The sequence below is a fragment of the Pseudoliparis swirei genome, chromosome 1 (genome assembly GCF_029220125.1).
Source record: "Pseudoliparis swirei isolate HS2019 ecotype Mariana Trench chromosome 1, NWPU_hadal_v1, whole genome shotgun sequence".
NCBI lineage: Eukaryota > Metazoa > Chordata > Actinopteri > Perciformes > Liparidae > Pseudoliparis > Pseudoliparis swirei.
This window is the reverse complement of record NC_079388.1, coordinates 19,623,800-19,695,888: the sequence shown is the minus strand read 5'-3', so window position 1 is coordinate 19,695,888 and position 72,089 is coordinate 19,623,800. Positions and strand designations below refer to the sequence as shown.

The 72,089-nt window shown below is 43.9% G+C and overlaps 2 protein-coding genes across 2 annotated transcripts; one reads left to right on the top strand and one right to left on the bottom strand.

Annotated features, from left to right (window-relative positions):
- The first annotated feature begins 36,542 nt into the window (after positions 1 to 36,542).
- LOC130202251 (voltage-dependent calcium channel gamma-4 subunit-like) lies at positions 36,543 to 50,675 on the top strand. Its single transcript, XM_056427663.1, has 6 exons — positions 36,543 to 36,623; positions 38,941 to 39,192; positions 43,433 to 43,516; positions 47,419 to 47,559; positions 48,694 to 49,132; positions 49,208 to 50,675. The coding sequence occupies exons 1-6, from the start codon at positions 36,593 to 36,595 to the stop codon at positions 49,680 to 49,682; spliced, it is 1,422 nt and encodes a 473-aa protein (XP_056283638.1). The 5' UTR covers positions 36,543 to 36,592; the 3' UTR covers positions 49,683 to 50,675.
- Positions 50,676 to 59,215: 8,540 nt separating this feature from the next.
- Positions 59,216 to 70,000, bottom strand: LOC130203619 (voltage-dependent calcium channel gamma-6 subunit-like). Its single transcript, XM_056429989.1, has 7 exons — positions 69,943 to 70,000; positions 64,648 to 65,230; positions 64,114 to 64,224; positions 63,286 to 63,394; positions 62,261 to 62,335; positions 60,982 to 61,119; positions 59,216 to 60,493 (listed from the first exon to the last, which is right to left on the bottom strand). Exons 2-7 carry the CDS (start codon positions 64,834 to 64,836, stop codon positions 60,276 to 60,278), a joined length of 840 nt encoding a protein of 279 aa, XP_056285964.1. The 5' UTR covers positions 64,837 to 65,230; positions 69,943 to 70,000; the 3' UTR covers positions 59,216 to 60,275.
- Between the last annotated feature and the right edge of the window lie 2,089 nt (positions 70,001 to 72,089).

Below are 72,089 nucleotides of genomic sequence, written 5' to 3'. Positions count from 1 at the left end.
CGCAGTACTCAATGCAGCTTTCTTAATTACCAACTTATATAACCAGGAACACTCGTAAATACATTTTTCTTTCGTCAACATGTAGATACAATTTAATTTACGGCTTCATCATGTTTAGATGAAGAGCTAAATACAACAAACTGCTTCTTCTTCTCTCACGTTTTAGTTCTGTTTTAACTTCTGTTGTATTTGAGTTGATGCCGACATCTCCAAGGGGGGAATCTAAAATTCCTAAACAAATAAAAAGAAAAGTACTTAATATTGTCTGTATGAGGACGTTTATCTCACAGCTAGTTAACAGAACAAATGAGCTACGTTTGCAACACCTGCCCAGGTTGTTAGAGTGGACATCCCAACCTGATTCCAATTACATCATCAGCGTAAGACGTGATTGGTCGGCAGGAACACTTTAAAAGGGACACAGTCAGTGCAAAAGTCACTGAAAAACCAGCTTCTTAGTCTTTTATGTTTCCTGTTAGCAGCGGTAAACATTGTGAGCTGCTTGGCTTCAGTTTGAGAACTCAACATGTATTTGGGATTTTGTGTCAGGTAAAGTTACTCTTCTTGTTTCATGTAAATTATTCAATCGTGTTTTGTTTCATTCACTCTGTCTTCTCTTTTCAGCGTGCTGTTCTCACTGTTGACTTTGGTGCAGCATGGAAATAGTAAGTAATGCTCCACCAGCTGCAGCTTCAACTTGTTTACAGAACTGATCTTTTGATTTCTTCTTCTAGCCATCGGTGACAGACGTGGAGGCTCCAGTGGTTACATAAGAAACGGCAAACTAGATTTTCCGTCTGCTTTTGAGAGCTCTGCACGGAATCGAGGGTTTCACGGTTATTCTAGATCCAGTCACAGTGCAGGTGGGCGAGTAGATCGATACAGTCCAGAGGGAATTGTTTCTAGTTACGGGTCTCGCTCGATGGACGTTCGTAAACCCTCTCAAAACTCCCAGCAGCCTCGTCAAACCAACCCTAATGCAAAAGGTGTCATCCAGAGCAAAACTGGCATGTGGGATTTTGTTTCGCCCAAGAATGAAAAAAGATTTGCGTCTGGTATTGCGTCAAGTAGGGAAATTGTTATAAAAGCTGGTCCTCAGCCCCCTTCCGAGCCCCAGCTTTCAGTCTACCAGCCGTCAGTCAACTCTATCAAGCCCCAGCAGGCCGGCTACCAGTCCCGGGCCGTCTACCTGCCCAAGCCCCAGCAGGCCGGTTACCAGTCCTCGTCTGGCTACCCGCCCAAGCCCCAGCAGGCCGGCTACCAGTCCAAGACCCAGCAGGCCGGCTACCAGTCCCGGGCCGTCTACCAGTCCAAGCCCCAGCAGGCCGGCTACCAGTCCCGGGCCGTCTACCAGTCCAAGCCCCAGCAGGCCGGCTACCAGTCCCAGGCCGTCTACCCGCCCAAGACCCAGCAGGTCGGTTACCAGTCCCAGGCCGTCTACCCGCCCAAGCTCCAGCAGGCCGTCTACCAGCCCAAATCCCTGCAGCCCTGGTCCACATCAAAGCACCAGCAAGTGGGGATTCAAAGTAAACCTGCCTCGTGGAGGTTATTATCTCCCATTGGAGGGGTTTCTAGTCTAGATGGGCAGTCTGGCAACTTAAAGGTACAAGTGACTCCTGCAAGACAAATTCCAGTGTCATCCCAACACCGTCGCAGGTGGCAGCGCTCCATGATTCCGGTGTTGACTGGCAATCATTGACCTAAAGGATACTTATCCATTGTAAGTATTCACCTTTTTAAATGTTCTCAAACAGATTACATGGTTAATTCTCTATAAGTGAGGGTAAATTAAGAGATGTCTTTAAAGTTGAGATGACTGCATTGCAAACTGTCTAAATGATATTTCTTTTCTTAGGTACCACACATTCTGAAAGCGGTCTGTCCTGGCATCAACCCTTTGGTGAAATTCAATAAAATACTCGAACTGCACTCCATGAGGTTCTCCTTCTTTTCCGGAGTCTTTGAGAAATGATGGGTTGGGTTACTGGTTTGATATTCTTCTGAATTAAACTGGATTTGTAGAGGTTAAATGGTAATGTAGCACTTAAGTTGCATATGTAAATTATATATATATATAGAAATACCTGGCCAGGTTGAGTGGTAAGCCCAACCAGATTCAAATTCATCAGTGTGAGAAGTGATTTGTCTATAGCATATATCTCTCATTCATCTTGTATTGCTTGTCCTGCAGCAAAGACCTGGCCACTTCAAGAAACCTAAATACTCACTGTGACATCAACAGACGGAAAGATCTAGAACAGTGGTCGCCAACCCGTCGATCGTGATTGAGGAGTCACAAATGGTGATCTCATATATATTATAATTATTTAAATCTGAGGATGTCTGTAGAGCTGATGTGAACGTATTCACCAACGGGCTGACTTCAGAACCAGTCCCAGATGAGAAAACTTTAATGAATACCACATTTGCCCCAAAAAACTCGTCAGTGAAGTTGAGAAAATCACCAAATCAAAGACCAGGAGCTGGTTTACTGACAGATGGCTCACAGACGGCCTCAGACTGTGTCTCTGTGCTTATGAACTAACTCTAAGCTCACAGACAGTGCACTGACTGGAGTCACATGACTTGATGGCATTGTGATGAGAGCTGAACTTACATGAGTTGCACTGACTGATCATGTTGTCAGTGTCGTGTTGTAATGTAAACAAATACAACATTTATATTGGTGTTCATCCAGCTGCTCATTGAAATGTGTTTTTTCTTGTGGGTGGTGAACAAATATCTTACTTTTTATATTGCACTTGAATTCTGTGTTCCTGGTCTCATCAATTTGAAAGCTGGACCAAAGTGTTTTGATTTCATTCAATTAGAATTAGGCCAAATAAAAAGCCTCAAGTCATAAGTCCAGCCTGGACAATCAATTTCTAGGTATAAGTAGATCTTGCCGCTCATGAAGGAGGTCAGGGATCTTGGGCTCAAAAAGGTTTGTGACCACTGATCTAGAACTATCTTGCTCTCGGCCTCAAACTCTTCAATGGAGACTTGTAACATTGATTCTTCTTTGCTCCATCAATACGCCGTAGCTTTTTTGTATGTGGTCATTGAAGTTGGTGTTGGCATGACATTAGCATGAAATTGTGAAACCACAAACATGACTAGTGGTTCAGAAAAGTCTTCAGTCGTTGTCTGCAGCTTTTCCTACATTAAAATATTGTAAAAGTAAATTATTTTATATATCTTATGGAGCTTGTAGTACCGCATTGCCCCATAAGAGGGCTGCGCTCGCTACTTGTGGTTTCTAGTCATTAAAAGTAGGATGGGAGCCAGAGCCTTCAGTTTTCAAGCTGACATCGATGACATCAATGGCGGCGTGTGAACAACGCGAGGCTTTGCGTGTCTCCAGATTTAGCAAAATATTAGTTCTCTGCCTATTTGTTTCAAGCCTGTTTACTCGGAACAGTCTTTACTACTGCTTCTCTTTTGCACTCTGGTCAGATGCTCAATGCTTTTCGTTGTCTCAGTATTTGTACTCTGCAATGACAATAAATTGAATCTGAATCTCTTATGGAACCAGCTTTCACCTCATGTAAGAGTAGACGTAAGACGTTCCTCTTTAATAGTGCTTATAGGGCTGAATCGGGTTCACCTGGTCCAGACCTAGACATGCTGCTATAGGCTGCTGGGTGACGTTTAGGATACACTGAGCACCTCTCTCCTCTCTCTACTTTTTTATATCTCTCCATCGCACATTACTAACTCTGCTTCTTCCCCGGAGTGACTTCACGTCTCATAGGGTCCATTGGACCTGGCTGTTTCTGATACCTCCTGCCCCCCTTCCTCCTCACTCCTTTGCTTCATGGAAGGTGGAAGTCTGGATTATGGTCCATGCCAACTATGAATTATTAATACAGTTTCTTATTCAATGTTTTGTAACTGTAATGATTTCTTCTGGTCACATGACATATATTGCACCTGTTCATCCTGGACAGGGATCCTCCTCTGTTGCTCTCCTGAAGGTTTCTACCCTTGAGGTTTTTTTTAAATTCTTGAAAGTTTTTCTTGATCCGATTTGAGGTCAAAGGTCAGGGATGTCATATGTGTACAGATTGTAACAGCCAATGTGTGATTGTAGGCTATACAAAATAAACTGGATTGAATTGGTCATAAAGTAAACAATTCTTTGTCAGCTGCTCTTGTCAGATAAAAATGAATTACATTCGTAAATCGCTACAAGTTTCCGAAAATGAATGGCTGTATTTATGAGTTTGAAAACATGCAATATTATTTTGAACGATTTACATTCTTTACCTTTTCGTCACCCATCAGCGTCAGCTAAAAAGCGAAAAAAAGTTACGCAGTACTATATGCAGTTCTGTCTAAATATCAATTTGAATACATAAGGTACAGCAACTCGCCTAAACACCATTCACTTTTCTCAACATGTACTTCAAGATCATTGCAATACAGCTGCATAATGTTTAGATGAATTGATACATAGCAGAGCTACACGCTTCTCTCTAGTTTCTATACTATATGGGAACAGTTGTCTCGCAGCTAGTTAATATTTATGATTTGTGAATTTACCTTTGAAAATATACAAACTGAACAAATGAGCTAAATGTTAAGCACCTGCCCAGGTCTTTAGAGTGGACAACCCAACCTGATTCCAATTACTTCATCAGCGTGAGACGTGATTGGTCGGCAGCAACACTTGAAAAGGGCCACTGTCTGTACAACTTGAAACTGAAACACTAGTTTCCTGTCCTGGTGGAGGTCCTGTAAGCAGCCACACATGTTGCAAGCTGTTTAGCTTCAGCTTGAGAACCCAACATGTATTTGGGATTGTGTGTGAGGTACAGTTATTCTTCTTGGTTTCATCAAATGTTTAATGCTTCTGTTGTGTTTTGTTGACTCTGTTTTCTTTTTGTAGAGTGCTTGTTTCCTCACTTTTGACATTTGGCCAGCATGACAATGGTAAGAATTAATAATACATTAACTGCAGTTTCACTTTTGCTACTTATTTACAGAACTCATCTTTTCTAATTCTTTTTCTAGCACTCGGTGACAGAAGTGGAGGCTTTGCTCATCCAAGAAGTCACAAATCAGCTGTTTCTTCCAATTTTGAGAGCTTTGCACAACTGGGAGGGTTTCTAGGTAGTTCTATATCCAATGACAGTGCAGGTGGGAAAGTAGATGGTCACAGTCCAGAGGGAAGTGTTTCTAGTCACAAATCTACCGCACTGAACATTTGGAACCACACCAACAATTCCCAGCAGCCTCGTCAAACCAAGCCCAATGCCAAAGGTGTCATCCAGACTATAGTTGGCAAGCGGGATTTTGTCTCGCCACAGAATAGAGAGAATTTTTCAGAAATTGTTTCAAGTAAGGGTATTATTATGCTAGCTGAACCAAAGCCCCTTTCTGAGCCCCAGCAGGGCGTGTTTCAAACCAAAGCTGGCATGTGGAATATGTTGTCTCCCTCTAGTGGTGTTTCTGGTCCTTATATTCAACCTGGATCCTTGCCCAAGAAACCCAGTTTCCTTCCTGAGCAAGGGGTCCTTCAAACCAAAGACAATGTGCAACCCGGGTCCCCACCCCAGCTCCCGCAGGTCATTTACAGGCCCCAGCAGCCCGGCTACCAGCCCAAGCCCCAGCAGGGGGTGTTTCAAAGCAAAGCTGCAATGTGGGATATATTTTCCCCCGATGGTGCAGATTCTGGTAAAAATGCCCAACCTGGTTCCCCATCCCCACTCAAGCCCCAGAAACCCAGTGACCCTCCCAAGCCCAAGCAGGGGGTGCCTAAAACCAAAGCTGGCATGTGGGACATTTTCTCTCCTGTTGGCCGTGTTTCAGGTCCTGATGTGCAACCCATGTCCCAACCCCCACCTCAGACCACACAGATCGTCTACAAGCCTCAGCCGTCCCACTACCAGCTTCAACCAAAGCCTAAGCAGCCCGGCTATCAGCCTTCCATCTACCAGCGTAAGCCCCTGTTAAGCTACTCATCCTTGTCTCGCTACCCGCCCAAGCACCAGCAGGGTGTGTTTCAAACCAAAGCTGGATTGTGGGACATATTTTCCCCCAATGGAGAGGTTTCTGGTCCTAATGCGCAACCTGGTTCACTGTCTCCATCCAAAGCCCCGAAACCGAGTGATCCTGCCAAACCCCAGGAGGGGGTGCTTCAAACTAAAGCTGGCATGTGGAACATATTTTCTCCCACTGGCAGTGTTTTTGGTTCTGATATTCAACCCGGATCCCTACCCAAGAAACCCAGCTTCCTGCCACAGCTCCAGCAGGGTGTTCTTCAAACCAAAGCTGGCAACTCAGACATTCTTTCTCCAATTGGAGTTTCAGATGTTTTTCTCAAGCTCGGGTCACCGTCTAAAACCCAGCAGTCCAGTCCCCCGCAACCTGGCTTCCCACCTAAGAACCAGGAACTCGGATTCCCGCCCAAGTCCCAGCAGGGCGTGCTTCAAACCAAAGCTGGCATGTGGGACATATTTACCCCCGATGGCGCAGTTTCTGGTCATAAGGCACATTCTGGCTCTCCATCCACACTCAAGCCCCAGAAACCCACCTACCCCAAAAAGCTTCAGCAGGGGGTGTTTCAGACCAAAGCTGGCATGTGGGACTTTCTTACCCCCGATGGGGCAGTTTCTGGTCATAAGGCACATTCTGGCTCTCCATCCCCACTCAAGCCCCAGAAACCCACCTACCCCAAAAAGCTTCAGCAGGGGGAGTTTCAGACCAAAGCTGGCATGTGGGACTTTCTTACCCCCGATGGGGCAGTTTCTGGTCCTATTGTGCAACCTGGCTCCCCATCCCCACTGAAGCCCCAGAAACCCACCTACCCCCACAAGCCCCAGCAGGGCGTGCTTCAAACCAAAGCTGGCATGTGGGACATTTTCTCTCCCATTGGTGGAGTTTCTGGTCCTGATGTGCAACCCATGTCCCTACCGCCACCTCAGACCACACAGATCGTCTACAAGCCCCTGCCGTCCCACTACGAGCGCCAGCCAAATCCCAAGCAGCCCGGCTATCAGCCTTCCGTCTACCAGCGCAAGCCGCTGCCAAGCTACCCGTCCTTGTCTCAATACCCACCCAAGCCCCAGCAGGGCTTGTTTCAGACCAAAGCTGACATGTGGGACATATTTACCCCCGATGGCGCAGTTTCTGGTCATAAGGCACATTCCGGCTCTCCATCCCCACTCAAGCCCCAGAAAGGCAGCTACCCCAACAAGCCCAAGCAGGGGGTGCTTCAAACCAAAGCTGGCATGTGGGACATATTTACCCCAGATGGCACAGTTTCAGGTCCTATTGCGCAACCTGGCTCCCCATCCCCACTCATGCCCCAGAAAGGCAGCTACCCCAACAAGCCCCAGAAGGGGGTGTTTCAAACCAAAGCTGGCATATGGGACATATTAACCCCAGATGGTGCAGTTTCTGGTCACAATGTGCAATCCGGCTCCCCATCCCCACCCAAGTACCAGAAGCCCACCTACCCCAAAAAGCCCCAGCAGGGAGTGTTTCAAATCAAAGCTGGCATGTGGGATATATTGTCTCCCTCTGGCGGTGTTTCGCATCCTTATATTCAACCTGAATCCCTGCCCAAGAAACCCAGCTTCCCGTTCCTTGCCCAACAAGGGGTGCTTCAAACCAAAGCTCGCATGTGGGACATTTTTTCCGATGATGATGATGGTGGCAGTTCTCGTCCTAATTTTCAACCCAGGTCCCCGTCCCCGCCCCAAAAAGGGTTGTTTCAAACCAAAACTGGTATGTCGGACATTTTCTCCCCCAATGGCGGTGGTTCTGGTCCTTCTATTCAATTTGGATCTCTGCCCAATAATCCCAGCTTCCTGCCCGAGCAAGGGGTGCGTCAAACCAAAGCTAATGGGCCACCCGGGTTCCCACCCCAGCTCCCGAAGGTCATCTACAGGCCCCAGCAGCCCGGCTACCAGCAGTACGTCTACCAGCTTAATCCAAAGCCCAAGCAGCCCGGCTACCAGCCATCCATTTACCAGCTAAAGCCCCTGCTTGGCTACCCATCCTCGTCTGGCTACCAACCCACCCAGCTGCCAAAGCCCCAGCAGGGTGTGCTTCAAACCAAAGCTGGTATGTGGGAAATTGTTTCACCCGATGGACAAGTTTCTGCTCAAAATGCACAACCCGGTTCCCCATCTACACTCAAGCCCCAGAAACCCAGCTACCCCCACAAGCACCAGCAGGGGCTGATTCAGTCCGAAGCTGGCATGTGGGACATTTTTTCCGATGATGATGATGATGATGATGGCGGTTCTGGTCCTTATGTGCAACCCAGGTCCTTTTCTCCACTCAAGCCACAGAAACGCAGTTACTTGCCCCAGCAAGAGGTACTTCAAACTAAAGCGACTGTGCAGTCCAGGTACCCGTCCCCGACCCAGCAGGTATTTTCTTCCGTTGGCATTTCTAGTCCGTATCTAAAGCCCCAGCAGCCCATATACCAGCCCAGCTACCAGCCCCAGTTAATTGGATTTCAAAGCAAAGATGGCATTTGGGAATTCTTTTCTCCTGATGGAAGGGTTTCTGGTCTTGATGTGGAGCCTGCCAACCAACATGCTCAAATGACTGTTCCTCCAAATTCCAAAGGAATTCCAATGTCATCGCCACACCGTCCCAGGTGGCAGGAGTCACTGGATCCTGTGTAAGATGACAACCATTGACCTAACCATCCTTGTTGTAAGTATTATATTTAAATTTTCTCAAACATATGCTACAAATGAATCGGGGTGAAGAACATTACAATCCATATGTGTTTAAATTGCAAATTGTCTAAATTTTGTTTCTGTTCTCAGGTTCCTGACTACATTCTGAAAGCAATCGGTCCTGACATCAACCTTTTCTGAAATTCAATAAAGTACTTGGAACTACACTCCCTGCCTTGAATGAGCTTTTATTTTCTCAGTCTTTGTGAAGTGACGGTCAGGTTACTGGTTTGAGATTCTTCTGTATTTAACTGTTCTGTTTTTAGAATCATGATTGTAGTGTTATGGAATAATAGGGTTTGAGCCCGTTGTATCCAAGTATCTTTATTAGCTTTACCATACATAACACCGTGACTGACTGGATTCGGGTAACTCCAAGAGCGGACTGACGACTGTACACGCCCCTCTAATAACACATCCCTTCGTATCACTCCGCATGTCTATAAAGTAGTACCATTACATTACATCACCCTTTCTTTGAGTTATTTAAAAGACATACATTCAATTTCAATATCTCTTCAGGATATAAACTTGTTGTGGCACTAACATTTAAGTTTCTTTTTTCATCAATGAACAGTTATTTAACAAACTTGAACTATAGGGATCTGGGTAGACTACCAGTCACCAACATAGCTGCAGTGGATTATTCTGCCACTTGATGCAGGCTACATCCTAACTACTGAACACACACTCCATATCGGTCTGGTGGTTTTACAACTCTGCCGCTGCGTGTTGACGTCTGTCACAATATCTTGAGGTGTAACTGCAGGTGTCTCTTCATCAGAACCAGATGAACTCAATTCTCCATCGTTCACCATACATCCGTCGCTTCCCTCCTGGACAGTCTCTGAAGGGCTGTGGAGAGGTCTCAGATGACGACGGTTTCTGCGTAGTACTCCTTTATCCGTCTGGACCAGGTATGACCTTGGTGTGTCACCTTGCTTCAGGATTGACGCAGACTTTGTCCAACCTCTCTCATCATCCAGCTTCACAGCAATGCTGGTTCCAGGCTGAAGGTCTGGTAGAGTTCTGACGTTATTCTTGTCGTTGTAGGCCCGTCTGTAGCTCTGTTTCATCCTCTCATCGCTCCGTCTCACTTTGTGGAGGTCTGGCCATCCAGGTTGTAGATTAGCCTCCAGTGTAGGAACTGTAGTACGGATTTGCCGTCCAAGCAAAAGCTGAGCTGGGCTCACACCTGTGGCTTGAAGCGGGGTCGCTCTGTAGACCAAGAGGGCTAAGAAAGGGTCAGTTTGTTTCAGGATCCGTTTGGCTGTCTGCACGGCTCTTTCTGCCTCACCGTTGGCTTGAGGGTAGTGAGGGCTGGAAGTGATATGTCTGAAATCATATTCTTTAGAGAACTGCATGAAAGCTCTGCCTGAAAATTGGGGACCATTGTCTGTGACAAGTTCATTTGGGCACCCCCATCTAGCAAAGATGTTCTTCAACTTTGCTCTTGTAGTTTCACCGGACATGTCGTTGAGGTAGGCTATTTCTATATATCGTGAAAAATAGTCTACGACTACCAAGTAGTTCTGTTTGTTCAGCTCACATATGTCGGCTGCTACTCTTTCCCATGGTCGATTGGGTAGCGGGGTAGTGATCAGAGGTTCTTTTCTCTGAGTTGGCTTGGACTCCTGACAGTCCTTACATGTGCTGACAGCATCCTGGATGTGCTTGCTTATTCCAGGCCACCACACACTACACCTAGCCCGCTCCCGGCACTTCACTATGCCTTGATGTCCATCATGTATGCGCTGTAATATCTCAGACCTCATCATTTGTGGCACCACTATTCTATCATTATACAACACCAGTCCTTCTGAAACTGTGAAGTGATGTCTGGAAGTGTAGTAGTCTTTTACCTTGGCAGGCACCTTGACAGCATACTTGGGCCATCCCGACACCACGTAGTGTTGAACCATCTGCAGTTCTGCGTCCTGTAAGGTCTGCCGTTTGACCACGTCGAGCTTGGTGGGTGAAATGGGCCATGACTCGTGGATTGCTTTCTCATAGGCTTCTATTTCACTGGTCAGCTCCGCGATTTCCTGTGTGACAGCAGCCTGGGGATGTCTAGACAGTGTATCTGCTACGACAAGTTCTTTCCCCGGCACATACACGGCTGTAGGGTTGTAACGCATCATACGTAGTAAAAGTCTCTGACACCTCATAGGAACTGTGTCCAAATCTTTACAGTTTATCAAGGGAATAAGTGGCTTGTGATCACTCTGTAGAGTAAAGGAATCTAATCCATAGAGGTACTTGGAAAACTTCTCACATACCCACACTGCAGCAAGGCACTCTTTTTCTATTTGCGCATAGCGCTGCTCAGCATCTGTGAGTGTTCTCGAACAAAACGCTATTGGTTTGAACTGTTCACCATGTTTCTGAAGCAGGACTCCACCTAAGCCATAACTACTAGCATCTGCACTGACTATGGTAGGTTTAGTCATATCGTAGAATGCTAGGACAGGTGACTCTGTGATGAGTTGTTTTACCTTCCTGAAGGCCTCCTCCTGCATTGCACTCCATGCCCATGTCACATCGTTTTTTAGAAGGTCGTTGAGGGGTTTTGTGACCTCAGACAGGTTTGGCAGGTACCTGCCTAGGTAGTGTATCATACCCAGGATCCTTCTCAGATCAGTGACGTTGTTGGGTGGCTCAAGCTCAGTGATAGCTTTAACCTTAGCCTCGTCTGGCCGAATGCCATGCTCATCGATGCAGTGTCCAAGGTACTTGAGTCGTCGCTGACGCAGAAGACATTTGTCGTGGTTTAGCTTCAAACCAGACTTCTCCAGTGTTTCCAAAGTCTTTTGGAGTCTCACTTCATGGACTTCTTCAGAGTCTGAATAGATAAGGATGTCATCCATGTAAACCGCCAGGCCTTCTTGATCTTTCAAGAGCTCGGTCATTTCACGTTGAAAGATTTCCGGTGCACTTGTGATTCCAAATGGCAGTCTATTAAAGAAATACCTTCCAAAGGGAGTTATGAAGGTAGTGAGTTTGGCACTCTCTCCATCTAGTGGTATCTGCCAGAAACCACTTGCTGCGTCCAAAAGGGAAAACACTTTTGCCCCTGCGAGTTTAGGTAGGTTGTCATCTATTGTGGGTAGAATAAACTTCTCCCTCTTCACGGCTTTATTCTGTCGTTTTAGATCAACACAAATCCTTAGCTGCTCTTTGTCCTTCTTGGGTACAGCAACCATCGGAGCACACCTCTCTGTGGGCTCCTTGCTGTAGTCACGCTGTAGGGTACACGTTCTCCTGCAGTCTGATTTTGATGGGCTTTATCTTCAGTCTGCCTATGTCTGCTGGGCTGGCTTCACTCAAGTATTCTGTGCTTTTAATCTCTTCTATTCTCTTGACTAAGCCCATAGCAACAGCTACATTACGGCTCAGCAAGTTGCTTCCATGCGGCCCCTTGATCACGTTTACTTTAAACCTAAATGTTTGCTTTTTCCACTCTGTGGTAGCTGTGAAGTAACCCTTGCAGTTCACTCTACCTCCTGGGCTGCCTAATTTGGTTAAATACGTTTTCAGTTGTGACTTATTTCTCAGCAGGTAAAAAGTCTTTTCTGATATTACACTTAAATCTGCCCGTGTCGACTTTAAATTCGATTTTAATATCCTGCACCGGCAGTTTTACCGTCCATGCCTTGTTTGAGTCGTCCACGTCTGTAATTTCCCCCAGGAATTGAACGTCTCTTCTGTCTCCTCCCTCGTAGGGTGCAGTGACCTCGTTGATCACGCGGGAACGACACACCGTTGCAAAATGTCCGAGCTTCTTACACTTGTAGCATTCTGCATCACGTGCGGCACATGCGTCTTCTTTAGCATGTACTCTGTTACATCTAGAACATTTGTGTCCCTTGTTGTTCACACTGTGTTTTGCTCTGGTCCCTGTTGTCTGCCAGTTTCTCCGTTTTTCATTTTGTGCACGCTGCTTGAAAGCTACTTCACTCACTTGAGTACAGTTAGCATTAGCTCCCTGCTGGCTAATATGCCCCTTCACCTGCTCAGACTGCCTCACTAGCTCTACGGCTTTATTGAGCGTCAAGTCTGGCATTAGCTGTAGCTTCGTTGATAGCTCTTTATCTAATATCCCTTTGACTAACCTGTCCCGGATATTTTCATCTTTCACATCTGCAAATGCACAGGTATCAGCTAGCTCATACAGGCTTCTGATGTACTCCTCCGAGGTTTCTCCGTGCTTTTGAGTGCGCTGATAGAAACGTGCTCTTTCGTGAATCGTATTCACCTTCGGTACGAAATAACTGTCCAGTTTTGCCAATACAGTCTCATAATCATCTTCATCCTCCTCTCCGACAAACGTCAACGTTTTGAAAACATGTTTGGCTTCTTTCCCCAGCGAGTAGAGAAGCGTACAGACCTGTACTTCTCCCGGTTCATGATTGAGTTTCGTTGCTATCCTGAAGCGATGAAACCTCTGGCGCCACTCCGGCCACTGTTCCGGACGAGAGAAGTCAAAGTTTTCTGGAGGTGGGAATTTCGCCATCTTCTCACACCATGTAGTGTTATGGAATAATAGGGTTTGAGCCCGTTGTATCCAAGTATCTTTATTAGCTTTACCATACATAACACCGTGACTGACTGGATTCGGGTAACTCCAAGAGCGGGCCGCCGACTGTACACGCCCCCCTCTGATAACACATCCCTTCGTATCACTCCGCATGTCTATAAAGTAGTACCATTACATTACAATGATTAGCTCACTGTTAACTAATGTATGATGCTACAGTCATGCCTCGTGTCTATTTTACTTTGGAAAATCAAATGTTCAAATTGCTCAAATTCCTGACATCTGGTCAGGAGAGTTATGCATCTGTTGATCCTCACACTTAATAATTATGTAGGTTAATACTATCCGCCCTAGCGGAGGGTGAAATGAGGTGGATACATTTGTAAAGGAACTGATGGCAAAAGGTTACATCTATCACTACAGTTACATATTTGACTTCATGTATAGGGTTTCCAATATCGTTGTCATTCATTTGTTACATCTTTACCTATTGTCATCATAGCCCTCAATCACCTTTTTGTCTGGCAGAAGTTTATTCAATTTCTGGAAGTGGATCTTGTATAGGCTTTCACTTTGGAAGCCAGTCTTTGCATATGTTATGCTCTTTAATAAAAGCACAGTACATATCAATTCATATTCGTCTCCATAAGCTTGACATGAGTGTTATTTGTGGACTAATGCCCCATCATTAAAATGAAGATTCCAAAAAGGTCTTTGTTTTCCAATGATTGCATGACATGATATTCTGTGGCAATGTATGGAAGACTGGTTGCATGAAATTGTGAAACTAATAACGGAAATTATGAGTGTTAAATCATTGTCCGCCGTTTTTCTTTTCTAAATGAGTGTCATCAAATCAATGACATGTCCTAAAGGAAATTTATCAAAATAGAAAATCAGAAGTTGTGAAATTGCTTTTTTCAAAAATTGTTTTTGAACTTATTGATCTGTTGTCAATGGAAAGCAATTTGTGCTCCCAGATTGAAAAGTGTAAAAAATATTAATATTTATATGTAACTATTTTCAACAAGCAAAAAAAAGAAAACCTATCTTTTAAACTGTTAGCATATGTATTTTTGTCCATGTCAGAGAATCTTAAATCCTAAACAAATAAAACCAAAAGTACTTAATACTGTCTATATGAGGATGTTATGTATCGCAGCGAGTTAACTGAACAAATTAGCTAATCTTGAAACACCTGCCCAGGTTGTAAGAGTGGACAACCCAACCTGCATCCAATTACTTCATCAGCGTGAGACGTGATTGGTCGTCACCAACACTTGAAAAGGGCCACTGTCTGTTCAACAGTCATGAAACTGAAACCCTAGTTTCTCATTCTGTTGTCCTCGCTGTTAGCAGCGACACGATTTACAAACTGTTTAGTTTCAGGTTGAGTACTAAACATGTGCTTGGTGTTTTCTCTAAGGTACAGTTTCTCTTCTTGTTTCTAGTAAATGTTTAATGATTCTATTGTGTTTTGTTCACTTTGTTTCTCTTTTCAGCGTGCTTGTGTTCTCACTGTTGTCTTTGGTCCACCATGCAAATGGTAAGAATTAATGCTACACTAGCTGCAATTTCAACTTGTTTACAAAACTGATCTTTTGAATTTTCTTTTTCTAGCCATTGGTGACAGACGTGGAGGCTCCAGTGGTCACACAAGAAACATCAAACTAGCTTTTCCGTCTGCTTTTGAGAGCTCTGCACAGAATGGAGGGTTTCACGGTAGTTCTAGATCCAGTCACAGTGCAGGTGGGCAAGTAGTTGGATACAGTCCAGAGGGAAGTGTTTCTAGTTACGGGTCTCGCTCACTGAATGTTCGAAAACCCACTCAAAACTCCCAGCAGCCTCGTCAAACCAACCCCAATACAAAAGGTGATATCCAGTCCAAAGCTGGCAAGTGGGATTTTGTCTCTCCCAAGAATGTAAAAAGAATTGCGTCACAGCATCCCGGCTCCCAGCCCAAATCCCAACTACCTGGCAACCAGCCCAAGCCCCAGCAGCATGGCTACCAGTCCCCATCTGTCTACCAGCCCAAGCAGCCCAAACCCCAACAACCTGGCTACCAGCCCAAGCCACAGCAGTATGGCTACCAGTCCCCATCTGTCTACCAGCAGCCCAAACCCCAAAAACCCATCTATCAGCCCAAGCCTCAGTGGCATATTCCTAAACCCAAGCAAAACTCTCAGCAGTCTGGTCAAACCAACGCTGATGCAGAAGGTGTCATCCAGACCAAAGCTGGCATGTGGGATTTTGTCTCGCCCAAGAATGTAAAAATAATTGACTCCCAGCAGGCCGGCTACCAACCCCAACCCGGCTACCAACCCAAGCCCCAGCAGCATGGCTACCAGTCCCCATCTGTCTACCAGCCCCAGCAGCTCAAACCCCAGCAGCCCGGCTACCCGTCCCTGTCCGTCTATCAGCCCAAGCGCCAGCAGCAAATTCCGAAACCCACGCAAAACTCTCAGCAGTCGGGTCAAACCAATACCGATGCAGAAGGTGTCATCCAGACCAAAGCTGGCATGTGGGATTTTGTCTCACCCAAGAATGTAAAAAGAATTGAGTCCCAGCAGGCTGGCTACCAGCCCAAACTCCAACTACCTGGCTACCAGCCCAAGCCCCAGCAGCCTGGCTACCCGTCCCTGTCCGGCTACCAGCCCAAGCCCCAGAGGCAAATTCCCAAACCCACGCAAAACTCTCAGCAGTCTGGTCAAACCAACGCCGATGCAGAAGGTGTCATCCAGACCAAAGCTGGCATGTGGGATTTTGTCTCGCCCAAGAATGTAAAAAGAATTGACTCCCAGCAGGCCGGCTACCAACCCAAACCCCAACAACCCAACTACCAACCCAAGCCCCAGCAGCCTGGCTACCCGTCCCTGTCCGTCTCCCAGCCTCAGCAGCCCGGCTACCAGGCCAAACCCCAAAGACCCGGCTACCAGCCCAAGCCCCAGCAGCATGGCTACCCATCCCCATCTGTCTACCAGCCCCAGCAGCCCAAACTCCAGCAGCCCGGCTACCCGTCCCTGTCCGTCTACCAGCCCAAGCGCCAGCAGCAAATTCCAAAACCCACGCAAAACTCTCAGCAGTCGGGTCAAACCAAAACCGATGCAGAAGGTGTCATCCAGGCCAAAGCTGGCATGTGGGATTTTGTCTCACCCAAGAATGTAAAAATAATTGAGTCCCAGCAGGCCGGCTACCAGCCCAAGCCCCAGCAGCCTGCCTACCCGTCCCTGTCCGGCTACCAGGCCAAACCCCAACAACCCGGCTACCAGCCCAAACCACAGCAGCAAATTCCGAAACCCACACAAAACTCTCAGCAGTCTGGTCAAACAAACCCTGATGCAGAAGGTGTCATCCAGACCAAAGCTGGCATGTGGGATTTTGTCTCACCCAAGAATGTAAAAAGAATTGACTGGTCCCAGCCCAAGCCTCAGCAGCCTGGCTACCAGGCCAAACCCCAAAGACCCGGCTACCAGCCCAAGCCCCAGCAGCATGGCTACCCATCCCCATCTGTCTACCAGCCCCAGCAGCCCAAACTCCAGCAGCCCGTCTACCAGCCCAAGCCCCAGCGGCAAATTCCCAAACCCACGCAAAACTCTCAGCAGTCTGGTCAAACCAACGCCGATGCAGAAGGTGTCATCCAGACCAAAGCTGGCATGTGGGATTTTGTCTCGCCCCAGAATGGAAAAATATTTGAGTCTCAGCAGGCTGGCTACCAGTCCCCATCTGTCTACCAGCCCCAGCAGCCCAAACTCCAGCAGCCCAGCTTCCAGCCCAAACCCCAACAACCCCAGCAGCCCGGCTACCCGTCCCTGTCTGTCTACCAGCCCAAGCCCCAGCAGCAAATTCCCAAACCCACGCAAAACTCTCAGCAGTCTGGTCAAACAAACCCCGATGCAGAAAGTGTCATCCAGACCGAAGCTGGCATGTGGGATTTTGTCTCTCCTAAGAATGGAACAAGATTGGCGTCTGTTATTTCTTTAAGCAGGGGTATTGTTTTTGAAGCTGATCCTAACACCCCTTCAGAGTCCCAGCCATCAGTCTACCAGCCCAAGCCCCACCAAGTGGAGATTCAAATGAATGCCATTTCAGAGTTCTTGTCTCCCTCTGGAGGCGTTTCTGGTCGTAATATTCAGCCTACCAACTTAAATGTACAAATGACTGATCCTCCAAGAACAAGAGGAATTCGATCCCAATACAGTCCCAGGTGGCAGCAGTCACTGGTTCCTGTGTCAAACTGACACTATTTGGACCTTCAGGCTCCTTGCTGTAAGTGACTTTAAATGTTGTCAAATGTTCAATGCTACATATTAGATTAGGGTGAAGAACATTCCAATCTAAATTTCTAAAGTTTACTTTTTTTTATTGCAAATTGTCTAAGTGATTTTTCTGTTCTCAGGTTCCTGACTACATTCTGAAAGCAGTCGGTCCTGACATCAACCTTTTGTGAAATTTAATAAAGTACTTGGAACTACACTCCCTGCCATGAATGAGCTTTTATTTTCTCAGTCTTTTTAAAGTGACGGTCAGGTTACTGGTTTGAGATTCTGTTTTTAGAATCATGATTAGCTCACTGTTAACTAATGTATGATGCTACATTCATGCCTCGTGTCTATTTTAGTTAGGAAAATTAAATGCTCAGATTGCTCAAATTCCTGACATCTGGTCAGGAGAGTTATGCATCTGTTGATCCTCACACTTAATGATTTTGTAGGTTAATACTATCCGCCCTAGCGGAGGGTGAAATGAGGTGGATACATTTGTAAAGGAACTGATGGCAAAAGGTTACATCTATCACTACAGTTACATATTTGACTTTATGTATAGGGTTTCCAATATCCTTGTCATTCATTTGTTACATCTTTACCTATTGTCATCATAGCCCTCAATCGCCTTTTTGTCTGGCAGAAGTTTATTCAATTTCTGGAAGTGGTTCTTGGATAGGCTTTCACTTTGGAAGCCAGTCTTTGCATATGTTATGCTCTTTAATAAAAGCACAGTACATAGCAATTTATATTCGTCTCGATGAGCTTGATCTGAGTTATATGTGGACTAATGCCCCATCATTAAAATGAAGATTCCAAAAAGGTGTTTGTTTTCCAATGATTGCATGACATGATATTCTGTGGCAATGTATGGAAGACTGGTTGCATGAAATTGTGAAACTAGTAATGGAAATTATGAGTGTTAAATCATTGTCCGCTGTTTTTCTTTTCCAAAAGTGTCATCAAATCAATGACATGTCCTAAAGGAGATTTATCAAAACAGAAAATCAAAAGTTGTGAAATTGCTTTTTTCAAAAATTGTTTTTTAACTTATTGATCTGTCAATGGAAAGTAATTTGTTCTCCCAGACTGAAAAGTGTAAAAAATATTAATTTTTATATGTAACTATTTTCAAGAAACAAACAAAAGAAAATGTATCTTTTAAACTGTTAGCATATTTATTTTTGTCCATGTCAGAGAATCTGAAATCCTAAACAAATAAAACCAAAAGTACTTAATACTGTCTATATGAGGATGTTATGTATTGCAGCGAGTTAACTGAACAAATGAGCTAATCTTGAAACACCTGCCCAGGTTGATAGAGTGGACATCCCAACCTGCATCCAATTACTTCATCAGCGTGAGACGTGATTGGTCGTCACCAACACTTGAAAAGGGCCACTGTCTGTTCAACAGTCATGAAACTGAAACCCTAGTTTCTCATTCTGGTGTCCTCCTTGTTAGCAGAGACACGATTTACAAACTGTTTAGTTTCAGCTTGAGAACTAAACATGTGTTTGGGGTTTTCTCTAAGGTACAGTTACTCTTCTTGTTTCTACAACATTTTTTACTTTTCTATTGTGTTTTGTTCACTTTGTTTTCTTTTTTCAGCGTGCTCGTGCTCTCACTGTTGACTTTGGTCAACCATGCAAATGGTAAGAATTAATGATACACTAGCTGTAATTTCAACTTGTTTACAGAACTGATCTTTTGAATTTTCTTTTTCTAGCCATTGGTGACAGACGTGGAGGCTCCAGTGGTCACACAAGAAACAGCATACTAGCTTTTCCGTCTGCTTTTGAGAGCTCTGCACAGAATGGAAGGTTTCACGGTAGTTCTAGATCCAGTCACAGTGCAGTTGGGCAAGTAGTTGGATACAGTCCAGGGGGAAGTGTTTCTAGCTCACTGAATGTTCGAAAACCCACTCGAAACTCCCAGCAGCCTCGTCAAACCAACCCCAATGCAAAAGGTGATATCCTGTCCAAAGCTGGCATGTGGGATTTTGTCTCTCCCAAGAATGTAAAAAGAATTGCGTCACAGCAACCCGGCTACCAGTCCAAACCCCAGCAGCATGGCTACCAGACCCCATCTGTCTACCAGCCCCAGCAGCTCAAACCCCAGCAGCATGGCTACCAGTCCCCATCTGTCTACCAGCAGCCCAAACCCCAACAACCTATCTACCAGCCCAAGCCTCAGCGGCAAATTCCCAAACCCATGCAAAACTCTCAGCAGTCTGGTCAAACCAACGCCAATGCAAAAGGTGATATCCAGTCCAAAGCTGGCATGTGGGATTTTGTTTCTCCCAAGAATGTAAAAAGAATTGTGTCACAGCAGCCCGGCTACCAGCTCAAACCCCCACAACCTGGCTACCAGCCAAAGCCCCAACAGCCTGGCTACCCGTCCCAGTCCGTCTACCAGCCTCAGCAGCCCGGCTACAAGCCCAAACCCCAACTACCTGGCTACCAGCCCAAGCCCCAGCAGCATGGCTACCAGTCCCCATCTGTCTACCAGCCTAAGCAGCCCAAACCCCAACAACCTGTCTACCAGCCCAATCCTCAGCGGGAAATTCCCAAACCCACGCAAAACTCTCAGCAGTCTGGTCAAACCAACGGCGATGCAGAAGGTGTCATCCAGACCAAAGCTGGCATGTGGGATTTTGTCTCGCCCAAGAATATAAAAAGATTTGAGTCCCAGCAGGCCGGCTACCAGAACAAACCCCAACTACCTGGCTACCAGCCCAAACCCCAGCAGCATGGCTACCAGTCCCCGTCTGTCTACCAGCCCAAACCCCAACTACCTGGCTACCAGCCCAAACCCCAGCAGTATAGCTACCAGTCCCCATCTTTCTACCAGCCCAAGCACCCCAAACCCCAACTACCTGGCTACCAGCCCAAACCCCAGCAGTATAGCTACCAGTCCCCATCTTTCTACCATCCCAAGCAACCCAAATCCCAACTACCTGGCTACCAGCCCAAGCCCCAGCAGCCCGGCTACCCGTCCCTGTCCGTCTACCAGCCCAAGCCTCAGCGGAAAATTCCCAAACCCACGCAAAACTCTCAGCAGTCTGGTCAAACCAACGGCGATGCAGAAGGTGTCATCCTGTCCAAAGCTGGCATGTGGGATTTTGTCTCTCCCAATAATGTAAAAAGAATTGCGTCACAGGCTACCAGACCCCCCATCTGCCTACCAGCCCCAGCAGCTCCCAACCCAGCAGCATGGCTACCCCCCCCTGTCTCTCAGCAGCACCCAAACAACAACAAATCATCTACCAGCCCAGCCTCAGGCAAATTCCCAAACCCATGCAAAAACTCTTCAGCAGTCTGGTCACCAACCAATGCAAAAGGTGATATCCAGTCCAAAGCTGGCATGTGGGATTTTGTTTCTCCCAAGAATATAAAAAGAATTGTGTCACAGCAGGCCAGCTACCAGCCCAAACCCCAACTACCTGGCTACCAGCCCAAGCCCCAGCAGCAAATTCCCAAACCCACACAAAACTCTCAGCAGTCTGGTCAAACAAACCCCGATGCAGAAGGTGTCATCCAGACCGAAGCTGGCATGTGGGATTTTGTCTCTCCTAAGAATAGAACAAGATTGGCGTCTGTTATTTCTTTAAGCAGGGGTATTGTTTTTGAAGCTGATCCTAACACCCCTTCAGAGTCCCAGCCATCAGTCTACCAGCCCAAGCCCCACCAAGTGGAGATTCAAATGAATGCCATTTCGGAGTTCTTGTCTCCCTCTGGAGGTGTTTCTGGTCATAATATCCAGCCTACCAACTTAAATGTACAAATGACTGATCCTCCAAGAACAATAGGAATTCGATCCCAATACAGTCCCAGGTGGCAGCAGTCACTGGTTCCTGTGTCAAACTGACACTATTTGGACCTTCAGGCTCCTTGCTGTAAGTGACTTTAAATTTTGTCAAATGTATTCAATGCTACATATTAGATTAGGGTGAAGAACATTCCAATCTAAATTTCTAAAGTTTACTTTTTTTTTATTGCAAATTGTCTAAGTGATTTTTCTGTTTTCAGGTTCCTGACTACATTCTGAAAGCAGTCAGTCCTGACATCAACCTTTTATGAAATTTAATAAAGTACTTGGAACTACACTCCCTGCCATGAATGAGCTTTTATTTTCTCAGTCTTTTTAAAGTGACGGTCAGGTTACTGGTTTGAGATTCTGTTTTTAGAATCATGATTAGCTCACTGTTAACTAATGTATGATGCTACATTCATGCCTCGTGTCTATTTTACTTAGGAACATTTTGTGCTCAAATTCCTGACATCTGGTCAGGAAAGTTATGCATCTGTTGATCCTCACACTTAATAATCATGTAGGTTAATACTATCCGCCCTAGCGGAGGGTGAAATGAGGTGGATACATTTGTAAAGGAACTGATGGCAAAAGGTTACATCTATCACTAGTTACATATTTGACTTTATGTATAGGGTTTCCAATATCATTGTCATTCATTTGTTACATCTTTACCTATTGTCATCATAGCCCTCAATCACCTTTCTGTACTTGGAACTACACTCCCTGCCATGCATGAGCTTTTTTTCCGGTTCTTTGTGAAATGGGTCTGGTTTTAGCATCTTCTGCCTTTATTTTTTCTTGGAAACTTTATGACTAACTGTCTGTTCTCCAGAATATTTTGCTCTGTCTATGCCTCATGTCAATGGTATTCCGGAGTTCTTGAGAGGGCTATAGAGTCTACTGCCACTCGGAGTCTGTAGCGCAATCGACAAGATCATCTTTCTGGCACCGACTAAAGCAGGGCTCTCAAGTTATGAAGACAGGCAAGAGTGACATTTCCAACATTGGTTGCTGGATTAAATCTTCCCCAGATACGGGGGGTTTTCTGATTTGGCTATTGTGTAGCCCATTTCTTTTTTCTGATTAGCTGATAAGTGGCTCCTCACAGCAGAACTCCAGGGGAGCGCTTGATTCCTCCACGGTGAGGGCAGCGCGGCCAGCTCATGTTGGCGCGCTGCGGCACATTAAAACATCAAATAGCCGAGTTTTTTTTCAGTGTGAGAAATACGATGTGTGGCGGGAGTGCGTGACTTAAGACCGAAATGCGTGAGTCTCACGCTCAATGCGTGAGTCTCACGCTCAATGCGTGACACTTGAGAGCCCTGGACTAAAGTTAGCACAGGAGTCCTCCGTCACATGGAGAAGTGTCATTGCATCAATTGCAGACGGAATCTCTTTAAATTTAGCTACAGCACTGTCTGGACATCTGGTGTAGAAACTTTTGACTAACGGTGTACACTTCAGTAGTATAAACTCAAGTTATCAAGGAGTGGTCTGACAGGGTTCTGTTGGAATGCCTCCAAAAGCTCAATGCAGGAACAAGGTGAAGGGTGTGGCCAAAGCAGTGGGTGGGTTTCTGCACTCGGACAGTAGCCAATGAGGGAAATGCAGCATTCAGGCAATCGCATCCATCTACACTTGAGTTTCAGAGAAAAATCCAGTCTTCCGATTGAAGCAATTCCTTAACTCATGACTGGCTTCTCATATCTTTACGAAATCCCAAATATAACTACGGGCACAGTCTCTTGCATTGGCAATATCTACCCTCCATGAACTTTTGTTAACCTATCAACATCGGGTGAAAATCACCCGAAGACGTGTCTGTTAATCTGAAAACCAGGGATTGGTTCAGGGAGACACGCCTACCTTCGATGTCACGGAGCAGATGTTTCATAAATTGACTCTTCAATAGAAGATGAATGTGAACTCTCAAGATCAGAGAAAAATACATGTTTTAACAATGTGCTTTCATGAATTCATAAAATATATTGCTCCGTATAGGTAGTCGTGTCTCCCTAAACCAATCCCTGGTCTTTGTTTTTTTTCAACAGACACGTCTTCGGGTGATTTTCACCTGACGTTAGTGATAAAAGTTAAAATATTTTCGGGTAGATATTACCGTTGCAGGGAGACTGTGCCTTCCCTGGACAAAGCTCACATGTCCCAGGAACGGATGGTCCGAAAAACAAGTTCATAGCTCCATTATTTATTTTAAAATCATGTTTTAATAAAGATTCCCAAATTATTTCCCAGATTTTTCCGGAAACCTGCTTTTTTTTGTTTTATTAGAAGTAAACACGCCTATTGCTGTCATAAAACACAGGCCATACAACTTATCAAATAAAAAATAAGACTAGAGGACGCTTTTTCCAATTACTAACAGCATTGTAGAAAAGCGAGACAACAAACGGCAAATATATGTTGATTAGAGACGTATTTGTAACGTCAAATACAAACGTTATCTGGAGAGAAATACGTTATTGTCAAACGTAATTACATGACATTTTAGGCGTGTGTTTGGTCTTGGTTTCAGAATGATAGATATGTGCCCGCTGTGGGACTGGAGTGTCAATGTCACTGGGAGTTCAGGCCTGGGCATTGATTTCCTCTCCGTCCTTCTTTATTACTCTGCCTCCCCTCCTGTGTATACCCCAACCGCACACACACACACACACACACACACACAAAGAGAGAGAGAGACGAAAGGCATGACAAAAGAAATATTCGGGATGTTTCATTTCATCTAAGTTTCTGCTGAGACTAATTAATCCAATCAAAAAAATTTCATTACTTTAAAGAATATCTAAAATACTCATGGCACAGATGCAATGGGGGACTTTAAGAGCGATGTTTGGAATAAATAAATGTTTGGCCGCTTTCCCCCCAAAACCTGCTCACCGCTTTCACGCATTCATAATTACATGACTCGAATGATGGATACCATTTGGCACCACCACCACTACTTTGATCTTTTTCATTCTGCCTCCAGCAGTTGGTTTCATTTGAACATGCTGTTGCTATAGCAACCTCTAATGGGAGAGTTCCGCAGCAGTTCAACTGACGACGTTCAGAAAATCACTGTGGTGACGTGTTTCTGTCAGATTCTCTTTATTATTCCAATAAATAGGGTAAACAAAAGTGCGTGTTAAGATATATATATATATATATATATATGCTAATGTTCACTAACGCCAGGGTCACATGACCTCACAACCTGGAGAGACCAGTCGAATAAAGAAAAGATAATAGTTTATTAATAACGGGTGGTGTGCGTTGGACTCTGGAATTTAAAAGGATTGATGTCATTGTTTATTTCTTTGAGTGAACATGCGATTAGCCGACGCATGAGAACTAGATTACAAGTTTCGGCATTCGGAAGTATTGTTCCAACTATCTTTAAGTCTTAAGAGACTTTAAGACGTAAAGACTTCAAAATTATATGTGGACTACATTTTTTGTCGTTATTGAAAAACCTAAAAAACTAATTATCAAAGAAAGTCCACATGGTACGTTTCAAAGAGGAGACGGACGTTCGAGTCCAATGTGACAGAAACGGTTAATGCTTATATTTAGTCACTTGAATCAACTGTCAGTCGAGTATGACCCTTTTACCCCCAAAATAAAGTTTGAAAAACACTAACGATGAAACAACTGTTACCCGACACGCCCAAAGGCTTGAAGCGTCTGACCAGTGAGTGAATGTGTTGCTAAAACAGACCATAAAGCAGGGTATGCGTAGATTGGTGTTGTCTCGTGTTTTCTTTGTACAAATCTCACCCTTAAAGTTAACTGTTACCAACAAATGTCTCTTCTGTTGGTTCCACCCTCACGTGTTACTTCTGGTTGCAAAAAACCAAGATGGAGACAGCCAAAAACCAAGATGGCGACGGCCTGAAACCAAGATGGCGACGGACAAAAACCAAGATGGCGACAGCCAGAAATCAAGATGGCGACAGCCAGAAACCAAGATGGCGACGGACAAAAACCAAGATGGCGACAGCCTGAAACCAATATGGCGACAGTTTAAAACCAAGATGGTGACAGCCAGAAACCAAGATGGCGACAGCCTAAAACCAAGATGGCGACAGCCAGAAACCAAGATGGCGACAGCCTAAAACCAAGATGGCGACAACCTGAAACCAAGATGGCGACAGCCAGAAACCAAGATGGCGACAGCCAAAAACCAAGATGGCGACGGCCAAAATGCCAAACACAATCTTCAAAACGGCAGTGCACAAACCAAAGAGTTAATCACTCCTTACTTTTCAGTCTACGGCCTTAACCCCACCCACACGCTGTTACTTCACCCTGTTTTACACGTTTAGATTACACAGACTTTGGAATTATTGTGTCTCTCACATCAGAAACGCCGTGACCAACGCGTCTATTGCATCATCAGTCTGCAGCACATCTTCACTGATTCAGAGAAACCGGAAATGACCCTGGAACAGACAACCTGTGCTGGCATTTAAAATCATTTCAGAGGAAACTCCTGCGAGTTGTTCAGTTTCTGTGATGACATAAACAACACACAGGCATCCTCCCTCCTCCCTCCTCCACCTCCCAGTCACTCCAGCTCTCTCTCTCTCCCTCTCTCTCTCTTCCTCGCTGCCACCTGCATCGGCAGCTGCAGAAGTTGCTCTTGCAAAGGTAAGCCTTGTGACTGATGACAATTCCGTTTCATTCTGTACATCGCCACCATCCCGCCGCTGTATTTCACACGCTAGCGAGGCGACAGCGGGAGGAGGAGAGGAGCGCGTGAACGTCACGCACACATCGTTCTCTTCAAGGAGATCGTCTGGGAACGAGCGCCGAGCCTTTGCGTGTATTTTAAAAAGTCATTATAATTTTTGTTGCTGCTTTTTAGCTGCAAATCACAAAAAACTAAAAATCTAATTGAGGAAGATCCACATGTTTGAAGACGCGTTGCAAGGTAAGGAAGTGTTTAAATATGAGCATTTTATGTGGTATCAAAACGTGTTTGTAAAAATGCAGAAAAAAGCATCACATTGTATAAATATGGTCACTTTAATCTCATCATTGATGTTCCATGCACATGACGCTTTGATATACAGGGAGTTTCTCTCAAGAGATCATGATCAGGCCTTTGTTGTCTGTATGTGTTTGTTTGTGTGTACATGTGTGTAACTGTGTGTATATGTGTGTATGTGGGTATACGTGTGTCTATGTGTGTATATGTGTCTATGTGTGTCTATGTGTCTATGTGTGTAAATGTGTTTACGTGTATGTGTCTATGTGTTTAAATGTGTGTCCATATGTATATGTGTGTATATTTGTGTATATGTGTGTACGTGTGTCTATGTGTGTGTAAACGTGTATATGTGTGTGTAAATGTGTATATGTGTGTGTATGTGTATATATGTGTGTATGTGTGTCTATGTGTATATGTGTGTAAATGTGTGTCTATGTTGGATGTGTGTCTATGTGTGTGTATATGTGTGTGTATGTGTCTATGTGTGTGTATATGTGTGTGTATGTGTGTCTATGTGTGTACGTGTGTATATGTGTGTATATGTGTGTCCATGTGTGTATATGTGTGTGTATGTGTGTAAATGTGTGTATATGTTTGTCTGTGTGTACATGTGTGTAAATGTGTGTATGTGTGTCTCTGTCTGTCAATGTGTATATCTGTGTATATGTGTGTATATCTGTGTATGTGTACATGTGTGTATATGTGTACATGTGTATATGTGTATGTGTGTATATGTGTACATGTGTATATGTGTATGTGTGTCTCTGTGTGTCAATGTGTATATCTGTGTATATGTGTGTATATGTGCACACGTGTATATGTGTACATGTGTATATGTGTACATGTGTGTATATGTTTGTGTAAATGTGTGTATATGTTTGTCTGTGTGTACATGTGTAAATGTGTATGTGTGTGTCAATGTATATCTGTGTATATGTGTATATCTGTGTATATGTGTGTACATGTGTGTACCTGTGTGTATATGTGTGTACCTGTGTATATACAGCGGGCAATGGAGTCTGGATTTAGATTTCTCTCACCGGTTGAAAGTACCGAGAGAAAACTCATCCTGTCCATCCAGCTGTGCACAGCAGTACAATATATGTATTTTTATAATATGTTTCTGTTTCACTTTAATACAAATAAATTTAACGTGTAAACAAATGACATAAGATGTGCCATTGTCATCTACTCTATTTTTCAGGGAACAAACACCTTGTGTGTATAAGTGTCCATAAAACATTATCCATCCGTTAAAATCATCTTCATATTTAAGTTATTAATCTAGTTATGTATAGTTCTCATGTAGTGAGAAAAGAGAACAATGTTCTTGTGACACCGTTCTGCAAAAAAAAGAATTAAAATGTACATGATGTATTTATATTATTATAAAATAAATATAACATGTAAAGTAATTCTAACATGTGAACAAAGTCACCTTTGCGTCCTCTAGTCGTCCCATCCATGTTATAGTCTTAATTTATGGTTATGTCCCCGTCATAATAATCCTCCTCCACTTCTTCCATGTTCTGCTCTGTATTCAGTGCAGGATTCATAGCGACACTGAATTCATAATTCAGAACATGACTGATTTGTCCTTGAACTTTCATCCTCTGCTTTCTGCATCGGCGTCGCCGTGGCAACACCCCCCGCATGTGTTTGTTCCACGTTGTGCTGCAGGAGCGTCAGCCTGAGAAAAAAAAGCTGGTTTATTTTCGGGGCCTTGAGCACAAATTAATAAAGTCAGAGTCCCTGTTGTTTGTTGTGTTTGTTGTGTCTGATTGCGGCCCATCCCGGGGGTCCGAGCACCAATCAAATGACAAGTGCCCAACCTAACTATTCACCTGCAGTTCCTCTAGTGACCACTAGATGGGTTATCCAAGAAAACTCAGATTGCATCACAGTGCTGACACAAATCTGAAATTATCTTCTGAATGACAACATTCTACATTTTAAGCCGAGATTCTCTGGAATCAACAGTTTGTATTGCATTATTTTTAATTGATTAATTTATGTAATACAGCTTTCTTGTAATTAATGTGTCCTATGCATATAGATAAACTGATGTAAACGTGAGAACACACAATTCAACCGCAATTAAATCTTCATAAGCAGAGTTATTCTGCAATATATAAATGTTTAAGTTCCAACAGCGACATTTAATAAGAACTTTATTTGTGATTTTTTTGTGATCCCTGATTTAAAGCATCAGGGATCTGGAGTTCTGCTTCATCTGAAACAGAATCTGCTTTGACACGTCTGCCTCCCGTCGGCCTGTCGATGCACCTTCCTCTATGGCGCCTGCCTGACCGCAGCAGCTGAAACAGTCTGTTGTTGGGGTGGTGAGGATCCTTCATGATCCTGCCGGCTCTGGTTCTGCACCTCCTGGTGTACAAGTCCTGCAGGGTGGGGAGTGTAGTTCCAATAGTGCGTTCAGCCGAACGCACTACTCTCTGCAGAGCCTTCCTGTCCTGAGCGGAGCAGTTGCCAAACCAGGCAGTGATGCTTCCTGTCAGGACTCTCTCTACAGCTCCAGAGTAGAAGGACTGAAGGATCCTCTGGGAAACTTTAAATTTCCTCAGCTGCCTGAGGTGGTAGAGGCGCTGCCTTGCCTTTCTCACCAGAGTGTCTGTGTTTGTTGACCATGTCAGATCATCGGTGATGTGGACTCCCAGGTATTTATACCCGCTCACCCTCTCCACAGTAGTCCCGTTAATCCCCAGTGGTGAGTACGTCCTCTGTTGTTGTACCCTCCTGAAGTCCACAATCAGCTCCTTAGTTTTGGTGACATTCATGATGAGGCTGTTGTCCTGGCACCAGAGTGACAGATCAGCAACTTCCTCCAGGTAGGCCTTCTCGTCGTTGTCGGAGATCAGGCCCACCACCACTGTGTCATCCGCAAACTTGATGATGGTGTTGAGCTGAACCTGGCCACACAGTCATGTGTGTACAGGAGTACAGTAGGGGCTGAGGACGCAACCCTGGGGATCCTGTGTTCAGGGTGAGGGATTTGAGGTGTGTCTGCCCACCCTGACCACCTGTGGCCTGGCGGTCAGGAAGTCCAGGATCAAGCACACAGGGGGTGTTCAGTCCCAGCTCAATCAGCTTGCCGCCAGTCTGGAGGGACTATGGTGTTGAAAGCTGAACTATAATCAATGAACAGCAGTCTCACATAGCCCCCTCTGGCTGTCCAGATGAGAGAGTGTGGTGTGCAGTACCTGGGAGACAGCATCATCCGTGGATCTGTTTGGGCGATAAGCAAACTGCAGCGGGTCCATGGAGGAAGGGAGGAAGGCGCAGATGTAGTCCTTTATCAGCCTCTCAAAGCATTTCATGACCACCGAGGTGAGGGCCACCGGTCGGTAGTCATTCATACATGCTGGAGAAGCATTCTTGGGCACAGGGACAATAGTGGATCTCTTGAAGCAGGCGGGACCACGGACTCAGCCAGGAGAGGTTGAATATTGTGGTGAACACTGGAGCTAGCTGGTTAGCACAGGTTCAGTACTCGCCCAGATATGCCATCTGGACCTGCAGCTTTCCTGGTGTTCACCCTCAACAGAGCCCTCCTCACACTGTGCTCGGTCACAGAGAGTGTGTTCATCCCAGCGGTAGAACTCACCTCGCTACGCTTAACGGTGTTGTTGTTAGCCGGCGAGCTAGCGCTGTTGTTGCTAGCCTCAAACCGTGCATAAAATGAGTTCAGGTCGTCCGCTAGGGATGCGACGGCACTCACCATTGCGCCGGGTCTGCTCTGGTAGTTTGTGATAGTCCGTAGCCCCTGCCATAGGCGCCTGGTGTCGCGCTGCTCCATCTGTGATTCCACTCTGTCTCGGTACCTCCTTGTGACGTCCTTCACCGCCTCCTCAGTCCATAGACCGCTGCCTTGTACTCGTCCATGTTGCCAGATACAAGACCGGAGTTATAGGCAGTACGGGCGTTCACAGCTTCACGGATGGATCTATCAACCCACGGCTTTTGGTTAGGAAAGACCCTAACTTTTACCGTGGGGACGATGGTGTCCGCCAGCGTTGCTATGAGGCTCATTGCTACTTCCGCAAACTCGCTGACGTCACTGGAACTGGATTGGATCATGTCCCAGTCGACGACACGCAGAGCGTCCTGTAGCTCAGCCTCTGATTGGTCAGACCACCGCGTTACGTTCCTCGTCACTACCGCTTCCCGCGCGATCTTTTGTTTATACTCCGGAAGCAGAATAATGGCGGCATGGTCTGATTTGCCGAACGGAGGGAGAGAGACAGCCTTGTAGCCTCTCTTGAATGGCGTATAGCAGTGGTCCAACGTTCTTTCCCCTCTGGTAGCACACGTAATGTGCTGGTGAAAGTTCGGCATGACTTTTTTTAGGTTTGCCCTATTAAAGTCCCCAGCCACCACCACAGCCGCGTTGGGATACTTGTTCTGATGCCGACATAACACATCATGTAGGTCCGATAGTGCTACGTCGGTGTCCGCTTGTGGTGGAATGTAGACGGCTGTGGTGATGACCGAGCTGAACTCCCGGGAAGGTAGAATGGACGGCATGAGATCGTCAGATGTTCCAGGTTCGGCGAGCAGGAACGAGAAAGAGTCTTAATGTTCTTGGGGTCGCACCACATGTTGTTAGTCATGAAGCAAACCCCTCCACCCTTAGATTTACCAGACTCTTCCGTTCTGTCTGCACGGAAAACAGAGAAGGACTCGGTTGGGCATATGACTCGATCCGGCACCAGCGGGGTCAGCCATGTTTCCGTCAGACAAAAGATGTTACAATCCCGCATGTCCCGTTGGAATCTGATCCTTGCCCTAACATCATCCATCTTATTTTCCAGAGACTGGACGTTAGCAAGAAGGATGCTGGGCAGAGGTGGACGGTGGGCTTGAACTCTCAGTCTGTTCCGAATTCCGCTCCGTTTCCCTCGATGTTTTCGTCGTCTCCCCGTAGTAGCGGCTCCACTGCTGTTGTCGTGGTTCGCTCGTACGATCTCTGCCGGCCACGCTGGATCGATGGAAAAAGTGGACAAAAACCCTTGTTTTGCGCAAAAGTTTATGTCCAAAAGTGTGCTGCGGTCGTATGCTGTTAGTGCCGATGTGTTTGTGGCAAAGAAAATATTAAAAATAAACACAAAAACTAAAAGAGCGCACAATCTCCGCGGAGCTACCTCGACGGCGACTGGACACAGCCGCGCCATCTCCTCATCTGTGTATATGTGTGTATATCTGTGTATATGTGTGTACATGTGTGTATATGTGTGTACATGTGTGTATATGTGTGTATATGTGTGTGTATGTGTGTAAATGTGTGTATATGTGTATATGTGTGTATGTGTGTATATGTGTGTCCATGTGTGTATATGTTTGTCTGTGTGTACATGTGTGTAAATGTGTGTATGTGTGTCTCTGTGTGTCAATGTGTATATCTGTGTATATGTGTGTATATCTGTGTATATGTGTGTACATGTGTGTATATGTGTGTACATGTGTGTATATGTGTGTACATGTGTGTATATGTTTGTGTATGTGTGTATATGTTTGTGTATGTGTGTAAATGTGTGTATGTGTGTCTATGTGTGTCAATGTGTATATCTGTGTATATGTGTGTATATCTGTGTATATGTGTGTACATGTGTGTATATGTGTGTACATGTGTGTATATGTGTGTACATGTGTGTATATGTTTGTGTATGTGTGTAAATGTGTGTATATGTTTGTCTGTGTGTACATGTGTGTAAATGTGTGTATGTGTGTGTCAATGTGTATATCTGTGTATATGTGTGTATATCTGTGTATATGTGTGTACATGTGTGTACATGTGTGTATATGTGTGTATATGTGTGTATATGTTTGCAGCGCTGCAGCCGGGAGTCTGGATTTAGATTTCTCTCACCGAGTATTGAAAGTACCGAGAGAGAAAACTCATCCTGTCCATCCAGCTGGAGTTGTGCACAATATATGTATTTTTATAATATGTTTCTGTTTCACTTTAATACAAATAAATTTAACGTGTAAACAAATGACATAAGATGTGCCATTGTCATCTACTCTATTTTTCAGGGAACAAACACCTTGTGTGTATAAGTGTACATAAAACAATATTAATCCGTTAAAATCATCTTCATATTTAAGTTATTAATCTAGTTATGTATAGTTCTCATGTAGTGAGAAAAGAGAACAATGTTCTTGTGACACCGTTCTGCAAAAAAAAAGAATTAAAATGTACATGATGTATTTATATTATTATAAAATAATTATAACATGTAAAGTAATTCTAACATGTGAACAAAGTCACCTTTGCGTCCTCTAGTCGTCCCATCCATGTTATAGTCTTAATTTATGGTTATGTCCCTGTCATAATAATCCTCCTCCACTTCTTCCATGTTCTGCTCTGTATTCAGTGCAGGATTCATAGCGACACTGAATTCATAATTCAGAACATGACTGATTTGTCCTTGAACTTTCATCCTCTGCTTTCTGCATCTGCGTCGCCGCCGGCAACACCCCCCCCCCCCCCCCCGCATGTGTTTGTTCCACGTTGTGCTGCAGGAGCGTCAGCCTGAGAAAAAAAAGCTGGTTTATTTTCGGGGCCTTGAGCACAAAATAATAAAGTCAGAGTCCCTGTTGTTTGTTGTGTTTGTTGTGTCTGATTGCGGCCCATCCCGGGGGTCCGAGCACCAATCAAATGACAAGTGCCCAACCTAACTATTCACCTGCAGTTCCTCTAGTGACCACTAGATGGGTTATCCAAGAAAACTCAGATTGCATCACAGTGCTGACACAAATCTGAAATTATCTTCTGAATGACAACATTCTACATTTTAAGCCGAGATTCTCTGGAATCAACAGTTTGTATTGCATTATTTTTAATTGATTAATTTATGTAATACAGCTTTCTTGTAATTAATGTGTCCTATGCATATAGATAAACTGATGTAAACGTGAGAACACACAATTCAACATAATTAAATCTTCATAAGCAGAGTTATTCTGCAATATATAAATGTTTAAGTTCCAACAGCGACATTTAATAAGAACTTTATTTGTGATTTTTTTGTGATCCCTGATTTAAAGCATCAGGGATCTGGAGTTCTGCTTCATCTGAAACAGAATCTGCTTTGACACGTCTGCCTCCCGTCGGCCTGTCGATGCACCTTCCTCTATAAATCGTGTGAATAGTGTGGCTGATGGAGCAACGCATTTTCCCAATGGGCCACATCAGCATCATGGCCGCCTCTTAAAGGGCCGGTGTAACTGAAACATATAAACGTATAAACTACTGCCGAACATAATGTTAAATAATTTTCTTTGCATTTGATTATTGTTTATTTGAGTGCAGAAATATTTTAACATAAGAAAATTTCTCTAAATAAAATTATAACGTAAACCATTTAAATTGAAACCTTTAAAATAAAAGTACATGATATTTTACTATAAAATACTGCCTAACATAATGTTAAATAACTCTCTTTGCATTTGATTATTGTTTATTTGAGTGCAGAAATATTGCACATAAGAAAAATTTTCTAATATAACTTAAATCCATTTAAGTTGAAACCTTCAAAATAAAAGCACGATATTTTAGTATAAGCTACTGCCGAACATATTGTTAAATAACTCTCTTTGCATTTGATTATTGTTTACTTGAGTGCAGAAATATTATACATAAGAACATTTCTCTAATATTATAATGTAAATCCATTTAATTTGAAACCTTCAAAATAAAAGCACAGGATATTCTTCCGAAATTCCTTTAAGAAAAGGTGATCATATTTTGTTTCAAGTCGTCAGGGGGCCACATAAAATGACGTGGCGGGCCAGAATCGGCCCGCGGGCCTTGTGTTTGACACCTGTGGTTAGAGGGTCCCGGTGGTCTGTAGTTACCGACACCCATAGCGGATCCCTTACATGGTCGAGGTCCAGATTCTTAACGGATCAGGTCCTTGGAGGTATCGGGTTCTCTTGCCGTGGCTCTTCGGCGTGTGTTCCGACACCCGGACTAGCATGCTATCCAGTGTGCCAGGAAACAGATGGAGTGTGTGTTCCGATGTCTGTCAAATGCAGTTTGACAGAAATACCAGGCAGTCCGGCTGCATCCGGTTGCGTGCGCCGCATGCTTTTACCGACTAACCCGACCCACGGGCGCCGTGCGCAGAGGACATTGGACCGAGAGGGTCGAAATCCAAGGTGCGAGGTTACGACGAATGAGTGTGTGATTCAGAAAGCACGGCTGGGCTTCTCCTCATGTGGATATCTGCTTGGCTAATGTCTGTTGGACTGTTATCCATGTCGAACTAATCTCATGTTCAGATATCTGTCGGCATCAGGCAAAGATGTGGGTATCAAGAAGGTTGGTTCTAGTTTGTCGTCCCGAGTTCTATCAACCAATCGGGTTCGAGCAGGCAAACGGTCTTGTAAACGGGGAACATTCCGGTTGTCGACGTTGTCTGAAGACTTTGACTCCATGCCCTCATCTCAAGTTGCTCAACTTGAGACGAAGACGAGTGCATCAAAGAGGAAGCCTGAGCTAAGTTGTCGTCGGGCGGATAGCGGATATTTTTCAATTAAATTCACTTTATTTTGTATAGCCCATTATTAGAAATTACAAATTTGCCTCAGAGGGATTTACAATCTACATAGACGACATCCCTGTCCCAGGACCTCACATCGGATCAGGAACAACTCCCAAGGTTCTGATGGTCCTCAAGACCTTCAAAAATAGATCCTAACCTACACAGCTTTTTCCAAAGATTTCGCTTGTCTCCGGCCAGGAAGTAACGGCTAAAATAAAGCGATGTTGACCTTCTGAAGGGCGTCGGATGACCCCAGCTGCCTCCCAGAGGTACACACTTTGTTTACACATCCGGCCTCCCACACATCTATTTGATGAAGATGTGAAGCTTGCGGTCGTTTCCGGACGACAGTCAGAATCCCCGAAATCTGCCGGTGGTCCTCTGTCCGTTAAACGTAAACATCAGTCAGGATTGAGACATTTGGATGAAGGGCCGACGCCGTGTCCAAAGGGGAAGGGCCTCTCTAGATGTGCTGTTGACGGGGCCCCTGCTGTTGACGGGGCCCCTGCTGTGCTGCCGTTGACGGCTTCCTTATGGATTTATTTTGCAGTTTCAGGGCAAGAAAATAAATAAAAATAAATCTTGCAATATTGGTCCCCGTGCTGACAGGGATTCTCCCTGCAGCAAGATTCCGTAGGAGGTCAATCGCCGTTTGAGCAAGGCATCAAACCCCCGACCCCGCTCCGGATCTGTCAGCTTCTGCACTGAGCGTCTCCAACGTGTCACTCAGAAGTCTGTCATCCGTCCCGTGGAACGTTGATTCCTCGTGTACTAAATGCAGACGTGCACATCCCGAACATAATCCTGTGTGTGTATGTGTGTGTGTGTGTGTGTGTGTGTGTGTGTGTGTGTGTGTGTGTGTGTGTGTGTGTGTATGTGTGTGTGTGTGTGTGTGTGCTTGCATCCGGTGTGACATCCACGCCACTCTGCATACCGATGGCAATTCACACGCTTTTTTTTTTTTATCTCAGAAAAATTCTCTCAGCTGTTACATCCATCTCCCTACTCCCCCCAACACACACACACACGCACACACACACACACACACACACACGCACACACACACGCACACTCGTAGACACTCGCCAGCTTCGCCACAGACTTTGGAATTCGCTGTTGCCATGACGATGGAATAGAGCACGCTCTCTCGCATCGCCTGTTCTTTTCTATTGCTTTATCTCTCTCTCTCTCTCTCTCTCTCATTTGACAGGCGGGGGCTCGTTCCTCCCCCAGCCGGCATCAGGTTTCCGATGTTTTGTTTGTTTGTTGTTTGCGTGTCGTTGTGATCGTTGTCGTGTAGGACACTTGTTTGCGTGGGAGACGCTTCTGGACCTCCTGCTTTCAAGACTCGAACACATCCCCCCCCCTTCCTCTTCTCATCCTTTTCCTCTCACTCGTCTCCTTTTTTTACGCTCCTCTCTCTCCCCCCCCCCCCCCCCCCCTTCCTTCTCTCGGTAGCTAAGACGACAGTTCAATGAGAGCAGAGGACGCCAAGTGAAGTGCCGAGACAGGAGTGCTCAAGGTAAAGAGAGAGGAAAAAGAGGAGGAAGATAGAAGGGACAAGAAGAGAGGAAGAGGAGCGAGGAAGAGTGAGCGAAGGCGAAGGATTCACGGTGGATGGAGGCGGCCACGGAGAGCTCTTCATTGACGAAGAAGAGGAGGACGAAGAGGAAGAACAGCGGCGGCGGCGGCAGCAGCAGCAGCGGGGGGCAGAAGAGATGGAGGCGAAAGGCAGAAACATGCATCCAGGTAACACACACACACACACACAGGTGTGCGTGCACAAACAACAAACAACCACATGTGGATTATTGTATGCAGACACACAGACACACACACACGACACATGTGTCTAATTATTCAATACAAAGCAGCGTGAAGGAATCCCGTCGGGCAGGAAACCGCACACACACACACACACATACACACATACACACACACACACACACACATACACACATACACACACACACACTCACTCACACTTACACACATCTAAACGGTCCAACTGTAACTCAGTTTCATCATGTTTTGTGATTTAATGTTTTCGACCGACAGATTATTTTTATTTTGTGCAAAAAAAGAAAACGCCTCGATTGGTTGGATCCAAACATTTCTTTGACGATTCCGACCAATCAGGATCAAGCGTCAGGTCGTTGCGATATTTTTGGTCACTTGCAACCTGAAGTATATTTACAGTAGTGTAAAGTCTAGACAAAAAAACGTATTTAAAAAAAAGTAGTCGTAAAAAACACTCAAAAAAGACGTCCTAAAAAAAATTACTCCAAAAAACCTAAAAATGTAAAAAGAATATATAATTACCAAAAATGTATTTTAAAAAACGTCCTCAAAGAAACGTACTCAGAAAAGATGGCCTTTAATTAACTGATGGATTAATTTTTAAAAAATATTTAAATTAATTTATTTGAGTCCATCCATGTTGCAGCTTGTTTTAACAGCCAGAGACCAAATGAAATGAAATATATGAGTCTGATTATGATGTTTAGGAAGTATTTGAGAGTCCAGCGCAGATGAATTTGACTAAACACACATTTAAAAATGAAACTCTGGTCCCATTTCGTCTAAAAGGAACTTCTGACTGTTAAACACAAACAAAGTATGCACTTTTGAATTAAATTAGAGAAATAGAGACCTAGAAAATGCAACAAAAGAAAGTGCAAAAAGATTGAATAAAAGCGTAACCTTTTATATGTCAGGAACTAACCTCATGCAGCGGTCCAAGGTCAGCTTCAAGGTCAGCTTCAGGGTCAGCTTCAAGGTCAGCTTCAAGGTCAGCTTCAGGGTCAGCTTCAGGGTCAGCTTCAAGGTCAACTTCAAGGTCAGCTTCAGGGTCAGCTTCAAGGTCAGCTTCAGAGTCAGCTTCACGGTCAGCTTCAGGGTCAGCTTCAAGGTCAACTTCAAGGTCAACTTCAAGGTCAGCTTCAGGGTCAGCTTCAAGGTCAGCTTCAAGGTCAGCTTCAAGGTCAGCTTCAGGGTCAGCTTCAAGGTCAGCTTCAAGGTCAGCTTCAAGGTCAGCTTCAGGGTCAGCTTCAGAGTACCATCTTATCTCCGTTATTTTGGGATTTGTGTTGCCATGGAAACACCTCAGGCCAACTGAACAAACCAAATTTTAGTTTTTTTCCTTTTTTTTGTTTTAAAGCCACACGGCAAGAATAACATCCCTCTAGAATAACATCCCTCTAGAATAACGTCCCTCAAGAATATCATCCCTCTAGAATAACAAACCTCTAGAATATCATCCCTCTCGTGCCACTCTTTAAAAAAAAAAAGAAGAATATATATATATATATATATATATATAAGGATCAGTAATAACAATGCTGAAATATACAGTCCAAAAGTAAAGTTAGTTCATAAATAAATATTAAAAAATATAGTGGAGGTAATTTGAACCATTTTTGAAAATGTCTTGCCAAAAAAACGCAGCTATTACCTATATTACTGTTATTATTGTTATAGACTGCCAATAAAATGAGGCCAAAACATCCCCCGAAAACGTCCGCTTACCATCTCGTGCGGGTGACGTCGTGCAGGCGCAGTATAGTGATCGGTGGGCGGAGCCGCGGTATCGAGGTCCCGCCCCTACACGCCCCACCCGACCCGATCCTCCTCACTGGTGTAGGTTTTAGTTTACAGTCGGCATTTGGAACAGACGATCCCGGTTAAATTATATCTTCGAATCGGCAACTATTTCCCCCAAAAAACAATCAGAAAAAGTAACACTTTTTTGGGGTTGCTATTCTACAGTCGGGCCACCAGGGGGCTTGATCCAGATGTTTGAGAAGCTCTCATATCGTCCATCTTCATATTCGGTTTCATGATTCCAGTCGATACCTGAGACTGAATCTCTCCCACAGTAGATGTGTATTCATCGTTTCTCCCGATTTCTCTGATATCAACGATAAACTTCTTTGAATCCCTATGAAAAATAACTCCTAAAAAAGGGTTGTTCCCTAAAACGGACCCATGCCGATGAACAGAACACAAGTGAACGTCTGTAACTCTGGACCCTCGGGCTGCTCATGGCGTCCGTGCTCCTCCCCAGATCTCAGTTTCCTCCCCCGCCCGGCGATGGTGTGGTGCGAGCGGGGCATCCAGGTGCTGCTGACCACCATGGGGGCGTTCGCGGCCTTCGCCCTCATGACGGTGGCCATCGGCACCGACTACTGGCTGTACGCCCGCGCCTTCATCTGCAACAGCACGGCCAACTCGTCGCAGGACGACTCCAACAACATGGACAAGAAGGACCCCGGGGCCCTCACCCACTCCGGCCTCTGGAGGATCTGCTGCCTGGAAGGTAAGGCCGCCCCCCCGACCCGCTACGTCATGTGACCTCACACGAGTTACGTAACAGAAGAGTCTTCACGCGGTGGAAATGACTCTGAAAAGGTTCTCTTAATATTTTGACTATTTCCTCCTCAGCCTTTCTTACCTTCGCATTGAAAATGCGGGGGCGTGTATTTATTTAATTATTTGTATGCGTGTTACTCGCATAACACAAAAGGTATTAAACCAAATCGCATGAAATTTGGTGGGATGATTGGTTATTATCCGCGGACCATTTGATTCGATTTTGGGATCAATCGGGTCAAAGGTCAAGGTCAAGGTCATGAAAAGGTCCAAATCTTCTTTTTACCATAGCGCGGTCAATTTGTATCCAATTGGCATGCAACTAATGCCAAAATGTTCATAATTCAATGCCCAATCTTGTGATACGCGACAGTATGCTCTCTACCGAGTGCCTGTTTTAGTTTTGTAAATGCCTTTGTATGTTTTGGGTCCTTTTATTTTGAAGTCCTTCCGGCGAGAACAGGAAGTAGACGTAAATCTCGTAACATGGCTTTGCAAAAAGACGTTGTACTGAAGGTATTCTGCTCTTGCTCCTCTAAGTTAGCTGAGCAGATAGCTAACAGCAGATCCATGAAATGAAGACCCAGGAATCCGGAGTTGAGTTCAGGGTTTTTAGTATAAATGTTTGATATTATAAAACTGTGGAGACGTAACATGACATAACCTAACTCCACACACATGAACACAACTATGATTAACACAAAGCCATCATGCCATAAATCACCCGTATCCATCAACATGAATCCCCTGACTACTTAAGAGTCCAAGTTAACCCCAACATGATGAAATGCTAATCGCGATTAGCTAGACGCTAGTTAGCGTCTATTGCTACAACACAATATTACACTCTAACAGTAATTACACAGATATGTACATGTTATATACATAGATACTCACATACTTAGCTCTTCAGAGGCTATCAAGCAGTAAAGAGGAAACGTAGCTGCAGAATGAGCTTCAGTAGAACCATGAAACAGGAACTAGCTACGGTAAGAGAGGAGGGACAATTTAAAAAAAAAAAACGGCAATTGCATTCTAAGCCACGTGGCGACACAAGGAAAAGGTGTTCATGACCATTTGTATAACTCTACGAACTGCTGAGCAACGAGCTGGATGTTTGGGCTTTGACTTCATGTTTAGTGACTTTATTCTTTAATTAACTTGTAAAATGTAAAATGCTAACGATAGATTTTAGTTCGATTTTTAGTATATATGTTTATAAGAAAGAGAACATGTTGTGATTATTGTCCACATGTATATATGAATGTCATTTGATTCATGTTTATTTGATCCATTAGCTTTTACGTTGATTTCTGGAAATTAAATGGAAAAAGAGGAACTCTTAAATTCATGTTCGTCAACAAGGTTCACGGTTGACCAGGAATTTTTGAGATTCTGGAAACATCAGCCCGCGTCACTGTTGTCCGGCTGGGGTCCGCGACTCGCGGTTGTCGTCATTTATTCACGATGTGTAGCGTTACGTTTTTTACAAGATGTGAAATCAACAGTAGATTACATAACAGAGTCCTGTGAGGGCCGATTATTCATTAACGGTTGGAGTGATTTTCAGCTCGGGAGGTAACATGTCGTAAGAAACGATCTCGCGCTTTCAGCGAAGCGTGACACGAAGCGCGACAGACCATCATTTTGTAAGAGCGTCTTCTCCAATTGTCCCCACAACACCGGTTGGTGACGTTTTTTGGACCCCGTGAGAAAAGCTATACCGCTATATACAAATATATATATATATTTGTATATAGCGGTATAGCTTTATACATATATATAAATATCCATCCATCCATTATCAATACCGCTTATCCTCATTAGGGTCGCGGGGGCGCTGGAGCCGATCCCAGCTGACATGGGGCGAAGGCAGGGGACACCCTGGACAGGCCGCCAGTCCATTGAGGGCTTATATATATAAATATATATATACTATATATATAATATATATATATACCTACATACTGTATATATAACAATATATATAAATAAATATGCATACATATGTATATATACATATATATATATGTATATGTACATATCTATAGTTATTTATTTATATACATATATATATTTTTTAAAATAGTGTGATTCTACATATACTGTATACTCATATATGTATATATATATATAAATCAAAATACAAATACATATATATATATACACAGTGTACATATACATATCTATATATATCTATATAGTGTGAGTCTACATATATATACAGTATATATATATGTATATGTACATATCTATAGTTATTTATTTATATACATATATATATTTAAAAAAATAGTGTGATTCTACATATACTGTATTTATATATGTATATATATATAAATCTAAATACAAATACATATATATATATACAGTGTATGTATACATATATATATATTTATATAGTGTGAGTCTACATATATATACAGTTTATATATATATATATATATATGTATGTATGTAGACTCACACTATTCATTGAACATAAAGAGCTCCGATATGAGTGGTGACTCATCGGCTGATGAAGTCGTGTTCCTGCATCGCTGCGGTTTATGAACACACACACAGACATCATGAGAGTTTTCTCCAGTCCGAGCTTCCTGTTTTTTAAAAGGGTGGCGAGTTGCATTTCAACATCGGTAAATTACCACATTCAATTTGATGCATTCGTGTAATTATCATGAACGGGAGGGACGGAGATCTTTTTTTAACTGCTGCGTGCATTGAAATCACAATTTTGGTATTTCTAGCTTCAAAAAGTTCATCGAGTTTTGCACGTGGAAAGTCCTCTTGTTGATCGGCAGATGCGGCAAAAACATTGATGATGTTGTTGTTGTTGTTGTTGTTTCCTGGCAGCTTGTCTGGTTTTCGTCCGTGCGGTACACAGGTACTCTGCCTTTTCATCCCAGTTTCTTTCCACTGGGCCCAAATTCAAACCAGTTCTCTGGTCCTATTATATCACACGTCACGTACCACAGCATCTTTTAATGTCTATATTCCGTCTCGAAAACCATCCGATATTGATTCAGGTTTTTTCTTCTATTCACATCTCTTTTTTCTTTCCGCCGATTTTTCTTTTCTTTTTTCCCGTCTGTCATTCCATTGCAAGAGGAACGCGGGATCTCTCCTTCCCCCTCAATGTGCAGAACGTCTCTCTTAATAAGAAATGTAGGCGGGCCGAAGTTGACAACATTATGGGAAGGACCATACGTATATGTTTGTTACTCAGAGTCTCGTACAACGAGAAGTCTCCTTCCGAAACAACATGGCCGCCAGGGATGGTCATTTTGGCCAATATTGAAATACATCAGAAAGGATTAAAGAACTACGCATTGGTATTATAAGTTTCTGACAACATAATAGAAAGGACTATACGGATGGAACAATAAGTAATTCTCTCTACCTTTTCTCAGGATTCGGTCAGTTTGTCACCGAGAGTCTCGCTCAACGAGAAGTCTCCTTCTAAAACAACATGGCCGCCAGTCTCCCTTCCCTTCTGGTTCCCCTCCTCTTCCCATTCCCTTCTCTCCTATCCTTGTGGATCAGTTGGTTGAAGCTCTTCTGTCACAAACTCCGGTTGCGTTTCCACCGTCGTCGCGACATTTCGGAACGAGACTTCTCCTTAAAGCGAGACTTCTTCTGCACTTTAAAAATACAGAAGTTACCTTTTATGGTGGTGTTTTAGAGCCCTTCATGATCCCCAGAGGAGGTTCCCTCACGCCTTGAGCGATCCACTGACCACGAGGGTCACGTTTGTGGGTTTGAGTCCGAGTTGGTTTAAGGACCTGCATCCTTAGCCCCGCCCCCTTTAGGATATATACGAATTGAACCAAAAACCTGCAACACCACTTTCTCATCAGCCCCGGCAGTCGTTTGTGTCGTTGGTGAGATGATTTGTGCTAAACCTCGTGATATAACATCAGCAGCGTGTTATCACGCAGTCTCAGGTCTTCTCTTGCCTTCTTCCTCTCGTCTCTCACACTCTCTCATCCCTCCTTCTCTTCCCCTCTCTCACCATTCGATAATTTTTCTCACCTTAAATGTCTATCGTCACTTTCTTCCCTTTTCGCTTTTCCCACCGGCAGAAATGGCCCATCGTCCTTCACTCATCCTTCTAACCTTAACCTCTTCCTCTTTCTCCTCCTCCTCTTCCTCCTCCTCTTCCTCTCTGTCGCCTCTTCTTCTTCCAGGCCTGAAGCGAGGTGTGTGTTCCCAGATAAACCATTTCCCAGACGACGTAGACTACGACCAAGATTCTGCAGAGTATCTGCTGCGTGAGTGACACACACACACACACACACACACACTGCACTACACCCGTCGCGCACACATCTCAACACGTCAACGCGCTACAGTCTCCATCTCACACGGATAGAGAAAGGACAGAAGGGGCTGGTGGGCGGACATCAATACACGGATGTCAGATTCAAAGCAAAGCGTTCCTGGAGTTGTGTGTGTGTGTGTGTGTGTGTTTAAATGCCCAGGTGCATGTGGTTGGGAGTCTGGGGGCGTACAGAAAGCTTCTCCTCACAGATGGATTGAAAGAGCAGCCTTCACTAATGGATTATTCTCAGCTCGGTGTTCAGGTTTCGCCGTGACGGCTCCGTTCCGTTCGCTCGGCCCTGAAAACCTTTTTTCCTCCTGAGAGTTCTCGTTCCTTATGAATATGAGACAGAGATATCTCTTCCTGGGAAGGAGGCGGCGATGCCGCCCGACCACTTGACTGAATCAGATATAGCCTCCGGCTCTCCGAAGGCTGCACAATCCTTTTGGTTCATTTTCTCTCTATTTATTTGGTATTAATAGAACATTAGAATGAAGAACAATCTGATAAAAGTGACATTCAATTGTTGAGAAAAATAAATCTAAAGCTTCTCCCATTGGGCCATGACCTCGCCTGTGCGCCATAGTCTACTGATATCTAGTTTTTTAAATCAAGAACTAACAATCATTTTAGATTTATCCAACACCTCTTGTATGAATTAATAAATTGATGTTCTAATTTTTGATATGTTAATCTATTTATATATATATATATATATATTTACATATTATATACCCAGTATGTTCTGCTGCAGGTTTATTTTTCTCTCGCTATATATATATATATATAAATATATGTTTATATTAGGGCTGTCAGCGTTAATGCGTTAATCTATGCGATTAATTTGGCCGCAATTAACGCACTAAAATATTTTAACGCAATTAACGCAACTTTGTTTACTTCCGGTGTGCATTGACGTTGTTTCACTCCTCTGAGTGTCAAACCGCAGCAGTGCAGTTTGACACTGTTTCCGTTTTAAAATCAATTATTTCTCCGCGAAAATACGGAGCAGAAATAAGTTTAAACTCCTGGATGAATCAGTCGGGTTTCCTCCTGCGATCCACACAGAGACTCTGGCTGTGTCTACTACCGGACACTTGAGCACTTGGAGCACTGACTTTCAGTGCTTAGGGCGCCACACTGACAAAACCAGCAGAATTCAGTGCACTGAAAATACCCGGATGGCGCACTGCAAACGGGCAAAACATGTAGTGTAAAATGATGGACACTACTCGCCCTAAACGGGCGCCATCTTGGCTACGTAGCGGAAGAGGAGGAGCCCTTTCGCCAGCTTTTCATTTTATTTCTAAACAATGGCGGACGAGATGGCTACGGTAGCACAAGCGGTAGACCACGAAGCTACAGACCGTAACGGTCTGTAGCTTCGTGGCCGTAAACCAGTTGCAAGAAGTGCATTCATTTTGTCAGTTTAAGTTTCGCGGGTATCGCAAGCAGATTTGCGTACGTCACTCCCGGCTTAATTTCGCGGGTGCCGTGAACAGATTTACGTCCGTCACTTCCGCCAAGTGGTTAACATAAGTGTTCCATTTGATACAGACTCATCAGCCACGCAGTGCACTACAGATGTCAGTGCACTGTATTGCAGTGTACTTCGTAAAGTGTCCGGTAGTAGACACAGCCACAGAGACACAGAGGGGCGACGTGTCGGGTGACGCGGCGCGGAGAGAACTCGTCACACGAAACCTTCACCGTGATTTGTCAATCCGTTTGTCTGTCAACATTTTGCGAAAAAAACAACCAATGAACACTCAGTAAATCACAAAGGAGCTCCCACCTCACAGGTGAGGCTCATTAGCAGCCTGTCAGTCAGAAGCCAGAGAACACGGCGCGAGGACAACTGAGCCTTATTGTAGAGAACTGAGATTGTTCTGGAATGTTTGATGTAGAACACGTGGGGGTATGTGTCATATGCAAAAGCCTTTAAAAGGTGAATTTACATTTTTTTGTAAAATGGAGAACATGCCCCCAGCCTCCAGAGGGTGAACAGGACATATTTGAATGTCAGTCAGTTCCCAAGTTCACTGGTTCTGCTGTTCAATGTTAAAGATGACAGGACCAATGGGGTCTCAAATATACTTCTTTTTTATTACTAATCTGGATGTTTCACTGAAGAAACAATTCATCATCCATGATATTAAATACCTCACTGGCACTTTATAGGTAGAAGCCTCTTTAAAAACACAGCTCTGTGTGAAGTTTTGTCTTTCAAAAGAAGAAGAAACAAATTCATTAATCGCGATTAATGAATGAATTTCAAAATGTGCGATTAATTAGTTACTTTTTTTTAATCGATTGACAGCAGTAGTTTATATTTATAATTATTTATGTATTTATATATATATTTATATATACATATATACATATGTTTATATTTATATACAGTATATACAGGACTGTCTCAGAAAATTAGAATATTGTGATAAAGTTCTTTATTTTCTGTAATGCAATTTAAAAAACAAAAATGTCATGCATTCTGGATTCATTACAAATCAACTGAAATATTGCAAGCCTTTTATTCTTTTAATATTGCTGATTATGGCTTACAGCTTAAGAAAACTCTAAAATCCTATCTCATAAAATTTGAATATTTCCTCAGACCAAGTAAAAAAAAAGATTTATAACAGCAAAACAAAATCAAACATTTGAAAATGTGTTTCCAGGTGTTTCGAGTTAATTAGACAATTCAAGTGATTTGTTTAATACCCTACTAGTATACTTTTTCATGATATTCTAATATTTAGAGATAGGATATTTGAGTTTTCTTAAGCTGTAAGCCATAATCAGCAATATTAAAAGAATAAAAGGCTTGCAATATTTCAGTTGATTTGTAATGAATCCAGAATGCATGACATTTTTGGTTTTTTAATTGCATTACAGAAAATAAAGAACTTTATCACAATATTCTAATTTTCTGAGACAGTCCTGTATGTATTTATATATATGTCTTTATTAACATATATATAGATATATTAATATATATATCTATATATTTGTATGAACCAGAAGCTCATAACACAAATATTTGTAATTTGCAATTATATTTATATATATGTATATATATATATATATATATATATATATATCACAATGGAGGAGCTGGAACCAGTTCATCACTTAACCATGACATCCAAATAGTTGCAGATTATGCATATTATTAACTTGATGGCATGAAAAGCTCAATTAGCAGGAGGTAATTATCACTCCACTAATGACCCTGTAGAGTGATACGACACCTCGAGGAACCAAAGGTCAGGAGTTCACCACAGAAACTCCGGCGGCTCATCAGTTCTTTCTTCTCATACACTTATCTGGATGCTCAACTAATTGGCTGAAGAGACGAACACCAACCACACAACCGCTTCCTCTCATAGAACAACCTCGTAGAATCATCACTATCACTTCTTCGCTACCGCTTCACGCCGCGCGGTCCTTGTGTAAAATATCCGGACTGAAACTGAGTTTAATGAGTGTTTCAGCAGGTTAGTAGTGCAAGAGTAGGACGTTTTGGGTTAAAAGAAATACCATAGAAGCCAAGATACATTCTTAATACTCCCAAAAGTACCAGATCATGCATTCATAATAACTCAATTTAATATCACATTTCCCTTTTTTTGAAACACACATCTTTACAACGTGTGAAAGCTGTACGAGCACCAAAAGACATTGTGTTATAAACCAATTCATTAGTAAACGTGTGTGAAAACTGGAGCCGGCTGCTGCTCCAGAGCCAAGCGGCGGCTGCAGCTCACGAGGCTGCAAGGAAAACACACCAAAAACCCGAATTGCACCGAAGTGAACAGGCGTGTTCTTTGGGGGCGTCCTCCTCTCCAGGTGTGGTCCGGGCCTCCAGCATCTTCCCCATCCTCAGCGCCGTCCTGCTCCTGCTGGGCGGCGTGTGCGTCGCCTGCAGCAGCTTCTACAAGAGCAAGAGGAACATCGTTCTCGGAGGAGGGATCCTGTTCGTGGCCGCCGGTGAGAAAGCGGCAGATTGTGTCGTGTTTTTAAAAAGGAACGTGAACTCGTCACGCATAATCCGATTTTTTGTATTTCAGCTACAGTCGGATTCTCTTTGGGGTTTCTTTGTCTTTCCAATCGGTTTTATTAATAATCAAAACTCAAATTAAACTACTATTTCCCATTCCGATGTGACCGAGGCATAGTAGGATGTTCTCTTGCATGATATTTGTGGTGTGTGTATTTTTTATTCAGTCAATCAAATACAAATACAATATTATTCTGAATAAATTACAAAACAGAAAGACTGAAAAGGTATATATGCTTATATATTCCTATCCTTAATTAATATTAAATAAATCAGAAAATTAATATAAAATACAGAAAAATAACAACAACAAAAAAAAGAAAAATTATATATATATATATTTATACATACATACAGACATACATCCACATACATCTTTCATATAAATACATTTCAATCACAGAGTGAATGTTAGTTTAGTATTTCAGAATTGTGGAAGCCGGTTGAAACGCGTGAAGTGACTTTAATGCGGACAATAACAGACGGGACTTTTATTGTGAAAAAACTTGTTTTGTGACATGACCGGAAGTGACGTTTTGACCCAGGGGTCGTGACGTTTGACCTCTCCATTCTGATAGCGGACTTTGAGCCAACAGGAAGGTGTTAGAGGCTGAACTACCTTTGAGAGGAGCTGATTGGCTGATTCTGGGACTAAGACTCTGTACTGGGGAAATCGCTCTTTTCGTCTTGTCCCGGGTCTTTCGAGCCGGATCACCACGAAACCCACGATCATGAGCCTTGATTGTATTTTTGAACTTCTTGCCATTAAATATTGTAAAACTTAATTCACGCGAATCCGGAGCCTGATTTCCATCATCTGCAAAGTGCCCAGTGTCAGTGACTCTGATAGTAGACGCGTGGTGTACCCAAAGGGTTGCACAAGTGATTCTCTCATGGGAGGACTCTGACGGACTGTTCCTCCGACAGTATTCAGATTCGTGTTCATAATGTTCCTCTCGTCTGTACCATCGAGAGGAATGAAGTTCCAGAAAGGCGATGTGCCGAAGCTGCCGGTCGATGAGCCCGAGAGGAGCGCTGACCGGGCCGATCTCTTGTGTCCTCAGGCCTCAGCAACATCATCGGGGTGATCGTCTACATCTCGGCGGCCCTGAGCGACATCTCGCCCAAGAAGGACGAGGACAAGAAGTGGCACTACTCCTACGGCTGGTCCTTCTACTTCGGCGGCCTGTCCTTCATCCTGGCCGAGATGGTGGGCGTGCTCGCCGTCAACATCTACATCGAGAAGAACAAGGAGCTGCGCTGCCGCTCGCGCGCCGACCTCTTCAAGAGCACCACGCACGCCGTCCTGCGGCTGCCCAGCTACCGCTTCCGCCGGCGCTCGCGCTCCAGCTCGCGCTCGACCGACCCGCCGCGCTCCCAGGAGGGGTCGCCGGTCGGCGCGTCCAACAAGACCTTCAGCCTGCCGCCGTCCGCTCCGCCCTTCTCCGTGGCCACCTTGCCCAACCCGCACCACGGCGGCGGCGGCGGTGGCGGCGGTGGCGGCGGTGGCGGCGGTGGCGGCGGTGGCGGCGGCGGTGGCGGCGGCGGTGGCGGCGGCGGTGGTGGTAGCGGCGGCGACGACATCTCCATGTACACCCTGACGAGGGACTCCAAGCTGGGCAGCCTCGGAGGCGGCGCCCCGCCTCTCTACGGCACGGTGGACCGCTCCACGCTGTACCAGCTACACAACTACTTCCCAAAGGAGTCCACCGGCGGCGGCGGCGGCGGAAGAAGCGGAAGCGGAAGCGGGGGAGCGGCGGTAAGCGGGGGAGCGGCGGTAAGCGGCGGCGGCGGCGGCACACTCCCATCTCACTCCAAGTCCAACTTGGCGGCGGCGGCTGCGGCGGCGGCTGCGGCGGCGGCGGCCGTAGCCCAGAACGCGGCGCCGCTGAATACCTCGGCGTCGGCCGCCACGCCGACGCAGGCGGCTCCGATATCCACGGCCACCATGGAGAGGGACCGGGGCAACATGGGAACGCTGGACCGCCTCACGGCCAAAAGGGACCGGGACAGCAACTCGGATACTCTGAACAGGAAAACCACGCCAGTTTAAAGAAGAGAAAACGAAGCCTCGGAGAGGGAGGGTCGACATATTTAGTATTTAGATTAGATTTAGATTAGAGTTGAGAGGAAGAGGGGGCGTTTCCATCCTTGACCCTGAGGGTATCGAGCTGCCATATTTACTTACCGATAAACATTCAGACACCACCCGACATTACGGGTAAACTTCATGACGACTGCCTTAAAACGGTCATGACTCGAGCTTCGGGAGCCGTGCTTGGTGCAACGGAGACTTCAAGCTCCATTGTTTTGGGAGCTTTTCCAGTAAAAGCAGCCTCCCGGTGCCTTGCTCAAGAGGCCGAGGAACACAGCAGTTATCTTACTGTGATATTTTATCAAACCGCTAGACGGGATTACCAAGATTTCGCGATTTCGAAGTCACAAGACGTCCCCCGTTCAACCTAAAACACTTTAGAACCTCGGAAATAATACGACTTTTAAAAAGTGTCCCGATGTTATGAGCCACAATTCTCTACTATAATGTTATTGTTTAAACAGAACCGTGAGCCACAGACGGGAACCCTCTTCATTCGGCTAAAGCAACAAGCTGCTCAGGTGACACCCAACACAAGGTCAAGGTCAACCGTTGCTACTTAACCTCAGCCGTGTCTAACCTACTGACACACACACACACACACACACTCGCCTATTTATTTAGGTGTCTCGGAGGTAGTCACGGTGACTGATGGGCATCGTCCACACGTCCGTACACGCCGAGCTTCGCCCTCGACGCCTCCGTTACACCGGGTACGGTGGCCTGTGATGGACCAAATACAACGGCAGCTCTCTCTAAAGTTTATAATCACACACAAAAAACGTGGTTTTAAAATGTAAGAAAACGTCGGCAGCCGATCAAGTCTTGCTTCTGATCGCCGGTATTGATCGACCGCACAGCGTCGTCAGATGGATGCAGCTTCGAGGTCAATGGAAGGGTTCGTATGACTGGTTCAGAAGGTGATGTCATCGCGAAGGCAACAAGGCAGCAACCGCGCAAAGGGCTGTAACCACGGGCAACGGGGGGCGGGAGGGGGGGGGGTATTCCTTTTACACTCAGGGGGCGGAGTTTGAGTCAAAAGATAAATATTACGGTATTATACATCGTCCGTTTAATCGTTCCCGACGTACGACCTTGACACAGCGAGGTCATGACGAATAAAGAAAGAAAAGTACTTAAAAATCGAGGAGAAAAAACTGTTGGAAAAAAATATTGACGTGCAAAAGTTATTGCAGCTTATAAATAAAATGACACTCAAAGGCACAAAATAATTATACTAAAGTAAAGCACATTATGGATTATGTGATGTTTTGAGCATTTTAGAGTTCATATTTTTGAGGGCGAATTATATGAAAGGAATATTCCAATGGATGTGAACTAAAATGTGACTTCTGGACCAATAAATGAACCAAACTGTGTTTAAAAATAATTAAAACGTAACCCGGTTTGATGACACGGATGGAAAAGAGAAGAAGTGCACACCGGCTAACGGTCACTCTTTTAGCTATAACAATATATACTACTACAAAAAAGAATAATAATAAGTGTAATATTGAATATATCATCCATAGATCTACTTCAACAAAAGCACACGAAGTCTGTAAATGGTCTTTTCATGCCGATGATCATCTCCAGGTTGAGTGTTTGTATCACGTTGCTGGTGTTTCTATGATCGTCATGGTTACTGCAGGGTATTTATACATTTATGTGAACAAATCTTTTTCTGTAATTTTTTTTATTCGTTGCGAGGATGTTTTATTTTCATTTTATTTCCTTGCTTGTGTACACTAATGTCAGCGGGCGGGAGAGAGTTGACTTGCATGCTCCTTTTTTAAAGCAACTTCCCACTGGGGGCAGCCTGCCTTGCTCAAGGGCACATTGACGGTGTTTGTTATTTTATTTCCTATATCTTTTTTAAATATATATATATATATGTATATCACTACATTTTCATTTTTTAAAATCATGTATCTGTCTTCCTTAATTTCTGCTCTCTTTCCAACCTATTATTTTGTTATTATTTTTCTTTAATCTTCTCTAATTATGTCCATCATTGCACTTTAATTTGCACTTGATGCTATTTTTTATTTATTCTTCTTTCTTCTAAACATTACCAACGTAGCCTAATAATCAGTGTTTTTTAATGTTCTGACTTCTGTGTATAAATTGTTGGCGAAATAGAATTTATATTAATCTATTTATTTTTGTGGTGGTCTGTGTAGATATTCTTAATGTCATATTGTTTCAGAGTTCCTGAACACTTGTAACTTTTGGGCTATTAAAGGCTTCACGCTGGGACCACGTCAGTATCCTCGGTGCTGGGACCAGGTCTGGACTGGGACCAGGTCTGGACTGGGACCAAAACCATTACCCCCCCTGGCACTGTGGACCCAGACTGGCCCGCCACAGTGGACAAAACACACTCCCAGACATACCAACCATATATAAAACCACGGCACGAGTGAGGGGGAATTAAAGAAATATTTAGAGGGAGGTGGAGATGGAGATATATATATATATAAATATAAATATATATTATATATATATATGTGTATATACATATATATATATATATATTATATATATTTGGAGAATGCAGCAGACTTATTAAAGCTTATTGCGCAATCGTCAAGTTGCTGCACCGGGGTAATGAGGACGCCTCCTGTCAATCAAATATCAATAATATTTAGCACAAAGTGGGCGGGGCTTGTACAAGACAGATTGTACAGATTGTTACCCCTACACACACACACCCGTCCCCAACACTACGGCTACTGACGGGGGTCAAACCTGAAACTCTTAAAAAGGAGAGAGCTGGTAATGATGTAAAGGCCCCGTGAGGAAAGGGGAAGCAATACAATATTCTGATCCTCGCTGGAAAGATACAAAAAATATATGAGTGCATGAATATATATAAATATAGATATATTCATTAAAAGTTCTACGAAAATCGTGTTATGTCTTGTGAATTATTGTTTTCTGATCGAACCAACACCAACACAACTACCAACACAACCACCACCAACACCACCACAACCACCACCACAACCACCACAACCACCACCACAACCAACACCAACACCACCACAACCACCACAACTACCACCAACACCACCACAACCACCACCACCACAACCACCACCAACACCACCACAACCACAACCACCACCAACACCACCACAACCACCACCACAAACCACCACCAACACCACCACAACCACAACCACCACAACCACCACCAACACCACCACAACCACAACCACCACCAACACCACCACAACCACCACCACAAACCAACACCACCACAACCACCACCACAACTAGCACCACCAACACCACCACAACCACCACCACCACCAACACCACCACAACCACCACCACAATTACAACCACCAACACCACCACAACCAGCACCACAATTACAACCACAACCACCACCACCACCAGAACCACCACCACAACCACCACCAACACCACCACAACCACCACCACAATTACCACCACCACAACCACCACCACAACCACAACCACCACAACCACCACCACCACAACCACCACCACAACCACCACCACAACCACAACCACCACAACCACCACAACCACCACCACAATTACAACCACAATCACCACCACCAACACCACAACCACTCCAACCACTCCAACCACCACCACAACCACCACCACAATTACAACCACAGCCACCACAACCACCACCACCGCCCCAACCTCCCACCGTGATACATGTTGCACTCCTTTCAGTCGTGTTAACAGCGTCACATCCCTTCTTCTTTCTTTCTCTGCTGTGATGGACGGACGGATGGAAGAACAAATTGGACCTAAAAGAACAAACAGCCGGCCGTGACAGGCGGTGATTACGTGAATAGCGCTGACACGTCTTCTCCGGAAGAGGAACACTGTCAGCCCAAAGGAGAGAGTGACAGTTTGTAATCCCTCTGGACAAAAGACCTGCTGGAGATGTGAGTTTATTTTTGTTTCGGTTGAAGCGGCATGGAATGTGATGAATGTGATGAATGTGAAGTTTGTCGTCAAAAGTTTGAATCAAGCATAATTGGGCATTTCTGCTTTTCTTTGTAACTTTGCGAGAAATAAAGAACACAAATATTTGAATTATTGCACGCCGGCTGATTCTGTTTGATGAAACTGAGCATGTTGAGTCTCTGTTTGATGAAACTGAGCATGTTGAGTGTCTGTTTGATGAAACTGAGCATGTTGAGTCTCTGGGTGATGAAACTGAGCATGTTGAGTGTCTGTTTGATGAAACTGAGCATGTTGAGTGTCTGTTTGATGAAACTGAGCATGTTGAGTGTCTGTTTGATGAAACTGAGCATGTTGAGTGTCTGTTTGATGAAACTGAGCATGTTGAGTGTCTGTTTGATGAAACTGAGCATGTTGAGTGTCTGTTTGATGAAACTGAGCATGTTGAGTCTCTGTTTGATGAAACTGAGCATGTTGAGTGTCTGTTTGATGAAACTGAGCATGTTGAGTCTCTGTTTGATGAAACTGAGCATGTTGAGTGTCTGTTTGATGAAACTGAGCATGTTGAGTCTCTGTTTGATGAAACTGAGCATGTTGAGTCTCTGTTTGATGAAACTGAGCATGTTGAGTGTCTGTTTGATGAAACTGAGCATGTTGAGTCTCTGGGTGATGAAACTGAGCATGTTGAGTGTCTGTTTGATGAAACTGAGCATGTTGAGTCTCTGTTTGATGAAACTGAGCATGTTGAGTCTCTGTTTGATGAAACTGAGCATGTTGAGTGTCTGTTTGATGAAACTGAGCATGTTGAGTGTCTGTTTGATGAAACTGAGCATGTTGAGTCTCTGTTTGATGAAACTGAGCATGTTGAGTCTCTGTTTGATGAAACTGAGCATGTTGAGTGTCTGTTTGATGAAACTGAGCATGTTGAGTCTCTGGGTGATGAAACTGAGCATGTTGAGTCTCTGTTTGATGAAACTGAGCATGTTGAGTGTCTGTTTGATGAAACTGAGCATGTTGAGTCTCTGTTTGATGAAACTGAGCATGTTGAGTGTCTGTTTGATGAAACTGAGCATGTTGAGTCTCTGTTTGATGAAACTGAGCATGTTGAGTGTCTGTTTGATGAAACTGAGCATGTTGAGTGTCTGTTTGATGAAACTGAGCATGTTGAGTCTCTGGTTGATGAAACTGAGCTTGTTGAGTGTCTGTTTGATGAAACTGAGCATGTTGAGTGTCTGTTTGATGAAACTGAGCATGTTGAGTCTCTGTTTGATGAAACTGAGCATGTTGAGTGTCTGTTTGATGAAACTGAGCATGTTGAGTGTCTGTTTGATGAAACTGAGCATGTTGAGTCTCTGTTTGATGAAACTGAGCATGTTGAGTCTCTGTTTGATGAAACTGAGCATGTTGAGTGTCTGGGTGATGAAACTGAGCATGTTGAGTCTCTGGGTGATGAAACTGAGCATGTTGAGTCTCTGGGTGATGAAACTGAGCATGTTGAGTGTCTGTTTGATGAAACTGAGCATGTTGAGTCTCTGTTTGATGAAACTGAGCATGTTGAGTGTCTGTTTGATGAAACTGAGCATGTTGAGTCTCTGTTTGATGAAACTGAGCATGTTGAGTGTCTGTTTGATGAAACTGAGCATGTTGAGTGTCTGTTTGATGAAACTGAGCATGTTGAGTCTCTGGGTGATGAAACTGAGCATGTTGAGTGTCTGTTTGATGAAACTGAGCATGTTGAGTCTCTGTTTGATGAAACTGAGCATGTTGAGTCTCTGTTTGATGAAACTGAGCATGTTGAGTCTCTGTTTGATGAAACTGAGCATGTTGAGTGTCTGTTTGGTGAAACTGAGCATTTTGAGTGTCTGTTTGATGAAACTGAGCATGTTGAGTCTCTGGGTGATGAAACTGAGCATGTTGAGTCTCTGTTTGATGAAACTGAGCATGTTGAGTCTCTGTTTGATGAAACTGAGTATGTTGAGTCTCTGGGTGATGAAACTGAGCATGTTGAGTCTCTGTTTGATGAAACTGAGCATGTTGAGTCTCTGTTTGATGAAACTGAGCATGTTGAGTCTCTGTTTGATGAAACTGAGCATGTTGAGTCTCTGTTTGATGAAACTGAGCATGTTGAGTCTCTGGGTAAACGTTCACACTAAACCTGTCCGGTGAAACTCAACACACGCGTGTGCGTCTCTGAAGCGCCGCACGGCAAACGGGAAGTATTATTCTTTGTCGTGAATTCCGAAGCCGTGAAGTTTTCTTAACGAGCTTTAACATCATTGCGTTCCAACCAGACGGAGCAGAGCTCCCATGATGCACCTGGCTCTCCCGTGTTGATGCGTTCTCGTGCGGTACGGTGTTTAGCTGCCGCCTCCTGTCGGCTTTCATGAGTCACCAGGAGTCTGACACCAAGGAGACATTCAGCAGATTTAATTTCCCCTCTTCGGTCAGCCCGGTCTCCTCCTCCTCTTCCTCCTCTTCTTCCTCCTCCTCTTCCTCTTCCTCTTCTTCTTTCTCTTCCTCCTGCAGGCTCGTTGACAGGCGTCCATGTTTCCTGTTGTTCTCCGGTCACGCGACAGATTGAACTTCACACTTTCTTTATATTTGAACATTCCTTTTGTAAAAACTAGGATAAGTTATCCTGATTACTGAAGTCTGGTTCAACTACTGGGGCGGCTGTAGCTCAGTGGGGTAAGGGGGTCGTCCTGCAACCCCAAGGTTGTCGGTTCGATCCCCGCTCTCCCCATTAGTTGCAAGTCGAAGTGTCCTTGAGCAAGGCACTGAACCCCCAGTTGCTTCCCGGGCGCATCACTGCAGCCCACTGCTCCTTAATAACTAAGGATGGGTTAAATGCAGAGAACTAATTTCCCCTTGGGGATTAATAAAGTATATATCTTATCTTATCTTATCTCTTATCTATCCTGATTACTAAAGTCTGGTTTAACTATCCTGATTACTAAAGTCTGGTTTAACTATCCTGATTACTGAAGTCTGGTTCAACTATCCTGATTACTGAAGTCTGGTTTAACTATCCTGATTACTAAAGTCTGGTTTAACTATCCTGATTACCGAAGTCTGGTTCAACTATCCTGATTACTGAAGTCTGGTTCAACTATCCTGATTACTGAAGTCTGGTTCAACTATCCTGATTACTGAAGTCTGGTTTAACTATCCTGATTACTAAAGTCTGGTTTAACTATCCTGATTACCGAAGTCTGGTTCAACTATCCTGATTACTGAAGTCTGGTTCAACTATCCTGATTACTGAAGTCTGGTTCAACTATCCTGATTACTAAAGTCTGGTTTAACTATCCTGATTACTGAAGTCTGGTTCAACTATCCTGATTACTAAAGTCTGGTTTAACTATCCTGATTACTGAAGTCTGGTTCAACTATCCTGATTACTGAAGTCTGGTTTAACTATCCTGATTACTAAAGTCTGGTTTAACTATCCTGATTACCGAAATCTGGTTCAACTATCCTGATTACTGAAGTCTGGTTCAACTATCCTGATTACTGAAGTCTGGTTCAACTATCCTGATTACTGAAGTCTGGTTTAACTATCCTAATTACTAAAGTCTGGTTTAACTATCCTGATTACCGAAGTCTGGTTCAACTATCCTGATTACTGAAGTCTGGTTCAACTATCCTGATTACTGAAGTCTGGTTCAACTATCCTGATTACTAAAGTCTGGTTTAACTATCCTGATTACTGAAGTCTGGTTCAACTATCCTGATTACTAAAGTCTGGTTTAACTATCCTGATTACTGAAGTCTGGTTCAACTATCCTGATTACTAAAGTCTGGTTTATCTATCCTGATTACTGAAGTCTGGTTCAACTATCCTGATTACTGAAGTCTGGTTCAACTATCCTGATTACTAAAGTCTGGTTTAACTATCCTGATTACTGAAGTCTGGTTTAACTATCCTGATTACTGAAGTCTGGATCAACTATCCTGATTACCGAAGTCAGTTTTATCTATCCTGATTACTAAAGTCTGGTTTAACTATCCTGATTACTGAAGTCTGGATCAACTATCCTGATTACTAAAGTCTGGTTTAACTATCCTGATTAGTGAAGTCTGGTTCAACTATCCTGATTACTGAAGTCTGGATCAACTATCCTGATTACTGAAGTCTGGTTTATCTATCCTGATTACTGAAGTCTGGATCAACTATCCTGATTACTAAAGTCTGGTTTAACTATCCTGATTACTGGTCCTGTTCACAGGACAATGTGAGTGACAGGTGCCAGGTGAGTAAGTAGTAACTCAGTGGGGGAGGAGGCGGGGCTTGTAGCACACATGAAGAAAAGTTGTACGCTTGCCTGTCTTCAAAACTTGAGAGCCCTGCGGTGGTAAGGAGGGGGGACGGGGGGGGGGGGTGCTAGTGACATTTTCTTTGCTCCGAGAAGAGTTGTTGACGGGGGTCCTATATTTAGCCGTGGAGGTCGCAGCCAAAACGGCCGTGGAAGGAGGTCAGTGTGGTGACTGAGAACCGGAGCGTTGGTAACGTCAGCGTGATAAAGAGGGGAGAGAGAGAGAGAGGGAGAGAAAGAGGGAGAGAGAGAGAGAGGTGTCGAGAGCACAATCCAGGAGGTCACGCTCAGCCTCGACCCGCCAAACTGATTCCAAAGTAACGCCGATAGTCGCGATGACATCACCCGTCACCTGCTCAGTACGCCGCCTTCAGGCGCCGGCGGAAATATGAGAATCCGGATCCCGAGAAAAAAGGTAAAGAGGGCCGTGTGCGGATCGAATAACACACGACTGCAACATCCCGGGTTCACATTTAGCCGGGGACCTTTGTTGTGGGTCACCGGACTCCTCCCCCCCCCCCCCCCCCTCCTGACGCTCCTCAAAGTTCAAAGTTCGCTCTCAGGGAGAAGGTCTGGGAAGCCAGATGAAGGTTAAGAAGCTCCGGGAAGTTGGTTATTATCTATGATCATGAAGGCAGCTGTGAGACGTAGAGACTAATGCCACGCCTGATTCGTTTGTATTTTATTCAAATTCAAATGAGAATAAAGCTTCAGAATATTTTCATAAATGAACTCTGAGAACAAACTGACGGAGAGAAAACGTCCTTGATTAACATTTTAACGGAGACAACACCTCCCCAGCTGATTACTGATTATATTAAGGTAATACATTGTCGTATAAGAAGTTGTCTTAAAGGTTATGTTACAATGTGCAACATTAGGAATTGTCTAAAAAGTAACTCTCGGGAGAAACTGCACATGCAGAGATGAAGTGGTCAAGAAAAAAGAATTTAAATAAAATATGGGTTTCGGACTGTTATAATTAATCATAGCAGATACATGTTACGTTGGCTATGAAATAATTATGCTTTACATTTAAAGCCGATGAAAAATCCAGCTTAAAACTCTCAAAAATGGACTCAACAAATATGCAAATATCAGTTTTTTGTGTGTTGTTTTATCGAGTGCCGTAAAAAGCGACGACGGCCATTGAGGAGGCGGAGCCTGTGAGCCGAGGCACGTGGCGACGGGGGTGCAGAATGAGAGTGGATGTGGACATTAAATATTCATGACATGTTTAATAATAAAATGAAGGTCATTCATACTCAATCGATGCCGATCAAAGAAAGAAAAGAAGAAAGAAAAGCTTATTTAAAACCCGGCACGCGTTCGCTTATCAACGTTTACATAAAGTGAGACGCTGAATTAAAAATGAAGCATGTGTGTGATGTCTAAGACAATGTGAGACTTGATGAGGACAGAAAGACAAGTAAAAAAATATCAAGCTTGAAATGAATGAATAGTGATGAGTTATAAATATATATATATATATATATTTATATATATATCAATATATAAATATATATATATATATATCAATATATCAATATATAAATCTATAAATATATATTGATATATTTATATTTTTATATTAAAAAAGGATGTCACATGACTAAATGCATTTAATGTATTGGTAATGAACGTCTCTTGGTGGTAGTTGGGGAACAACACAAAACATCCATCACACACAGACGCACAAACATCGCTGGAGAACAAAAATAAGTTTCTTAAATGAGGTTCTCTGATTGGAGGACAGTAAACCGTTCTGTTCATTCATTTCTAACTAAACGAGGGGAGAGGAAGCAAGGAAACATGTTGATATTCATCTTGATGAACATGTGAGCGTGGAGTTCAGCCCAGAGCTGGCGTTCACATTAAATCCTTAATCCGGCTCTAAAACAGGATTTTGTGAATTCGTTCAGTTCATGTCAAAGGAGTGAAATACTTCAATAAAATAGATTAAAAAAGACAAATGACAGTAATTGAATGAATGAACTGACGGTTAATGTCCTCCAACCCTTGTAAGATAGTAAGACAATAAAGGGCCGTTTCCCAACCACGTCTGAGCATTAAGATCTAATAACACGGCGTTCTCGTGTAACTGTTAGCATGTTCAGCTGCTCACGGGGTTCAGAGAGATTAGGAAAGATAAAGGTATGTTGGTACTGGACATTATGGTAATGTTGAGAGATAAATGAATCCTCTGAAATCTCTTTTACTCGGACGTGTTTGGGAAAGCCCTGGCGCTCCGTCCTCGTGCAACGCCGCCTCCGAGCCACTAGCTGCTGCCGTCCTGACGGAGGCACCTCCGCCAGGGGCTGTAGGGCAGCGCCAGCAGCAGGAAGAGGACGCCGCCCACGATGAGGATGGCGCCCGCGCAGCCGATGCACGACACCGACCAGGACAGCTCGTGGTGGAGGGGAACCGTGTGGTCGCTGGCCAGGAAGGCCAGGACGGACTGGTGGAACACGATCAGAGTGACGAGCACCAGAGCACCTGAGGGAGAGACACCGATGAGTCCGAATATTATGAACCTCGAGCGAACTCCAATGGAGAAGGATACACTCTCATTGGAATGTTATCTTGTATTTATTTTATTCATTTTATTCATTTTATTCATTTTATTTATTTCATTTCATTCATTTCATTCATTTCATTCATTTCATTCATTTCATTTATTTTATCATTTAATTCATTTTATTTATGTTATTCATTTCATTCATTAATTTTATTTTATTTATTTATTTTATTTATTTTATTTATTTTATTTATTTTATTTATTTTATTTATTTTATTTATTTTATTTATTTTATTTATTTTATTTATTTTATTTATTTTATTTATTTTATTTATTTTATTGTATATTTGTAAAAACACAAATATTTGCTGCTGCTTCAAGAAATGTCTGTCATTGGGTTGAATAAAGTAAAATCTAATCTCTAATCTAAGATGCACTAAAGGCCAAACGGTTGACCTCCACCGACCTGAGAGAATGAAGCAGACGGACGCCGGCTTGAGGAAGAAGACGATCTCTTTGCTGAGAGCCATGGTGATGCAGATGACCCCCATCACCATCAGGAACAGGCTGAACAGGGCCAACATGGCCGCAGCCACATTCAGGTCTGCACAGAAGAAGAACAAAAGGAGAACCGAGGAGTCACCTGGACGTTTAAACACCTGTTAGCAAAGTCGACATGGCTTTGGAACTGGATGGATGAGGCCAATCAAAGAGCTTTCAGTTTGACATGTTCATGGAAAACAGATTCAACTATGTCGAGGTGTTTTCAGGAGAGGAGGCTGATCGCAAACAAGACACATACAAATCTCTACGCAGAGAAAGGCATCATGGGTAACCATAAGCCCACACCCGCTCACATTAGAGCTGAAAGCCATCAAAATCTATCTTGGTTTGATCCACTGGAGAATATTTAAAAGATATCAACCCTCACGTTCAGTTTTTAGGACCATAAAGATGATTTATATTTGCTCTGGATTTTTTTGGGAGGATCATTTTTGGAAGATGATGAACAATTATTATTGCTTCATGATTCCTCTTTTCACGAAGTAATACAATCACAGTTCTAGTGCCTTGTCTCGTACACTGACGGCTGTACATTATCTATTTATTTATTTTTATTATTTTTATTATTTCATTATTTTATTATTATTATTATTATCTCTTCTTCTTCTTATTTTTAATTATTGTTTATTTAATTCATTAAATGTATTAAATTCATTACATTTTTTAATTTTTTTTATTTTTTTTATTTTTTTTATTTATTTCATTCATTTAATTCATTTTATTTATTTTATTTATTTCATTCATATTTAAATACTCAAATTTATAATGCCCTGGTATTTTATTCATTCTTTTGTATATTTGTATTCTATCTTTTTTTAGATTTTAAATGCACGTCTGTCGCTCGTCATTCTCCGTCGTGACCTCACGGCGTTGTGAAAGGAGAGGTGAGGGGAACATGCTCGGAGACTCTCCGGCGTGGGCGGAAAGGATTTCAAGCACTCAGCGAGCAGACAATGGCCGACCTGAGAGAGGGCAGCGAGGAAGAGGTGAGGGGAGAGGAGAGAGGAAAGGATGCAGAGAAGACAAAGGGGGCGGGTGACGGACAGGCGACGGAGGGAATAAAACAAGAGCGTCGGTAGATGGAGATGGAGGGGGAAGAAGATATGTATGGAGAGAAAGGAGGGAGTGGGCGAGGGAAAAGGAAAAGGCCACGAGAGCCCGAGAGAGGCAGCGTGACTTACTCTTTCTCGTCGTCTTCTGGAACATCACGGCGTTTTTCCCCGTGGTGAAGAACTTGAAGTAGGTGCAGTTTGACTCTGAGGGAGGAAGGAAGGAAAACAAAGATGGAGGGTCGTTTGTTAAAATGAGAGAATCCGTGAACGACGTGTTGATGAACGTCTCGTTGTTGTTCAAGTGAAGGTGGCGGTCCGGAGCATCTATATGCTATTAGCATGCAGCCGCCACGCCGATGTGTTACTGTAGTTGGGAGTTTGGCCATTGGAATGGAATGTGACGCCAGTTTCCTCACACACACATCACTCCTAATCAGTGTGTTCAAAGCTGCATCCTCTGGGAGTTCTGGGCTGTTCTCTTCAGCCAGCAGGGTGGCTTCACGAAATGTCTAATCCCATCAAAAAATGCAATTAATTTAATTAATTTAATTCATTCAATTAATTGAATTTATATAATTTATTCATTTAATTTAATTCATTTAATTTATTTTATTCATTTTATTCATTTTATTCATTTTATTCATTTTATTCATTTTATTTATTTCATTTATTTTATTCATAACGTATTACATTTTATTCATTGGTATTCATTTTTTTCAAATGTAATTTAATTTAATTATTATTCTTTTCTTTTAATATTTTTTTCTTCATTTTTTCATATTACTTTAAAAAAATACTTTTTTACATTTTTTATATTTTTCATATTATATTTAGTTTATATAGCTATTTAATATGTTTCCTCAACCCGAGCAATATCTTACACATGAATTTTCAACGGGACTTTTCAAAACATATACAAATAAAGACTCAGACCTTAAATAACGAGCCGAGGACTTCCGAAATCACAATGACGTAATCCTTTCACCCAAAAGCAACTTCACAAAGCAACTTGACGATGTAACAATGACTCCGTCCAGACGGCCGTCACACAGCGAGCCCCGCATCATCGTCTTAAAACTCACACACTCCTACACACACTCAGCTATCATAAAGGTCAGACAGCCCCCCCGACCGGTCGGTGCATTGTGAGTCACCTCCGGGTAGTTCTGCAGGGCCACAGCTCTCTCTCTCCGGGTCGATGTCCGACACCCACAAGGTCTTTGTGCAGCCCTTCCACAGCCCGTAGTGCGCTGTCAGACACGTCTGCACAAAGAAAGACGGAAAGAAGTAAAGATCAGAGAGGTCCAATCCAAATGTATTATTAATGACAACGAGCTGTACAATAAAGAAATATAACTATACAACGAACAGACATGATTAAATGACACAAATATAGAATGGCAACTCTCAGTTTTATTTCATTTTACTTTTTAATCACATCTTTTATTTAACATTTTTTTTACTTTTTTATTTTTTCAAATATTTAAATATTTATATATATAAATATATATAGTTTTTTTTCATTTTCTTGCCCTGCTATTTTATTTCCTTTCATTGTATTTTAATGTTTTGCTGCTGCTTCAAGAAATTTCCCCCTCGGGATGAATGAAGTAAAATCGAATATAAATATAAATTTAAAAGCTAGAGAATTGCTTCTTTTTTTCTTCAAACGGGCAATGTCAGGGTCAGCCTAACTGAACGGAGGCCTCTCTGAGCTTCAGCTGTGATCTGGGGGGACAACTAGGAGCAGCCGGTCAGCTGACCCGAGTGACCTCGAAGGGGAGCAGGTTGTAATAGGTGGGAGAGATTTAAGTAAGTAAACAACAACATCGTAAACCTAATCCTTGAGCCAGTGAAGAAACGCGCTCTGGGAAATCACTGCCTAGTTGTGGTTTTTGGACTTTAGGAAAACATCCCCGCACAGATTAATATACATATCCACCATTCGTAGAAAAGCTCCCCGTTTATCGCCACTACTGCACCTGGTTGTTGTAGAAATGCTTGGGAGGAGACAGCTCCACCCAGAACTCTGTGCCCATCCCGAGCACCATCAGGACCACGCCCACGATGGCCACGAAGAACGCCAACTTGATCTGGAGTCAGCACAAACAGCAAACAGTGAGGTATGTTCACATCGTGGAAATGACTCAATTTAAAAGCAGCTTTTCGAGCTCTTTCCCATGTGTACGTTTTATCTTAATCTCAGATTAAAGGACATGAACGCTACCAAAGGGAAAGAAGAATCTCCGGAAGATGTTTTTTCATGTCCTCAACAGATGGGAGAGTTGTGTCCGGTATGCGTTGGGTTTAGAGTGTCAGGGTTTGGGAATTCAGCTCCTTAACAATGTTGAATATGTGCGGGTAATTATTTCCTACCTCATGGTTCTCGTGGTTACGTAACATGTCATTGCCGTAATTTTAAAGGTCTCCTTTTGGTCTGGGGCAAATACTTATTACGCCCAATTCCTGCTTCGCGATGGGTCCCGTTAGCTTGGCGAATGTTCCCGTTAGCTCACCTTCCCTTCCTGGGCCTCGCTCATGCCGGATCCCGCCGACGTCGTCCTGCGCCGCTTGTTCCCCCTGCCGCGTCCGATCTTGAGGCCGGACAGACCCGCCGCACCCTGGGGTGCTCCTCCCGGTGCGGCCACCCCTCCCGGCCCGACAGTACGGCCCTCCTCGTCGGTCACCATAAAAGTAGACCACATGTTGTGATGGGGGGGGGGGGGGGGGGGGGAAGGACTATGACAGCCGAGTGGGGAATCAGTTGGGTGAGCGGTACAAAATAAAACAAGAATCAGGGAAACCTGAGACAGTGTTAACGTAAGATAAAGTCAGACAGGTGTCCCCACAGGAAGCAAGAACATTTAAAAACTATGAGATAAGAACTACAAAAAAGTGTCGTACAAAAGTCAAAGAAAAGGTCAGCAGTCAAAGGTCGGAATCATCTTCCTCTGGAAAAAGAGTTTTGGAAAAAAAGTGGTTGCTTTGATGAACTGATGAATCATCGTGAAGTAAGAAAATGTCAAAAGTCCGTGTAGCAAAGTGTGGCCCCTGAGAGCCGCTAGAGGTAGAAGTCAGGAGAGGAGGAAGTGATGCTTCCTGGAGATGGAAAAAGAAGAATACAAGAAAAGAGGAGAATGCAGAAAGTAACTATGAAAGGCTTTTATGTACATAATCACATGAGAAAAGAGATGCTGGTCTCTTCACAGGACCTTTTAAAAGTTTATAAAGAAAATAAATGTATTGTCAGAAGAACAATGAAGGTACATGTTATCATCTTTACTGACTTCATCCAGTGAGTTGGCCAAACTGCTCTGGTACAGTACGTGGTCTGGCTCTAACTTTGATACGGGATCTGGGCTATTTGTTGATAAGTACCGTTTGAAGGAAAGTGTTGCCCAACAAGGGGAACGGTCACTTGACTCTCCCTCTGAACTCAAGTTACAGCAGCATGGCTTCCTTTGACATTGGAACAATATTACACTATCTATAGAGGAATATACTGGAGAGAAAGAGCTGCTTACATGAACCATACCGGGTTCTGCGGCTTGTCCCCAGATAGGAAAACCTATCTTCTTTCCTAGGAGAATTTTTAATGAAAGATTCCTCTTTATAAGGTTATACCTGGAACCTTTTTACAGGGTTCATACCTTCAGAACCCTCGATGTTCTCTAGAGAACCTCTTTAAGATTGTAGTGGTTCTAATAACTCAACCCGGAAACAAGAACTCTTTCATAGTTCCTCGTGAAGGTCGGCGTGGTGTTTGGGGTCATCGCCTTTTGACTCCCATGCGTCCAACAATCCTTGAAAAAAAGGCTTCCTTGTGTAAAAAGGGTTCTTAATGAAACCTTAGTGCCACAAAGAACCTATGAAAAAGACACTTCAGGGTTCTTCAGTAACAAATGGTTCTGGTTCAAACCGCCGCACCTTCGGTAGGAGCACCTTGTGTATGACGAAGGCGTGACCCAGCCTCCTCTTCCTCTGCTTGGCTTAGCCTGGTATTCTTACTCAGACCCTTCCAATCTCTCTCCTTGTGCGCAAACCCAATCCAACCAACCGATCCAACCAACCAATCCAAGTGATCCAACTAACTGATCCAACCGATCCAACCAACTGATCCAACCAATCCAAACAACTGATCCAACCGATCGAACCAACCGATCCAACCAACCGATCCAACCAACCGATCCAACCAACCAATCCAAGTGATCCAACTAACTGATCCAACCGATCCAACCAACTGATCCAACCAATCCAACCAACCAACCAATCCAAGTGATCCAACCAACTGATCCAACCGATCCAACCAACTGATCCAACCAATCCAACCAACCGATCCAACCGATCCAACCAACTGATCCAACCGATCCAACCAACTGATCCAACCAATCCAACCAACCGATCCAACCGATCCAACCAACTGATCCAAACAATCCAACCAACCGATTCAATTCAATTCAGTTTATTTGTATAGCCCAATTTCACAAATTACAAATTTGTCTCGGAGTGCTTTACAATCTGTACACATAGACATCCCTGCCCCAAAACCTCACATCGGACCAGGAAAAACTCCCAAATAACCCTTCAGGGGTAAAAAAGGGAAGAAACCTGGAGGAGAGCAACAGAGGAGGATCCCTCTCCAGGATGGACAGATGCAATAGATGTAATGTGTACAGAAGGACAGATTTAGAGTTAAAATACATTCAATGAATATGACAGAGTGTATGAATAGTTCATAGTAGGCATATTCCACGATGGAGACCTCCACGATCCATCAGGCAGATGGCGGTGGGGAGGAGGAGGCGGAGTCTCAACAGTGGGAGTCTCAACAGGACAGTGGCGTAGTCATGAGCAGGAATTCCACGACCCAGACGATCCATCAGGCAGATAGGATCTATGCCGTCTCATAGGGTCCGATGACCCCATGAGACGTGAAGTCAAAAGGACTCCGGGGAGAAAGCAGAGTTAGTAACGTGTGATTGAGAGATGAAAATTCATCCTTAAGGAGAGAAAAGAGGAGATAGGTACTCAGTGCATCCTAAACGTCCCCCGGCAGCTATAAGCCTATAGCAGCATATCAAGGGGCTGGACCAGGGCAAACCTGATTCAGCCCTAACTATAAGCTCTGTCAAAGAGGAAGGTCTTAAGTCTACTCTTAAACGAGGTGACTGTGTCTGCCTCCCGGACTGAAATTGGAAGCTGGTTCCATAAAGAGGAGCTTGATAACTAAAGGCTCTGGCTCCCATTCTACTTTTTAAGACTCTAGGAACTACAAGTAGTCCCGCATTTAGTGAGCGTAGCTCTCTAGTGGGGCAATATGGTACTACAAGCTCCTTAAGATATGATGGTGCATCACCAATCAAGGCTTTGTACGTTAAGAGAAGAATTTTAAAAGTGATTCTTGATTTTACTGGGAGCCAGTGCAGAGCAGCTAGTGCAGGAGTGATGTGATCTCTTTTCTTAGTTTGAGTGAGAACATGAGCTGCAGCATTCTGGATCAACTGGAGGGACCTAAGAGATTTATTAGAGCAGCCTGATAATAAGGAGTTGCAGTAATCCAGTCTCGAAGTAACGAACGCGTGAACCAATTTTTCTGCATCTTTTTGAGACAAGATGTGCCTGATTTTTGAAATATTACGTACCAACCAACTAATCCAACCGATCCAACCAACCAATCCAACCGATCCAACCAACCAATCCAACCAACCGATCCAACCAATCCAACCAACCAATCCAACCAATCCAACCGATCCAACCAACCGATCCAACCGATCCAACCAACAAAGGAAAAGCAGTACTAGCCAATCAGAGGCTTGAGCTTAACGAGCCGTATATTGAGATCCAATTCAATGCAGGCGGAATCGTGATAACAAGGAAAGTATTCAAATACTGATTGCAAAAACCTAACACTGATTAGTGAGTAGTTTAAGGAAGTAGTTTGGGGAGGATTCGTTCACAAAGAGTCGCTTTAAACAAACTTTATCACCCAAGTGAATGTCATGCAATGGAGTGAATTTTGACCACAGGGCAGATTAGGTCTTCTAGAGCTTCCTTGACACAAAAATTATTTCTAAAAATTAAAAAAGATGACTCTTAAATGAGTCCTAGTACCTTTAGAGTGAACAAATTGGTTCCTCTGTCAGTCAAATCTCACGATGTAAGGAGAAAGTCTCTCTACTACGGCTCAGTGTATGCAGAACAAAGACAGTAACGGTATGCATTCTCCAGAATTAAGAAAATTCATGAATTAAGAAAAGCACAGAGCCAGAGAGCGTCTCCTCCAATCCCAAACAATTGGCTGTGCTGTCTGTTCTCCCATTAGGACATAAAAGCACTTAACATAGTGGAATCACAATCAATTATCTATTTAGAGATGTTATGCGACAGCAAAAAAAAAGAAAAGGCATAGCTGGAATCACAACCTGCCATCTATTCTGAGACGTACCTCTGCGGCCACAAACCGCTCATCGTGTTCGAGCCGTAAACCAATTATCTATTCCGAGAAGCCCCGCGGTGGAGCTGTCACGCGGTCCACGCCGCCGAGGATTTGAATCTTGAACCCTTCAACGTGCGTCGGGTCGAGCGGAGCAGCTGTCCAGCCGCCCGCCGAGACGCGACGCGCAAGCCCCGCCTCTCGTTAACAGGAATGAAACTCTCGCCCCCGCGGGGACGACGCGGAGCTTCGCTTTCCCATCGCGGTCGGTGTCGTTTGACAAGCTAACGAGCGGCAGCGCTTTTATTTTGTCATAACATTCAGTAATGTGTTCGTGGAATGCAGAAAACGACAGAAAACGACTCACGCTGCGATCAACACAGATATTATCGGTGAATTCAGATTCAGTCGAGCCAGAAATATTACGCCAATACATCTATCAAATGATGCATGTCTGCACATCGGATGCACATGTACAAAGCACCAACAAGGTGCTTCATGTACAGTGTAATATATGCAATGAATAGAAGAAATAACTCTTGTTTAAATGTCTTTTTTTTCAATGTATTTGTCACAAATGCTTTGTCAATCAAAATAAAAAAGTACGATCTTTGTGTTTTATCCATGAGCATGAAGTGAGGTCCGCGGTTTGAGAAACGACATTATATTATATGTCATGTTGAGTAAAAACATTCAGTTGTGTTATTTGTTATTTGTGTTATGAGTCATGCCGTAACTGTCCTGCTACTGGGACTGTAGAATCAAAGTTATCACCAACGGTTCATACTGTGAAGACATGTATCAACTAGTAGTAAAGTGCATGCAAAATTGGTCAATATGGGCTAAAATACACAAAACCTCAGCAAAAAAAAAAAAAGAGCTTTTGCATTTGTCATCACATTCATTCAGTTAAAGTCTAATGTTAGTGAAGAATATGAGAAAATGAGATAAAAGTAAAAAATCTGCCGTCTTTACTGGTGAAATGTGACCACGGCTCTCTTTGCAAGGCGTCCACTTGGCCTCGGAGGAAGAGGAGCGTTGACGCCTGAGGAGGGAACGTACGGCGTTCGGCTTTTGGCTTTTAACACGAGCCGGGGCGCTGGCGCCGCCTGTGAGTTCCTGCGTTCTACCAAACTGGAAACGGGTCCCCGTAAACACTCTACGGGCCACGTTTGAAGAAGAGGTCGGTTCAGATTCATCCCCCCCCCCCCTCCACACACACACACACTAGCCCAACCCTCACACAGTGTCCAGTAGCCTGGATATATCAGGCTTAAACGAGACACATTAGTTAAGATTGTTTGACTTGCTCTGCAACCCCCCCTCCCCCCACCCGCCCGCCGCCCAAACACCACAACAATACGAACAAGTTGCTGACCTGGTTTCTGTGTGTGTGCTTCTGCTCGGAGTGACAGAGGGGCGAGACGAGGAGAGGGAGTGAGCGAGGGAGGGAGTGGGTGGAGGGGCGGGGAGGGTGAGGGAGGGGAAAAAGAAGGGTGGAGGTCGGAGGGGGAGTCGGAGGGGGAGTCGGTGTTACGTCCGATAGAGGATCGGGGGAGGGTGGGGGCAGGGTGGGTGAAAAAGAGCATCAGCTAAATGCCCAAATGTGTGTGTGTGTGTGTGTGTGTGAGTCTGTGTGCGCAAGTATGCACTTATATGTCGGGATGAGAATTGATACGATTTTAACGATTCCTTGCTTATCGATTCGATTCCTTATCGATTCTCTTATCGATTCTTATTGGGCAAGGGGTGGAAAAAAGAGCACAAACGGGTTTATTTACATTAATTTTCTTTTCTATAATTTTCTATAATGCTGCACACACCATATACAGTATGTATACATACACATTTACATTTTTTTAAATAACCAAAAACATTTATACATATTATTCTTGAACTTAAAATAAAACTTACATAACTTAAATAAAATGTATTCTGTTTAATTTAAACATGTTCCTAGAAATTACAGTGCTCCTTCCTTTTTTAAAAAGGGTATATGAACTGAATAATAAGCATGTCTGCTTTCTCCGGGAGGATACGCGATCTCTCAGGACTTATTGTGTCTCCAGCCGTGGAGAACACTCTCTCAGATGGGCTGGAGGATGAACACAAAGATATGAGGAGGTGTACAAGACGTGCTGTAGCCTGTGACCCAGTCAGACGACCAGCCTCTGAACCGGTCTGACTCTGAACCTCATCAGCTACATTGGATGGCAATGGAGATTATTTATATCGTGAAAGCTGGTTTACACAATGAACGCCTCCAAATGTGGACCGGCCCCCTGAACAATACCAGAGACGCGTTCCGATTTATAATTTTTTTCACCTGGCCCGCTGCCGTTGAGATTGCAGTGAGATGCGGAGAAAATGTGAAGTGGTGCTCTTCTCAATAAAACATCTTTGATGGAACGTGTCGCGTCTCGGCCAATCAGCGTTCAGATGCCCACAGCGTTTGGGAAGTTAGGTTAGCTTGAATGTTAGTCCGCTACATCTGCTGCTGTCACGCTGCACGGTGTATCGATACTAACAAAGTACCCGTACGTTAAAAACGATGTGATTTAGCATAGTTTTAGTATCGATACTTCATTAAAAGAGCGATCAGAGCGCACGCTGCTCCGCTCCGTTAAATGCTGTCTGCGCTCAGCCGTAATGCGCGCACACAGGTGAGCGCTCTCTCACCTCACACGAGCACGTTTTGTCGTGTGAAATAGAGCCAAACTTTAGAACGCCTCTGCCTAGTTGCCATGTTTGCTGCAGTCTGAAGAAGAAACTAAAAAAGTTTGCGCGTGCGCAACGCCACAGAGGACCGTTAGCAGAACCATTAAAGAATTTGGCTGACGATCCCAAACAATCGGTTCACTTCGAACCGGTTCTAAAACAGAACCGGTTCTCGATGCCCATCCCTACTTATATGTGGATGTGCGTGTGCATGCCTGTGTATTAGTTTGCAGCCCCTTGAGAATCTGGGTTCCCTGAGCCAAATGTATGTGTGCGTGTGTGTGTCTGTGTGTGTGTGTGTGTGTGTGTGTGTGTGTGTGTGTGTGTGTGTGTGTGTGTGTGTGTGTGTCTGTGTATGGGGTGGAGGGTGGGGAGTGGGGAGGGAGATTACATTACAATCCTTTTTTATTTTGAAGTTTTTCTAAATGAGCAGAAAACAGAGGTCCTCACTTGGTTGGATTTAGTTGATGGACCTCTGTTGGTTGGTTGTGCAGGAATGAGTGTGTATATGCATGAGTGTGTGTGTGTGTGTGTGTGTGTGTAAATATATCAGTTTGTTTACACTAACCTACACATTTTATGGACGAGCCTCTGCTTCAAAACGTACTTTAAATACATCACACACACACACACACACACAGATAAGGAGCCGGGGTTTGTGTGTGTGTGTGTGTGTGTGTGTGTGTGTGTGTGTGTGTGTGTGTGTGTGTGTGTGTGTGTGTGTGTGTGTGTGTGTGTGTGTGTGTGTGTGTGTGTGAGTGAGTGAGATGCTATGCCTCCTTTCGATCTATTTTTGCCGCCCACCTG

What these genes read in the sequence shown, in the direction of transcription:
- LOC130202251 (XM_056427663.1), top strand. Translation starts at nt 36,593, where the DNA reads ATGGAGGCGAAAGGCAGAAACATGCATCCAG. An exon ending in GAGGATCTGCTGCCTGGAAG is followed by an intron (nt 39,193 to 43,432) that starts GTAAGGCCGCCC and finishes TTCTTCTTCCAG; the next exon opens with GCCTGAAGCGAGGTGTGTGT. An exon ending in TTCTGCAGAGTATCTGCTGC is followed by an intron (nt 43,517 to 47,418) that starts GTGAGTGACACA and finishes CCTCCTCTCCAG; the next exon opens with GTGTGGTCCGGGCCTCCAGC.
- LOC130203619 (XM_056429989.1), bottom strand. Translation starts at nt 64,836, where the DNA reads ATGTGGTCTACTTTTATGGTGACCGACGAGGAGGGCCGTACTGTCGGG. An exon ending in CCAGAAGACGACGAGAAAGA is followed by an intron (nt 61,120 to 62,260) that starts GTAAGTCACGCT and finishes TCTTCTGTGCAG; the next exon opens with ACCTGAATGTGGCTGCGGCC. An exon ending in CGTCTGCTTCATTCTCTCAG is followed by an intron (nt 60,494 to 60,981) that starts GTCGGTGGAGGT and finishes TCTCTCCCTCAG; the next exon opens with GTGCTCTGGTGCTCGTCACT.